We start from the raw sequence: 72,089 nt of genomic DNA, 5'->3' as shown, positions 1-72,089 counted from the left end.
TAAAATGTCCATAAACACTGTACTCTAGTTTGTAATTCTGAAACTACCTACATACTAGGGTTGAACAAAAAAATAAATTGTAAAAATTTTTTTTTTTTAAAAGGAAGAAGAGGATTTCTTATTGTAAGAGGTAGAAGTTACAAATAAGAGGTAAGCTAGAATGAGCCCTGAGATGCTACAATAGATTCAAAGGTAGATGATGAACAATTAAATGTTTGTATATAGTTAAGTTGGTATACATACACATATTTCCTAATTCTGTACATTAAGTTAGCCTATAAACACTAACATCCTAGCAGAAATCATCAGAACCAGTATCCATATATACCTTGGTTTTTAGATATCATTTTCTAATAAACAGACCTAGGAGATTCTTAGATAATGGCTAAAACTAGGGCCTAAAATACAAGATGAGCCTGAAGTCTCTTAGGGTAACAGAAAGCAAGTGGTAATATGCAGTCAAGATCCACTGAAGAATGCTGAAATTAGTGGGTAGTCTTTAAAGAGAACGGGATATCTGCATGGTGTCAACACAGCTTGTTCAAAATTCAAAATTACTATGGTAGTTTTAAAACACTGACAAATTACCTGATATTCCTCCCGTTAGTAGATAAAGCTAAATTCCCCTCCACTCAAGTGGTGGCTGGATTTAGCAGCTTGCTTATAATAAATAGGATATAAAAAGGGAAAAGAAAAAAAGTAAGTATAGTAAAGAGACCTGGAAATGCCATCTTAACCAATTAAGGCTAAAATCAGCAATAATGATTCATGTAGATACTATGTACTCACAATAGAAAGTCAGAAGAAGGCCACTTCATCTCTGTGGTGTCCTTCCCCAAAACCCATCTAATTATGAGACGCACATTATACAAAACCACACTGAGAGACATACTACAACATACAATTATGCTTTCAAGGTCAAGGTCATAAAAAGGAAAAATTGAAAAAAAAAATCAGATTGAAGACTAAGAAGACATGATGACTAAGTGAATCATGGTATCCTGTACTGAATCCTGGATCAGAAAATGGGTATTAGTGAAAACACTTTTGAAATACAAATCTGAAGTTAGTTAACAGTTTGTGCCAATGTTAATTTCTTGATTTTGATAAATACACCAGATGCTATGAGTTGTGAACATTAGAGACAGACGGATGCAGCACATATCGGAACTCTCTGTACTATCTTGGCAACTATTCAGTAAATCCAAAATCTTTTTAAAGTTAAGTAAAATACACAAACACACAAACAATTATCATCTAAGCTTAGCTCACTTGTCTTTTGTTTTCTGCCTTATTTGGTACTGTTTCCATTCTTCTAGAATATAGCTGCATTTGACAAACCTTTCCTTTAGGTTTCTTTATAAGTCTTCTGACTTCTAGAAATTGACTGGCAAAGTTCAAAAAAAACTTATCCCCTGATCATTTCTTTATGCTGCCAATGTCACTCACATCCAAGATCTTTGACCTACAATTCTTCTAACTAAATTTCTACAGTGTTGACTGTCATCCAAAGAAACATAAATACCATCCTCTGGGAATTCTATGTGTTGTATGGAGAGAAATGCTATCTTTCACTTGATTCCATTTGTTTTAAATTCATCATAAGTAAATGGAAAAACAGTCTGAAATTCAGGCTAAGATATTTATTGCATTTATATGAGTCACACGTGTGAGCCCATCATTTAGTATTCATTGTATATAAAACAGTAGACCTAATGCCATAGAACTAAAAAAAAGTAAAAATGGCCATCCTGTCCTAAATTATAGGATCAGATCACATGTAAGTATCCCTGCAATTTTAATATGCCAGGAATCTATGTATCCTGGCACACAATGATTTCTAGTAACGGTATTAAATGTCACAAGTGCCCTTGATAATTAATACTAGTTGCCTTCAGTGACTGGCTGGAGCACTAAAAAGTATTGGAATAGTTGCTACTTTCATATAACTAAGTTTCTGCTGATACTTGTATCCCTGATATATACTAAGCATCAAAATGAATTCCTGACTCTTAGACAATTCTACCTCAAAGTGTTCACTCATGGCCTCTATTTACATTAAAAAAAAAAAAAAAAAGTTACCAAGGAAGTGAATTGGCTTTATAGACTCATCCAGAATAGCTGCTTCTATCTTAATTCTACTTTGGTGCTTCTTTATTATGTATCATATTATCTAAGAGTGAGGTATAAGCCTTATTTCTGGGTCAGAGGCAATGGTAGGTTAAGGATAAAAGGATAAAATCCAGAACCAGAAGAAACAAGACAGATAGAGGGAATAGGTAGTAATAAATAGAAACCCAGTGGGATGGTGTAGATTATGAAGTTTGAAAAAAGTAGAGGTCAAGAAGGAAATATTGCTAAAAAACTGTCTAGCAATCAGATACCAGAAAGTATGCCCAAGCTGAAATCAATTGGTCAGTCAGATAAGGTTTTGGACATGAGAATCAGATACAGCACACAAGAGATAAGAGAACCTTTGGATCAGGTAAAATCTAACCTCAGACATGTACAGAATTTTCTATATCCTGCTGAAGTAAGATTTACTGAGTATGGCTAATCAGGGTAAGCAAAGTTCAGACTGCTGAACTGAAGTAATTCTCTTTTCCAAACCAATACTCTGAAATATACAAAGCTAAATTCATTCATTCACAAAATGCAGTTTCTGCTTTTAGGCTTTGTTTTTTGTTTTGTTTTTGTTTTGTCTTTGATACCAAAAAATACCCAATCATTTGTACTTAACTGCACAAAATTCTTCTAATACCTCACGCCCTTCCATGGTAAATATATAAGGGCATCTATACACAGATTTGTTTGGCATTCATCCTCTTTCCTTCATGTTGTTTAGTTTTCACCTCTCATCTCCTCTCACAAGAAATTTCAATAACCTCTTAAATTTTTTTCTTGCTAAACATCTTTTCCATATTTAAATAATTCCCTCAAAGCCTGGTACAATCATATCAACCACAGCCCAAGAATCTCTGACTGCTTATAGAATAAGCTTAACCTTCAGAATGAAATTATAGATCCTCCCTAAACAGGCTGTAACATATATTATCCAGAAAATGTGCTGTTCATGCAGACTTTGTTGACCTATATTGGGTCACTTAATCTTTCCAATACCCTAAACATTTCCCCATATCTACACAATAACTTACCTTGCTACTGCTCTAAATAATTCTCTGTGCTCCCATCTCCCCTTGTGAGAATCTTCACCATCCTTTCACAGTTCAGTTTAAATGCCATTATGCCTAACATTTAATATCTCCTATCAAATTTTTTTTTCTCAACCTGTGTTATTGTACATGATATTTATATTCTTATATGACACTTATCATATTGGTTTTTCTTCATCAATTGATTATCAGCCATCAGGGTGAGGAGGCCTCTGTGGTTATGTTTTGTATAAATTCAATAGCTATATGGATTAAATCACTGCTAGGGAATTAGGTTGAGCAATTTGGAAGGGCATTAAAATTTGAAGGCCAAGAAAAAAAAAAACAGAATAAGGAATGAATGTTAAGATTTTATAAAAAAGAGAACAACCTTCAGAATAGATCATTCCCTAAAATACACCTCACCTTAGCAGATAAAACTAATTTCTAACAGAGGTAAAACAACTGATTTTGAGCATCTGACACTGAAAAAATTATGTGCTTTTTCTTGGACTAGCTAAAGATCCTCTGTATTTGATTCTCAATAAAAGTTATAAACTATTATTAGCCTATGTATACCAGAAGCTACCTAGAGGTGGCTACTCTTAACAAATTCCCTAAGTGAATGCTTCCATATATTTTGATACATATGTGCCAAAGTAAACAAGATAGGAATAATATAAATATTCTATGCCTTTTGCAGCTCTTTATTGTAAGACTATTTTCATCTAAGGGGTACTAAGAAGGAAATCCAAACTAACTCATCTTTACTATCATAGGCAATCACACTGGAATAATGTCAACCAGCCCACCTGACTTTTATTCCCATTGGCTTGACTTAAATTATTTTTGCCATCTGACTCACCCTGTGTTTACTAGGCTATATGGTCAATACTAAGAGGAAAAACAGCTTGTTTTAATCTCACTTCAATATAACTACAATCCTAAAAGTTCAATAGATAATTTTTCCAGCAAAGAAAACAGGAACAGAAAAAAGAAGCCCATTCAGAGCAGGGGAAAAAACAAAGAAAAAACATTTTCTGAAAACCTGTACCTTCAGGAAAGTGAAGCTATATGGGACATTTCAAAATCTACTGTTTGTACTATCTATAGCTGTCCAGCACCTCAACATCTCTTTTTCCTAATTAAAAGCAGATAAAGCTAGCCCTTTACTTCATTTACTGGGGTAGAAATAGTACAGTCAACCACATATTCCATGGGTTTCACTATTACTCAACCTCCCTGAAATTATGTGAGGATTTGTGAATAGTTCTAACAAATGGGCTATGATTAATCCATTCCAACAAACAGTGGAGCTGACCTTTCTTTGTGGTTTCTTCCCTCATCACAGTAACCAAGGTGGCAACAAGACAGAAACAATGAGGATCATTCATTGTATTGAAATTGTGGAAAGTATTGGGTATCTGTGAATTTAGCATCTGTGAGAAATAACTGCTGAGTTCAACTACTTAGATATTAGGGTTGTTACTGCAAGTCGACTATACTAGCCTACTATGGTAACAGTTGTATTATGAGTTTTCTGACAGTAGGGAGGCTCAATGTGTACTGTTTGTATTTATGGTACTTATAGATAACTTATCAATATTTTAGATAATCTATTGTGGAAATAGACCACAGCAAAAATACTATTTTTTTCTAAAAGGTTCTTTTTCTATTACATTGTGTGCACACTTGTATTACATATATGGTGGTCTTCAATCCTGGGAATTAAGTATTTTAGATAGGTAGGACAGACATGCAAGTCTCTCAATTCACACTAATTAAATCAGAAAGCCTGGTCTTGAGTCTGAGAATCTAGATTTTTCAAAGCTTACATGATTCTAGTTCATAGTGCTAGTTAAGTACTATTGTTATATTGAATAAAGTCATAGTCTTTGGTTTGTTTGCTTTTGAATAAACATGTTGGCTGTAAATCAAAATTTCAGAAACTTATAGTATGTATATGTTTTTATAATAAATAAAAACAATAATAATAGCAGTAGTAATATAAGTATAAATAAACTCCAACTCCTTTTTTATTTCCGGAATATCACCTAGCTCATAGTTTTAGTAAGAAATTGTCTAATCCAGTAAACATGCAAATCAGTAGAAAAGAACATAGATTTGGAGTTAAAGAAACCTATGTTCTGAGTCTTTCACTTACTTACTGTGTGGCCTCAGGCAAATTCCTTAATCTCTTTGATGTCAGTTTCTTCTTCTGGAAACCTGAGATAAAACTTTTCTTATAGTGTTACTCTAGGATTACATGAAATAATTTGCATAAAGCAATAATCACTCTTCGTAAAGTTGCTTAACAAAATTAGGTAATTTTATATAAAATCAAGGGTGCCAAATTTGTATCATGACTCAAAAATATATTTCACACTACTTTGTCGATGATGAAACTTCTATAATTAAGGCCTATTCTTTTGTTTAAAGATATACTGCGTGCTTGAAATTCAGAATGGTAACACATTATTCCATATCAAGAGTGTATTCTCTTCCAGCAGTACCTCCAGGCTATCTTTAGGATTCTATTTTGAGAAGAGTCCTTGACAGAAAAAATATTGGGAAAAGCGGGTGGTCACTGGTCTCTTTGAAAACAGATTAAAATGGCACTAAAGCAGAGAAATGGTTTAGAAAAAGGAAATGTTATCTTTGTCTTAAAAATCAAATTTATAGATATGGCCTACAAAAAAAGTGTTCTCAAGGTGATTTGAGATAGGATTCATTCTCTTTATGCTCTTGGCTCTTCTTTGACATACCCCCCTTCCAACTGAGACCCTTGTAAAGTGCCACATACTCAAAACCTAATTGATTCTGAAAAATACCCTGCCTTAGAGAGCTTTTACTATAATTGGTGGGAGTCAATATAAAACTAATTAGTGACAGGAGTATACTTTCTATGGGTAAGAAAGAAAAATTGATAATGACATTCATCAATTAAAGGAAAGAATTCCAACAAATAAAGAAATTTCCATTTATTTTTTATAAGATCAAACAAAATAAGAAAAGAAAGTGTTAAAAAGTATTACGGGTAAGAAAGAAGGTAGGAAAATAAATACTGTTTTGGCTGCTTCAGATTCCTTATGTTAACATTAAAGATAATGGACTCAGCGAGATTTATACAGAGATCTAAACCAGTTGTTCCATTCATAGCAGATGCTCACACTTTTGAAAGAATCAATGAGTAAACAGTGTTCTGAGTCACCTAGCACTCAGTCTCCTGAAGCCTGATCAATAAGTATTTGCCCCCAAATCTCCAACAGTTTTGTAAATTTACAAATTGTTGAATTAAATTGGACAGAGTCTGGAACACTCGCTCTAGAAACAATCTGATAAAATAATGTTCTCAAAACGAAAACATTAACGAAGATAGAAAAAAATTTTGAGAAATACTGCAAAAATAGCAAGGGTGAGTTTAAGGTTCCAAACAGGAGATACCAGAAATTAACACATGCACACACACATACATTCATGATTCAAATTAAGTAAAGGACTACATATATTTAAGAAAACATGGGGATCCCTGGGTGGCGCAGCGGTTTGGCACCTGCCTTTGGCCCAGGGCGCGATCCTGGAGACCCGGGATCGAATCCCACATCGGGCTCCCGGTGCATGGAGCCTGCTTCTCCCTCTGCCTGTGTCTCTGCCTCTCTCTCTGTGACTATCATAAATAAATAAAAATTAAAAAAAAAAAGAAAATATGCATTTGACAGTGCATAAATTTTTTTTCTAGGCTGCTGCAATGCTTTTTTTTGTTTTTTTTTGTTTTGTTTTTTTGCTGCTGCAATGTTTTAAAAAATTATCACACCCACTGCAAAGCATGGTACAAAAAGAACACTGCACTTAATATTCTTAATATGCCAGGTGGCTTCAAGAGTGCTAGTGAAAGTTGAAGAGATATGTGCAGAAGGAACTGGAGAGGTTGCTCATTTTGTTTGGTGTACACTTCTTTACACTACAAATGCAGAGGAAAAAAAGCATTAGTAGTGGAGACATATTTAGGTTGTTACATTTATATGCATTTAATTTTTTATAGGAAACTTTTCTCTAAAAAACTTGAACTGTTGCTTTTTGAGGAAGTCAAGTGATTAAAAGAATCTAATGAGGAAAAGAATCAATGGCCCAGAAGAACTGAAATTAGAATTAAGAATTAATTGATTTTGAAAAATCAGATTCAAAGGGAATATTAAATGCAATTCCTCTAGAACCATTAAGCTTAGAGTAATAAAATGAGTGGGTACTGCTCCTAAAGTGGAATATTTTGATTAGATAAGTTTCAAATTTCAAGAGGTTGGTTTTGAAGAAAGTTTCTCTGAGAGACATCAATAATGTCTTCCTTCATTAGTGAAAATAACATGAAGCCAATGAGGGGAAGTTCCTTTACTAAAAGAATAGCAAACTCATGATTTGATATAATCATTATTTTCATATAAAAGTATGCATACTGTCATATTTCGTAGGTACAGATACGTTCTAATTATAAATATAAAATGATTAATTTAGCCTCTCAACCTCTCTTCCCATCTTGTCTTTGCTTTGACATGTAAATTAGATTTTCATATTTTGCTCTTGCATAAAGAATCAGTCAGTTATAATCTAATATATTGCTATTAAAAGACTGAAACAAAGAGCAAAGCTCTTCTGCAAACACTTTCAAATTATTTCCTACTGGAAAGTATAATCTTGCCATTGTGCTCTAAAATCAGAGAATATCCATGGTTAATGTTGTTGGGAAATCAGCCATCCTATTATAACCATCTTTATTGTTTATGAAGTATCTAAATGAGCAGATGTGTTTATGTAATTTGGTTTGATAATTTACAGAAATTATAAAACTTGATACAAGTACCAAAAAATAACAGGTGCTGCATAGGAGGACTCTAAGGAAGCTTTATGGAATTTTATGTATTTATAATTTAAAAACCAAAAGTATATATGATAAAACTGTAGGCATTAATACATGCTAAGAATCCCTAAGAAGCATATATTCAAAAGAGAAAAAAGAATCTATAGAATCTATTTTGATAAGACTGAATCCTAACAGAGTCTGTTTCCATTCTCACACCACACACATATACACACACACATGCAGTTGGCTGCACAACAATCTGAGCGCATGGCTGACTACGTCTAACCAAAATCATTGATGGTATACAATGATGTCAATACAAGAATAGTTCATGAAAATGGAAATACTAAAACAGTTTAAATATACAGCTAATATTATATTTTCAAGTTATATACAATTATATTAAACCTAGAGGGCATCCAGAATATGACTCAAGGTTTTGTCTTTGTTTTTGAAAACTCCTGTTTGAATTTTCTAGATCTATACTACTTACATGAACATAACCCACTATGCTATATAATATTATTAATAGTAATACAAAGGACTTTCCTTCCCCACTCAAACAAGTCTCTTATCTCATAGTTCACTTAATATGTATGAAAATGGTATGTTTAGAATATTACTTTTAAATTATGTTTATTTCAAATCTTATGCAATATGCTACAAAATGGAAACCAACATTTTTTAAAATAGCACATTGCTAAACTATAAAATCTTTTCTACAGGTTTAAGTAGACCCTTATGATATTGCTTTGCCTAAGAGTAACCATCATCAGTTATCAATAAAATAGATCAGTTTTCAGTGAATTGAAGTCCTGTATAAAGCCCTAGCACGACTGTTGCCATATTGAGTCACTAACTGCTTGATAAATGTTTCCAGCTAATTTTTAAAAAGAGAAAAATGAGGACAAAGTTTTGGATAAGCAAAATAATTCCATGCACTTTTACTCAGAATATCTGAAAAGGTATCTATTTGTGTGCATTTTTTTTTTTTTTTTGAGGCTAGAACTAATTCTTCTGTCTCTAAACTCAAAGGTGTCTTTGGACTATCTTATTTCTAACATTCATATTTTAAGTAACCCAATTTATAATCTCCCCTGTAATTTTTCAATCCCAAAAGTACCACATGCTCAATCTTTTTGCTTTGCTCCAGCATAGGTTAACCCGAAGCCTCCTCTGTTACCCAAATATCTTGAACCAAAAAAATTATATTTTACTATTACTATATTATTAAGAACATAAGGTCTTGTGTTAGATTCCTTGTATTCCCAATCCTGCTATATCCCCCAGTAACTGAGTGACTTTGGCAATAAGCCTCAATTCCTGCCTTTGTAAATTGAGAATACTTCAGCTTTATTTCTTTGGATCTTTATTTTAAGTGAGATAATATAGAGAAAGCTTTCAATGACAGTTATTACTATTATCCTACTCTTCTGGTTCTCAGTGATCCATTCTCTTCTCTTAACCTCCATGTTGGTTGTTTCCTGCGTTACTTAATATACAAATATTTACCTCTGTCATGACTAGATTATGGATTTATTGAGAGCACTGAATGTACTTTATATTCATGGGCATTACTTTTACTGTCTGCTCCTCCACTGTAAAAATAAAAAATACACAGCATATTAGCGCTCTCCTGCTGGTATCAATGTGGCTACAGTGGAAAAGAATGGTTTAAATAAATGGCAACAGCAACTAAAATATGAAAAAGAAGCATGCCAAGCAATTTAAAATATTTTATCTTATTTAATTCCCACAAAATTTGCTAGAAGCCACACAACTGATATATTCCAACTAGGGTACAAATATGTATATCTGTCAATTCAAAATCAAAGTAGTGTCTACCTAAATATTACAAAATTAGCATAGGTAAGAAAATTCCTATTCATTTATGGAATCATAGATCTTTAACTACGGAAATTTTAAAGCACATTAGCCATGTCTTACAATTAAGACCTATCTGTTAAAGTTACTATTCAGTGTTCTTATTTAGGTAAAGACAATTAAAGCCTGAGTTTTGTTTGTTTTTAATTTGGTAAAGTGGCTGTCAGAGAGTCTCATTTTCTGTGAAAGCAGGTTAGGACAGATAAATGAAATTTGAAGTTTGAAATATATGGTTAAATTCCACATATATTGGCTGAGACTAAACACTGTTTAAAATAGAATATGAAGGTGTTTTTTTATACCCGTTATACCACTTAATGTCTAAGTATATGAATAAAGGAATAAAAAAAACAGTTCTTTAAAAGAAAAATACTAACCCAACCATATAAGTGTGTTTTACATCTCCAAAATATACCTATATTAATACTGAATTTTAAAAAGCAAACATTTATTGGAAGCAATAGACAGACACATGGGTCTGATATATTTGTAGAGCAATTTTAGATTTGCCCTCAGAGAAGAACTGGCTTTGTAACCAGCATGATTTATCATAGAATGACAAGATGGGAATGAGCTTCTGATTTCATAAACTTCATTTTTTCCCCTCCAAATAGAATCCAAACTAATTTATCTAAAGCAGATAAGAATATCTCAAAGTAACCAAAAGGTTACAATATGGACTGCTACCCTGTGGACTACACTATCATGCTGTTAAAAGAATGAATTGGTCACTGATGTCATGACATGAAAAACTGGTTAGTATAAGAATCCCTTCCTGGGGAGGTAAGTCTTCTTTCTACCAAGACACTCATCACTGGTGTGATTTAACGCATCAGTTGCTATAATACAAAGCAGCAGAAACTGTTTTTACACTGAAATCAAAAGCAAAAACAAAAATTGTCATTGGATTCAATGAACAGAATAAAGTCTCATAGTACTCATATTTTTACTGTATAGTCAATCCATTTTCTGGTCAGACTCAATTCAGGAATTTTCTCTTTCTTAACCAAAGCAAACAAACAAAAATAAAACTATTGCTGTATCACCATGCATAAACACAGGACCCAGCATGCTCAGACAAAAAATAATTAGTAAAAAGAGACAATAAAAATATGTGCTAAGCTCTGGTCAAAAGCATTACACAGTTTATCTCCTTTAATCAATTCCTTACAAAGAGACAGAAAACATTTTTCTTATATAACAAGTATGTAATGACATATTTTGCAGAGATTAATTAACAAGAACTAAAATTCCTTGGAAGTATCAGATGTAAAAACTATGTTGTTTAATAATTTTTTGTAATTATAGACCTAATGACTGTGAATCTGTTTTTCTTTTCTTTCTTGCTTTCCTTCCTCTCTTTTGCTTTACTTCCTTCCTTTCCTTCCTTTCTTTCCTTTCCCTTCCTTTCTCTCTCTCTCTCTCATTCTTTCTCTTCCTTCCTTCCTCTCTCTCTTTATTTCTTTCAATGGGCTCTCCAGCATAGAGCCCAATGCAGGGCTTGAAATCATGACCCTAAGATGAAGATCTGAGCTACTAACCAGAGTTGGATGCTTAACTGACTGAGCCACCCTGGTGCCCCTGAATCTGTTGCTTTCTATGTAAAAAAGTGGCACCCATTTTCAAATTTTAATTTCTATACTCAACAATATTAAGTGAGTTCTATATTCCAAGTTTCCTATCAAATTCTGCAAACTCAACAATGAACTAGACTAGTACGGTCCTCCCTTCATGAAAAGGGTACCCAACAGCTCAAGACCCACAGAAGTTGATGAGCAGAATACAGAAGACCTAAACTGAAGAAACTCCATTTCCATGCTACTCCTATATTACTGTTTTAAATAATTCATGTAAAATGACTGAAAACTAGAAATCCGTATCAGAATCTGCCTATATTTCATTTACAGTTTTTAAACATGTTATGGTTATATTACATATATAGAAAATATATGTATTTATTATTCTGTATTACAGTTTGAACCATCAAACTTTTAAAAAATTTGACTTACAGCTACATTTCTTTCATTTCCTTATAATTATATGTCAGGATTAAAACATAAAAGCCCACACCACAATAAATATTATCAGATCCAAAATGTTATATTCTTTTTTTCCACTAACTTCTTAGTGATTTTATTTCTATCTTTAAAAATATTAGACCTGTGCTTTGAGTCAATCACATTTAGCTCTCAAAATTTCTGAAAGTGAGTACTAATCATAATGAAATGTTTCTGTAACGAGATGTTTAATAATATTGATTATATTGAATTTTATGGCATAGTTTTATTTTATCTACCCATATCTACACACCCTGATAAACTGGGCCAGGAAATTAAGAAGGCATCACAAGGTAGTACGTCTACCTGAGCCACGAGCACTCACATGTAGGTTAGACTGGCCATCTAAGAAAATCCCATGAGACATATTTTTCAAAGTGGCATCTCTAAGATCTTGACAGAAGAGTTAAAGATGTGCAAAATGTAATGAGGTAGAGATTTAATTAATCAATTTGCATCTCTTAAGTTGCTCTTGCTGAATCTTTAGATTTCAGAACTGCTACCCCTGACTACCACAGCCAGACTGAAGAAACATTTGTATAGAAGAAATATAATCTTACATTTCACCCTACAAATTAGAGGCATATTATGCATTTCAAATATTTGAGGAAACACAGTGCTTTCAGGAAGAAGAAAAAGCCTACATCCCCAAAATAAACTAGGTCAGTAAGATTTATTTAGAGAAACCCTTCTAAGGATATTTAAGTAATATGAAATAAAGTAGGATAAGACATATATAGGAAATTGAATAAGAAGTTTGACTCAGTGACAGAAGAGCTAATACTCTCCTTGTAAAATTAAAGATAATATTGTACTGGGACTGGAAGCCAACGAAGTTGTATTATTATTCCAAATCAAAAACAACCTAAAATCTGATTTGTGTTTTTCCTTATTTTATATCTATTTGGTCCCATATTTTATTGATAAAATTATAGTTATATCCAAGTCAGTTGTTCATTAACTAGGTTAATAATTGTTAGTCTGTGTATGTGTGTGTTTTTTTTAATATACAGAGGAAATATAATTAAGTTTTTTCTCAGAGAATCTCAGGTTTGACTATCAATTTGTAAGAACATCTATTTCCAATGAAGGTCACAACTTTAAATTCCATGGTTACCAAGGGAAATCTACTGATGAACTGACAGTTTAAACTCTTGATTTTCATTCAGTTACCTCATTTCTATTGATTGTTCTCTGCAAAGACCTTCATTTCTGCAATTCTACTTTCACTCTCATGCTAATATGTAATCACTTTTGCCTGCTTCCAAGAAAAGTAAGGGCTTACCAAGGAGTTTAGGAAATTTAATTTTGAAAATAATGTTCCCAACGTAACAATGTTCTTAATACTGACTGTTTTACTAGACAGATTGACATCTACCTATTCAATTTACTGACCTAGACAGAGCTATAAATTATAGTGAGAAATACTAGCAGGATGATGGCTAAATTTTTGGCCTTATCTCTATGTTGTCAAATAGAAGAATTACAATGCCTATTCCAAAAATATTCTCATGTGGATTATTTTTGCTTCAATCTCTTAATCTACAAAATGCAATTATTTTTCTAGTTAGTTAATGCATGCATTGATTGCAACAAGAACACAAACTAGATTCTTGGAAAACTGTAATCATACTTATATTTTTGACACGACTTAATTAATGACCTCTCATACACGATACTGTCAGATGCTTCTCCTATGCTTCAGCTAACATCCTGAACTAGCCATCCCAATAAATAGAAAAAATAAAATATAAAAACCTCTCTAATTAAAAATAAAATTGATCAGCATGAATTTATGTAAATACTGAATTAGCTACACCTTTTGGAAACATGAAATTTTACAAATAAGGCTAAGTTTTAAAGCTAAATATTATCTACTAAATATTCATAAATCACTTTTTAAATAACTAGATAACAAGAACTTATGATTTTAAAATAAGTTTTAGTGTAGAAATGTATTTTTCAGGTTTGACATCATTATTTACTTTAAATATATTTCCTTTAAACATATGTTCTCATTCAACTTAATTAAAAAATTAAGAATGTGTTTCTACCAGTCTTCCAAAAAAGAAGTACTAAAAGCCTTAAGGAGATTTTATTTTACTCCCTAGATATCTGTGGAAAATGGATTGATTTGGTCTGAATGAGTGAAAGGAAGAAAAATCAAAGATTAATGTCTGCTGTGACATGTAAGTATTTAAATAAGAAAATCTTCACAGTGACTTCATGTGCTATCAAATTAGACTGAACGTCAAAAACTACATAACTTAGCATCCTGTGAGAGGTTTCAAGTTAGAATCGTTTCTCTTCTGAATATTTTGCAATGAATGGCCTCGTAGACCAAAAGTTCAAAAAAAACTTAAATTTAATTAGCCAATGCAAAGTCTAAGTGCTGCCATCATGTTTAATGACTACAGTCAGTTCCTAATTTATACTATAGTTATGGGAAGGAGCCCTTTATTCATATATAAATTAATCTACAAATATTTTAAGGGCAAATATTTTAATATTTTAAAGACCATTTGCTGCCAAAACACAAACTTGTGATGATTCTTAATTCATCAGCCTTAAATTCATCTATTCCATTTCCAGCTGGTAAACTCCATTTCAGTTTTACATTGCACATAGGGCAAAGTCCAAGAGCTTTAAAATGGCAATACATCTCTCTAGGACCTAAGCCCAGCACTATCACTTACCACTCGAAAGTGGTCCTATAAAATCAAAATATATGTAGTTTTCACACACTAGACTATTCTTACTTCAATGTCACATTTCCAATGGTGTTCCTTCACTGAGGCTATCTTCAGTTTCTTGTTTACTTGATTAACTCTTAGTCACACAGTCAGATTCAGCTAAAACTCACCTAGAATAAGCCTTCCCTGACTTCAAAACTGAAGCATTCTAAATGGTTCTATCTTTTTGCCAGCCATAGAACCTAGGCATATTTCTAATTTGGCACTATAATTTACTTATCTATTCACAACACACCATAAATTAAATGAAAACATAAATAATTCATCTCCCTTAATGGCTTTGCTCTGGTTATGTATACACATAGTTCAAAATATATGTGTGTATGTATATGCATGTATATACATACATGTATTTATATCATATATTATATAATATGCATATTAAAAGGAAATATACACCATCTGTGTTAATCAAAATACTCAGGGGAAAAAAGAAACAACTGTATGCCTTCCACATACACACACAAAAATTTGAGAGAGAGAGAGAGAAGATGCTTCCAAAAATGTTGCAAGGACCAGAAAACGAAGATCAGGAAGATCAATACAGCTAGTTTAGATAAAACTGGATAGTTACAGGAATCACAGGAAAATCACCAGTTAGGTCACAGCTACTTGCAGAACTAAAGCGGGTAATTTTCAGGAAACTCATACAGGATGCCTATCAATGCTCATGAGTAAGCTTGCCACTGCTGGAAACTACACTAATATAAATTTTGCCTTTTTTCTGCCTTCCAAATCTCAAATGAGTATCTGGCAAAATCTAACCTAGATTCTTTTCGCAAGGACACTGAGAACATAGTTCCTAATCATTCACTCCTTAGATAATGTAGAGACCAAAGAAGAGTGATAATGGTGCAGAGCCGCTAAGAGACAATCAGGCATATTCTGCCACCTTGGCTGTGAGCATCCCTATAGCTTCTTTCCATGTTTATATCCCAAATCACAATAATTACAACATCAGCATTCTTTACTATTATGATGCTTAAAGCAAAATATCCTTAAAAAAAGGAAGACATGCTTACCCCTGACAAACCCCAAACTGATTAGTGCATTAACCTGTGGTTCTTTAGCACTTGAGCTACTACCATGCTCATGTCTAACGGAACAAAGCAATAGAGTGAATATAAAAATAAAAAAGATCTGAAGTTCACCTTTCTCCAAAGAAGCAGTGGTCTTCACCACAGGGGAACAGTTAGCGTGAGGCAATCTTAAAGGAAGAATTATGGAATACAAATATGCTGACTTCACTCTCCCTCCTTCTGATCCTTTTCCAGGTCTCCTCTATTAACTGAAACAAACTAGAAATCAGAGATTGTTGACATGGTCATCATTTATCATCCTAGAAAAGAGTGAAGAGTGGAGATGATAAATAATAGATCAGGAGAAGCAAATGAAGATATGTTTAAAATAACTAAGACTACTCACTGATGCCAATATAGGAGTACTGAAGTACATTGTGCCTCCATACTAGTTCAATGTCATAAGGAATCAGGTGGCAGTCTCAGCATGCAGTTTGGTGAAAACATTGTTTATCTTAGTGGAAATATTATTCTTTGAAACTAAAATCTTAAGACCAACAGTAGGCAATCCTGTGGAGATAGGAAGCAACACTGGTGACTGAGTTATCAGAATCAATACAAACAACTCTCATGTTTCCCTTGGTTCTTAGACCCATATTTTCTAGTTAGAGGAGAAAGAAAACCATTCACTGACCGCTGGCTCAGAGCATTTACTGCCTTTTGTAGGACATCCCTCCATCCTTGACATGATATATGGTAGTAAAACCTCTGAAACTTAGAAAGTAAACCAACTGCCTAATTTTCCTCTACAACTACTTCCTTGGTTGTGAGTAGGACCATATGGTATACAATTATCTCGAGGCTATACCTCAGGCTTAGTTTTACAGAAAACAAGGAATACATTTCTTAGAAATGTATATAATAATTCATGGGATTTACTGGGCTCTGGCATCTTCATAAGAATAAGAATCTGGTGTAATTCTAGTTTATAATGCAGGTCAGTGAATCATCTGTCAATGTACAGGTATTCAATATTAGTCTTAGGATATCTATTCAGATTCTTTTATGAGGAAAAACTGGTCTCCCAATTAGGCTTACCATTTCTCAGGTCTACTTATTATGTACTGGCTTCTATAGAGAATGGTAGAGAATATCTCACTGAAAGAAAATATGTCACTGCATGGTGGTTTATGGGTGACTAGCTAAAGGACTTATCAGTCCTCAGAGCTTGCTAAGATGGAAAAGTTCCTTTTAGATTATAAATCTACCTTAACGCAAGTATGCTCTTTCTTTTCCCATGCAACTGAATAAAATGAGCAGAATAAAACCAGAAACACTATGCCACCTGGTTTATACCATTAAAGATGGAACATAGGTTATATTAAACTTAACTTATACTAACTTATCTTATTGCTCAAGAATGGAAAGAAATCATAAATAGATAGATGTACTTAAACTCCTTCACACAGTTATACTTCATACTGGGTTATATTCCATAATATTATCCTACCCTTTTTATTAGAAGGAAGTAAAAAAATAAATAAAAGAGGATCTAGTCTTAGCTTCTCTTTAATATTCCTTGGAAGTAAGATGCCTATTGGCAAAAAGATAAGATGCAAAGATATTAAAAAATTAAACATCTCATTAATTACTGTAGCAGAATTATTAATATACAACCTTCACTTTACAGACTTAGATTATACACAACATGATAATCAAGATGAGCAATATCAAATATTTGGTTTTTTAAATTATGTAAAAATATATGGTGAAAATGATACCAAAAAATAAACAAACACTAAGTAAATTGGAATATTCCAGTTGTTCATTATAGCAAAAGTCATCAAATCGAGTCAAAATGGTTTGATTGACATACACCTTTGCTAAATCTAGCATGGCCAAAATAATTTGTTTTTTAACTAGTTAGGAAAAAAAGCCAAAAAGGCTTCATTCTCTAGTTATTATTCATGTTTACAACATTTATCCCATTCTCAAAAAAAAAAAAAAAAAAAAGCTTCGTAAGATTATATTGTTATCATTAGGTAGTTATTAGAGTGCTAAAATTAAAGTTGCAAAAGTTGGGAAAGTTAACCAATAGAAATTTGGTAATTCAAAAGAGGAAGAGGTTAGCTTGTGGCAGAAGCTGAGGAGCTAAACTCATGCTTTACCTCTACTTCTTTCTGGTACTCTAATAAAATCCAGCGCAGGTGTAAAGTGCAAACTCAAAAGAGTAAAGGCAAGGGATAATATTAAAAGAGTCAATAAAAGTTGTCTGTTTTTACCCTTTGCCTTTTGGAAAGACAGAAAAGAGGTATATGAGAAATCACTGACTTTTCAAAACAAATACCTTCTCTAAACTCTGAGAATACTTAAGTTCCTACTTGAGCATACACTGATAGGAAGTAAACAAATTTTCTTGCAGAATCCCAGAGATGTTCAGGAAGCACAGGAACCAGAAGGCACAGAAAGTGATCATGAGTCATGAGGTTAAAATTCAGATTTTGACTAGTATGTAGAAAAGAAGTTAACCTGCCACCCACATTCCATATATTATTTCTCTTACCAAGTAAAAAAAATTGAGTTTTGCACTATAATCACAAGTCAGGAAACTACAGCCTGCTGGCCATATCCATCTCATCACTGATTTTGTAAATAACTAATGAAGCACTTATTCCTTTACATATTGTCTATGGCTGCTTTTGTATGGAGTTGAGTAGTTAGAGATTGTATTTTCACAAGACCAAAAATATGCATTATTTGCCTCTGGACAAAAAGAAAATTCCCAACTTTCACTAAATAAGTCAACTAAAGGAACCCAAACCTAGGTTCACCTAAAACAGGGCTGAAAACAAAGGAACGGGCTGAAAATAGGGAGATAGGGACACCTGGGTGGCTCAGCGGTTGGGCGCCTGCCTTTGGCCCAGAGCGTGATCCTGGTTTCCTGGGATCAAGCCCCACATCGGGCTCCCTGCATGGAGCCTGCTTCTTTCCCTGTGTGTCTCTGCTTCTCTCTCTCTGTGTCTCTCATGAATAAATAAGTAAGATAAATCTTTAAAAAAAAATAGGGAGATAAAGTATAATTCCACACACTATACAGTAAAGAGTTCCAAACCCCCTTCCCCTGTCCTCTGTTGAAAAAACCAATCCAGGCTACCTACATAGGAGATTTTATATATACATAATATATATACAATTAATCAGGTTTGAACTGATTAATGATTAAGCACACAAATCAATCCTTCCTCGGGGGAACTATCTCCCTAATGCCCTCTCTGGTCATAATGCAGATCCTAAGTGCTCCTGGTATACCCAAATCCCTCTCCATTGGAGAAAGGACAATGTCTTTCACCAGCCATAGGCTCTAAGGACAGTGGGGCACTCTCCATGTTCTGTATTTTCTTAAAACCAATCTGGATGTATAAAGCTTCCAGTCTTGTTGAAATCTGTCTCCTAGGACCCTTTTGGAGAAGACCTGAGATCAAGAAAGATACACAAGTAGATTATACCCTATTGGCAATGCTCTGACTCTTGATCTGGGTGGTATTTTCCATAGGTAGCAACACTATTCCCTATGCTCTTCCATTGTGACTAATACTTCCCAACAGAAAATGGATGTTTGTGAATGCTCATCAAGTAGTAGATGAAGTAGTGACTTCATGAATAGGATAAAGCCTCTGCTTTGCTCTCTATGTCAGGGCACTTGCCTTTGGATTCTAATTACCATGATGTAAGGCTTTCCAAATTAGCCAATGCCTTTTTCTATTTTATGGTATTAGATATGCTGTTTTTTCTTCTTTAACTTCCAGAGCTGCAAAACTTCTTTCAAAGCACATTAATAAAGTCGACAGATTCCACAGATTTAACTCTAAAAATCTCTGCCTTCCTATTTCCTATTTCCATTGTTCACATACTTAATAGATTTCTTTTTACATGTTGACAATACACAACCTCAAAAATTGTATTACCTATATCCACTCCAATCCATACTACGCATTATTGTTATTTTTCTAAATCACAGCATAGATCATATCACTTCCCTTATTTTAAAAAATGGTATCAATTTATAAGATAAGAAGGTGAATTGAGCACATAAGTCTATACTCTATCCCACTTAAGAATATAGTAAGAGTAAAATAGAAAAGTGCATTTTATAATTAATAAAGAATTGGTAATACAGGACACGTGTGGGTAAGAAATGCTAAACCTTCTCTGAAAGACAAAAAAGAGCTGAAGAGGAATGTACTGATAAAAACAAAAGTGGAAAAAATGTTAACAGTAGCAGAAGATACAGCTGAATGGCTTTGAAGAATACCAAGAGATGCTGAACTTCAGGAATACAGTGACAGGCAGAAGTAGGTATGAGAAGTGGGGGTGGGAAATGGAGTGTTGAGTGGTCCACCTGGACTTTCCCCTGCTTCCTCTAGTTCTATTATAGAACAAACATACAGATCAAAACAAACAAAAAAAAAGTCATCTCTAAATCTAAAGAGTTTGAACCAATAGTCTTAAAAGACACAGGATAATAGGGTATCTGTACCACACAGTAACAGTTGACACACTTTTGTTATTATGGGTTTAAGAATATCCTACATTAAAAAAAAAAAGAATATCCTACATAATAGCTACATGCCTGTGGCTTATTCTTAGCTTAAGTCTATTAATTTAAAAGTCCCACCCACCGTTAGAAATTAATGGATATCCAAGGACCACTAAATATGTCAAGGAAGCCTACAATACAAATGAAAAGGCTAACCCCTAATTCCAGATGGAAGCATGATATTTCAAACACTGAAAAAAGCTACATCTAACTAGTACCATTAGAAAAATTCTAGATTTTGTACTAAATAACAGAATGGGGTTTTATGAGAAACGGGAAAATGACAAAAATAAACTTTGGAAATTAAGAGTACTGAAAAAGTGCTGAAAAAGTGACAGAATCAAAGAAAAGTTTTAGAATTTAGAGTAAAACAACTAAGAAACTGAAAATTTGGGAGACACGAAGGTATGCTCCATATTGTCAAATAGACAGAAGTTCTTGAAAATAATATAGGATATACTGTAAGAGAGTAACAGCAGAAAAATTCAAAGTAATAAAAAGTGACAGAAGCCCTAAAATTGATAGGGCCCACTAAGTGTACAAAAGTATTAAGTACACTGCACACATGTGCACATACACACACCTACAGACAAAATGACCTCACCCAAACATTTCACAATGATTTTCTTCCACATACCCAAAATGAGTAAAAAAACAAATAGCTTCCAGAAAGGAAAGCCAAAAACAAAACAATACAAATACCAAAATAGAAAACAGAAAGTGAACAAAAGTTGGGTTTTAGAGTTTGCATCAGAAAAATGCACGCTAAAAGACAATGGAAAATGAAAAATGACTCAAGTTTTAAATGGAAGCAATTTTCCCTTTGAGTTGTATGTCCATACTAAGTTAAAATATAAATGTATGAGTACAGAATTAAATATCAGAAATCTGATCTGCTACTCATCTTTATCTGGCACGTTACTTGATGAAAACTGAAAGAGTAGATAAAAAAGGAGGAAGACCAGATATCTAGGGAAGAGGAAATACTAGCTAGAAGGGCAGTAAAGGGAAGTAAAAGATGATAATTATGCACCAAGCCTCTAGAGTAAACAGTTCAGCTGAAAGCTGGAGAAATAATTTCTTGATGGTAAATGTGCAGTGTTAGAAGATCATTAGGATAACATAAAGACTGAAAATATAACATAAAGCATTTAGAGATATGAAGCCCTCACTACAAAAAATAAAATGATTTAATATAATATTAATTATAAGTTACTTTTCCTTGTGGTGAACCATATGCACATTATCAGAATATAGGAAAAGTAAGCCTAGTATTAAAAGCCTTTCAAAATCATTTTTTTCCTGATGGTCCCAGATCCTCTTTACATATTTATTCTCAAGGAAAATTACACAGTCATTAATTGTTGTATGGCAAAATGTTTATCCTTGCCTGTTAAAAAATATATTCCCTTTGGGGAAAGTCCTCTCACAACCATGTCATATGAGCCTGCTGAAATCTGTTTATTCATATCACTGTGGGTAAAACACAAAGGCAAACAGTTTCATCCACAGGTGTATCTGCAGTACTGTGAGAGTTATAATCTCTCTGAAATCTCTCCTGATTTGCAGCCAGTAGATTGTATTTTCTTTCACCTTTATACCTCAATAGCGCTTTGTTTTCTCTCTGATATTTATATTGTTACATACTACAGATATTTAGATACTTATTTCATCTCTCCCATGAGATTGAATATTTTTAAGGAGCAAGCAAAGACATTCTCCTTCTATATTCAGCACCTTGGCTACAGTAAGTGTTTGCTAAATATATTTTGAATTGATATGACTCAGACAAAATCATCCTAAACCTTGCCTCTCTATAAATCATTGGTAGAGGGCTATTAAGCCATAAGTACCAGGGAGAGTTTTTGCACAAAGCTTATCAGCTATTCTTTCCCTATTTACTTAATAAAAATGAACATTTATAATGCTAGGTTACAGCTTTTTTTTAGGTCACCCTCAATTCAAACCCTTCTAGGGCTCCCACTGTCTATTGCATCCATTAAAAACATAGTCTAATATTTAAAGCTTTTTTTCAGATTGTAGGCTTCTTTCATTTTAGTAATTATATAACATATATTTGTACTCAATAACTATTGGTTAAACATATGACTTAATAAATTAATGAAGTATTTTGGAATAGGAGATCTAAGCCTACCACCTTTTAATTCAAGCAGTCATTGATATTCTATGGAGAAAGTACCTGGAAGTTAAAGTTCTTTTTTCACTTAAAAAAAAAAAAAATCCATAAAAGAGAAATAAAATTCCTGCCACCCTCACTCAGTAGGATACCACAAAGATTAATGAGGTAATGTAATAAAAAGTGCTTTGAGCTATTCATATGAATGGTGCTTTACAGAGGTACTTTATTGTAATCATTTTCTGCATTTACCTTTAATGCCGTAACTAAAGGATTTTGGACTAAAAAGAGAGTAACTTTCCAGTATACAAAAGTTGTTTCAAAGTCATCTGTTCCAAAAAAAAAAAAAAAAAAAACAAAGTCATCTGTTCCAATCTTGACTGCTAGCTATTTTTTAAGTTAATTAAAATCCTCACCTTATACAATTTGTATTGTAGATTAATGTCATGAATTAAGTGAGATAATATATTTAAAGTCTCTGGTTCTTGATAAGACCCTAGTAAATGTTTGTTTTGTTATTGTTGTTATTGTTTACAGTCAAAATAGTTATAGTAGAAATTGTTTTAGAAGTTCTATAAATATAATTTGTAGAAATATCTGGAAGAAGAAGGTAGCCCAGGGAAGCCAAAAGAAATTTGAAATGCTGGTATTTATAATAGCCTGATTTCAAAATATTATTAAAGAGCTACAATAATCAAGACAGTTTGGTACTGGCATAAAAACATACATATGGATCCATGAAAAAAAAAATTCCAGAGAGCCCAGAAATAAACCTTACACACACGCATGGTCAATTAATCTTTGACAAAGATGTCAAGAGTACACAATGGTGTAAGAATGTCTTCAATAAATGGTGTTGGGAAAACTAAACAATCTTATACAAAAGAATGAAAGAGTATCCCTATTATATGCCACTCACAAAATTAAGATGGAATGAATTAAAGACTTTAGTGTGAGGCCTGAAACCACTAGAAGAAAACATGAGGGAAAAAGCCCTTGTCATTGGTCTTGGCAATGATTTCATGGATACAATACTAAAAGGGCAAGCAACAAAAAGCAAAAATAAGTAAGTGGAGCAACACTTATTAAAAAATAATTATTTTATTTGCTTCAATTCAGCAAATGAAACAACCAAATGAAAAGGCAACCATTGGAATGACAGAAAATATCTGCAAATCACATACCTGATCAGGGATTAATATTCAAACTATGTAAGGAATTCACACAACTCAATACCAAAAAATAAATAATCTATGCAATAGACAAAAGATCTGAATATACATTTTTTAAAGAAGTCACACAAATGGTCAACAGGTACATAAAAGGTGCTCTGTATCACCAATCATTGGGAAATGCAAATCAAAACCATAATGAGATATCACAACTGTCATACTGGCTATTATCAAAAAATCAAGAGGTAAGTGCTGGTGACAATGTACATAAAAGATAACCCTACTTCACTGTTGGTATAAAAGCAACCATAGCGTAGCCACCATGGAAATAGTATGGATTCCTTAAAAAATGAGAAATAGAACTACCAGATGATCTGGTAATTCTATTTCTGGGAATTATATCCAAAAGAAATGAAACCATTATCTTGAAGATACATTTGCATTCCCATGTTTATTGAAGTGTTATTCATAATAGCCAAGACATGGAAACAACCTGAATGTCTACTGATGAATAGATACACAAAATGTAGTAGATTTTAGATACTAGCCCTTTAACGCATATGTCATTTGCATGTATCTTCTCACATTCCATAGGCTGCCTTTTAGTTTTGTTGATTGTTTTCTTTTGATCTTGATGAAGTCCCAACAGTTTATTTTTGCTCGTTTCCTTATCTCCAGAGATGTGTCTATAAGCTGTTACTATAGCCTATGTCAAAGAGGTTGCGGTCTGTGTTCTCCCCTAAGACTTTGATGGTTTCCTGCCACACATTTAAGTCTTTCACCCATTTTGAATTTGTGTGTGATGTAAGAAAGTGGCCCAGTTTCATTCTTCTGCATCTTGCTGTCCAGTTCTCCCAACAGCATTTTTTGGAGATGGTCTTTTTTTCCATTGTATATTCTTTCCTGCATTGTTAAAAGATTAGTTGGCATAGCTATGGGTCTATGTATGGGTTTTCTATTCTGTTTCCATCGATCTATGTGTCTGTTTTTGTGCCAGTACCACATCTATGTGTCTTGATGATTACAGCTTTGTAATATAGTTTGAAGTCCAGAATTGTGATGCCTCCAGCTTTTACTTTCCTTCTTCAAGACTGCTTTGGCTATATTCAGGGTATTTTGTGTTTCCATACAAATTTCAAGATTTTTGTTCTAGCTCTCTGAAAAATGCTGGTGGTATTTTGATAGGATTGGTATCCAAATCTATAAAGAACTTACCAAATTCAATACCCAGAAACCGAACAATCCAGTTAAGAAATGGGCAGAAGATATGAATACACATTTTTCTAGGGATGCCTGGGTGGCTCGATGGTTGAGCATCAGCTCAGGTCATGATCCCGGGGTCCTGGGTCAAGTCCCACCTCAGGCTCCCCACGGGGAGCCTGTTCTGCCTTTCTCTCATGAATAAATAAATAAGATCTTTTTTTAAAAAAAGACATTTTTCTAAAGACATCCAAAAGGCTAACAGACTCATTTTGATATAAAATTACCTAAATTTTTTTAAAATAAATAAAATTACCTCCACAAGTTAGTAAAAATAGTCAGAAAACACTAAAACTTGCCTTGATTTCCTGAGTATATGCAATGCTTCTATGAATAACTTCAAGTAATACTATCTTTCCAAAGCAAATTTTCCTCCAGTGGATACTCAGTCTGGACTGGCTCTATAATGATCATTTGTGTTAATCCCCCTTGTGTTACCATAACATACATCCTTTTTGAAATAGCATACACCTTCTCTCAGACCCATCCTTATAACTAAGTCCTTCCAGCATGTCCATTTATATACACTTTAGGTCAACTAGAAAGTTAGTAAAACGGAAATAAATCTATATTTGACTAAACTTTAATATGAATAATAGACTAGATTTTTAAAAAGATTTTACTTATTTGATAGACAATGTGAGAGAGAGAGAGAGAGAGAGAGAGAGCACAAGCAGGCAGAGCAGCAGGCAGGATAGGGAGGAGCCAGCTCCATGCTGAGCAGAAAGCCCAACGTGGGGCTCGATTCCAGGGCCCTGGGATCATGACCTGAGTCAAAGGCAGATGCTTAATCAACTCAGCCACCCAGGTGCCCCGATAGACTGGATTAAATAGGTTTTGTTACTGCATATTTTAATTGATTTGCTTTCCATCCATCTGCCATAAATATGTATGTATATTTACTTATTTATATATTAGCTTGTACATATATTTGGGAAATTATTAAATGTTACATAATTACTGCAAAATTATTACATAATTACCTAAACTGTTTTTCTGACTCTCACAAATCTTACAATACTAACTCTAGCATTTTGTTGTTGTTGTTGTTGTTGATTTCCCCTCTCTCTGCTTATATTACCCATCTGTTCTTACATGATATATCCATCAGAATCCTTATCATGTTAATCATTGTTTTGTTTTGTTATAACTCCCAGTTAGACAATTCCAACATCCCTGCTATGTCTGGTTCTGATGTTTGCTCTGTCTCTTAACCTTTTTCTCCCTTTTGGTATGCTTTGTAATTTTTTTTTTCTTGATAGTCAGATATGGCTGAGTAAAAGGAATTGCTATAAATAGGCTTTTAGCAATATGGCAGTGAGGTGTCTGGAGAGGTGAAGCATTCTACAGTCCCATGAGTAGATCTCAGTTTTTCAGTGAGCCTGTGCCACTTCACAGGTACTTACTTTTTTTTTTTTCCCTCCTTAAGCTGTGACAGGATGGCTAGAGTGTGCTGGAGTTCTTTCCCTTCCCAAGCCAGTTAGTCTCTGATACTTTCCCATCTTGTTAGACTCTGGTTAACTTCCCCTGAGTGTAGGCCTTACTGAAGAAAGCAGAGTGCTCTGACAGATTTCAAAATTGTTTCTCCCTCTCCCACCCCTCAAAGTAGGAAACATGAAGGGGTTTTTCTCTGATATTTATTATAGGAATCTCCTTGAGCTCCTAGAGGTAAACCTGACAATATTTTCGGGGCCTCTCCACCACTGGATTCCCATGGACTTTTTTAATTCTCAGATTTGTCCACACTTAACTTCCAGCAATTCATCCATTACATTCAAGTTTTTTTTACCCAAGCACTGGTTCCTGGCACTAGTTCCTGTAGCAATTTCTGCTCATGAGTATCTGCTAGAGTAAGTAAACTTCCTATATCTGCTCATCTGTCTCTCCAACCTTGAGATGCTTGCCATGTCTTCTCTTATGCATCAAAAAAAAAAGTTATTGACTCTTCAGTCTCTTTAGCTTTCAGCTTGTTGTTAGGGTAGAGTGGAGACTTTCAGAGTGCAAACAAGTCTTCTTCCCACCCCATATTTAATGTTCATTTATTGCTAGACTACTCCTCCAAGAGGCGTAATCAGGAATTTCACTGACTTCTTTTCCCCCATTGCTCTGGTTATTAAGTTTGGCATTTTCAACATTAATGTGGTTGACAACCCTAAATTCTAGTTGCACAATTACTTGCCCTCCACAACTCTAATAATGCCACCACTTAAAAATACCACCATCCTATTACTCCACAGCTGTATTCTCTCAGGAGGACATTCTAGACCTTCCCACTGCTGGTTAGTGGTCTACCTCAGAAGCTTTAATTAGCTCCATCTAAAATAAACATCTAAGCTGCCTCCATGCCTTCTTTTCATTAAACTCATTACTCTTTCATTTTAGCCTTCAGTCTCTTTCCACCTTTTTATTTTAACCTATAAATTACCACTAAGCTTTACATCTCTGCTCTTAGATGTAATACGTTCTATTTTTCTTCCCATGAAGAGTGTGGTAACTTTTCATCCACAATTTGGATTACCATTTTTTCTACAAGTGTGTCCATGTTTTTGCACTGTGTTGCTCTACAAGGTGAGATCCTCTTCCTTTTTCTGGCCTCCCTTGACCTTCTTTGACCATGCCCCACCTCCCCTCCATGTCTTCCCATCTGATTCCTTTTTACTCCTTCCTCTTATGGCATATCTCTATTTCTTTTACTACTTTACTATCCTCGTGCAGTTTTTATTTTATATTGTGATTATTTATATGTATCTCCAAGTCCTAGCTTATAAATTCTTTTGGTGCAGGATAAATTTTTGATTTGCCTTGAATTTTACGGAATAAAAACTTGGTAAATACAAAAAAAACAAAAACAAACAAACAAACAAAAAAAACAGTATTATGTATCTTAGATTTACCAAGCCTCTCTATATAATGTGTATAGTATCTTAATTCTGCTTGACCGTATAATATGGCTTGCTTTGGTCAATGAGATGTCAGTAGACGTGACAAATGCTGCGTTCGGAGATTAACAGAGCCAAACAAACCACGGCTGACCTGTACATTTGTCAGCAAGTCATAAGACTGTTGCTATTATCCACTAACATTTTAGGGTTGTTTGTTGCAACTGATAAGCTGGCTCACATTCCCAAATTGAGCCCCAAGGCTGAATATCTCTCACCAGCATCCTAATTCCTTTCCTCTATGATGTTCTGCCTCACATACAAACAAAACAAAAAAATCCTCAAAAAGTCCCCATTCTAAAACATGCTTTTTAAAATATTTATTTTAGAGAGAGAGAATATGTACATGTGCATACAAGTTGGGGGGGGGAGGCAGAGGAAGAGAATCTCAAGCCCACTTCTTGTTGAGGGTGGAGCCTGAGCCAGGGCTCAATCCCATGACCCGGATATCATGGCCTGAGCCGAAACCAAGAGTAGTGAGCCCAACTAACTGAGTCACCCAGGCGCCCCTAAAACATGGTTTCAATTAATGTTCAAGAGCTTATGATAAAAACTACATAAAGGTACACATTGTCGCCATTACACATTCCCAATTTCCAAAGAGCAGAATTCTGAAAACAATTTATTAATATTTTTAGTTATCCTTGATCAACAACTCCTATTATCCTCCATTGCTATTCCAGACTTCCTTAAAGTCTCCTACCCAGCCAGCACACCCTTCTTCTCAGTAAATTGCCTTGCATATATCTTCACATATTTATTGATCTTTACTCAAGTACTTATTTACATCTGCAGCCATTTTCCTCCCTTTTTCTTTTCTTCTCTGGATCCAATGTTGTTTTTCCAGTTCAAGAGTAATACCACTACTCCTGTTTTACCTAGTTATTACCTCATCTTACTTCTTCTTGGAATTCCACACAACTATTATTTTTTCTCTCCTGAGTTACAAACCTATCATCTTTGTTGTTTTTCCATCCTGCAAAACAAAACAGCTCTAAACCTGACTATGGGTCCTTCTTCCTGTCTCTATCACACCCAACCTTTTGAGTGTGATTTGCTACTGTTCTTCTCAAACACACCACAGTGCCCTCAAATCTGATTTTTATCTCCACCTTTACAATTAAGCCACTTTGATAAACTTGTCATTACCTCAAACTTCTCTTTATGCTTAATTTGCTGTCATTGTACTTCTCTATCCTGCATTTTTTTGACAATTTGTGGACAGGTTTGTTTGTCTTTTATTTTTACCTATCCCAATGCAGCCTTCATCCTTTGGTTTCTGTAAGACCATCTCTTTTAATTTCCTTTCCTTGTCTTATCTGTGATGAATAAATAATCTTTTAAAAACATTTTTTTGCTATTATTTGTATTACTAACATAAATGTACCTCATTGTCATTAATAAGTCTAATGAGAGTACTTTTCTTAGGAAACTATGTTTATAATGCACAATTTGATTAGGAATAATTATTTTTGCCTTAAGCCATTAGAGAAATTTTCCCTAAGAATGAAATCCTTGTAATGAGTCTTGAAGGATAACAAAACATTAGGGAACACACAGAGAAAAGACGGGCACTTCATGAGAGGGGGAAAAAAAAAAAAAAAAAACAGGTAAAAATATATTTATTAATGGAGAATTCAATGTGGTTAAAGTACCCAGTGGAATAGTAAGGAATGTAGCAAATTATGAGGTAAGGTTTTGGGTCGGGCTGGATTTGACCACCAAATAGCTTGCCAAAGTTTTAGGTGGCACCTATAGTAAATTGTAAGGACATTTTGAAAGGATTTTCAGGAATGAGGGCTTTTTGTTTTGGTTTTTAAAAGAAATGACCTTCCACAGATGAAGCAGATAAGATTAACCATAAAGAAAACTTGATAATAATGAGGCAATGTGGTGCACTACTGTGGAAAGACCTTCCCCCTTCAAAGTAAAAAACAAGAAAAATTCAATATATATAACATATAATACATAAATTTATTTTATACTATGTAACATTACATATGCATGTATATATATAATTAAATACATGTACATATATCTTTTCCAACTGAAAGGAAATGATGTTGACTTTAGGCCCTACGTCACTACAGTATGTAACAGAAAGGAGTCAACAAAAGTAAACTCCTAACAAAATTCAAAGTTTCACAAATCTGTCTCATTGTTTCTAAAAAAAGATGTCCTAAGAACACTCTAATATATTATTTTTTTAATTTTTAGAGCTAAACATTTTAAGTGAGCTAAACATTGAAACAACTTCTGATTCCTGTATTACAAAATGTTGATATTTGGTATATGCTCCTTTCCTTCATACATTCTCAGAATAAGCAAAAATAACTTAGCTACTTGCTTCATGAAATACATACTCTCAGGAAACTATGAAGCAACTAAACTATCTTACTCATAAAGACTAACTTTTCAAAACTTGCTCAACATTACTTGCTCTCTAATCCAAAGCCATTATATCACAAAACTCTAATACCAGTTTCCAGACTTAGAAGAGTCACCATGTAATGATTTAGCCCATGCTTTAAAATCCTGTATCTTCTCGAATTCCCTAAGACACTACTTAAACTATGCCAAGATGGTGCTCTCTCTTACTGTAAGTTTAATAAAACCTAGATTTAATTCATGAATATTTTTTTCGGATGGTCTTCTGGGGAGTTCATCATACAGTTAATGCATTGATGCCAGTGGTATATTTCACAGTATTATTATTATTTATATTCAATTGGTGCTAGGAAATATTCAGAGGATATATTAAGATTTCAAACTGAAGCACCTGCCGTGGAATTATTGATTTTTAGGACACTGGAAGCTGAACTGCCAAAAAAAATATGGCTTTGAGATAGATCTACCTTGTCTATTAATGAGCTTCATGAGGGAGGGCTCTGTGTCTTTTGTATAAAGTATTATAATCTCAGGATCTTATGTTATGATTGGCACATAGCAGGAAATGCACACATTGCTGAATTAAACAAAAAGGTACCCACTGAAGACACTGCCATCGTAATGTGTGAATTTAACTAAGATTCCATTGGTAGTATTGTCATATATTTACAGTTGAAAGAAAACTGATTCCAAGATGACAATTAACTATATGTTACTTGGCTAGGGACCAATCAATGACAAATTGTTCAGTGGTTACTAGGCTCTCATATTCTTAGGGGAAGATATGATCTTGAAAAACTGGATTGTATATGGCAGCAAATTCCACCTATTAATGTTAAATGAACTGTACTGTTTCTAATATATTTGTTATTATAAGTAGGCTTTTATAAAATAGGCATATTATCACAGAAAGAAGCAAATAATAACTCACATTTTAACCATGTAAATACTTACAACATTGAAAAACAGAACAAGAATTTGTCTTGAGGATTAGCTGTCCTTGTTTAGAAACATCTGATGGAAAAAGAGCTGCTGGCAGAGTCTAGATAAAGAGGGGAAAAATTAAGGGAGGATTAAATTCCTTTGTATTAGAAATGTATAGAACCTTTTTGTTTGCTTCTATAATGATTTCTCCAAAATGAAAAGGGATGAAAGGAAGGAAAAACAATCAAAAAGCATTATAAAAACATACAGTACTTGAGCAGACAAAACAAGTGAATAATGCACTAGTGAAGACTTAAGAGCAGAAAAAAAAAACTCTTTAAGAAAAATGAATGCTATCAGTCTTTTTTATTTTTATTTTTTATAGGCATTTTTTTAAAGATTTTATTTATTTATTCATGATAGTCACAGAGAGAGAGAGAGAGAGAGAGAGAGAGAGAGGCGCAGACACACAGGCAGAGGGAGAAGCAGGCTCCATGCAGGGAGCCCAACATGGGATTCGATCCTGGATCTCCAGGATCGCGCCCTGGGCCAAAGGCAGGCGCCAAACCGCTGCACCACCCAGGGATCCCCAGTCTTTCTTTTTTAATTCAATTAGCCAACATATAGTAGGCTATTAGTTTCAGATGTAGTGTTCAGTAACTCAGTCTAAAATAGACTGAGCAATGTTGATTGTTACAATTTCTTAATTGTTCAGTAAATTATTCAGCACACACAAATACCTCATGAAATTGGGTGTGGTTTCATGAATGGACAACTTTACATCCAAGTGTGTGTGGAATGGAAAGTATGGGTAGGATATGGATTTAATCCATGAAATTTATTAATTTGTTGAAGGAGAAGCTTTGAGTTAGAGACAGGTATGATGATGTAAGCCATAAATGTGTATACCCTAATCCTGAAGCAGAGGTGGGTGGGTATATATTATCATTAAATTTCTGAACACTGTAGAATGTAGATTTGAATTAATATCATAGATAGGGACACCTGGGTGGCTCAGAGGTTTAGCACCTGCCCTTCAGCCCAGGGCGTGATCCTGGAGACCCAGGATCGAGTCCCACATCGGGCTCCCTGCATGGAGCCTGCTTCTCCCTCTGCCTATGTCTCTCACGAATAAATAAATAAAATATTAAAAAAAAAATCATAGATAACTTAAGGACAAAGTGACCACAGTTAAGAGCTAAACTAATATAAAATGAAAACAAAATTCTAAACAAAAACAACTACAAAAGTGACTCCATATATGGAACATGCTAAAAATAAGTATTTCCATGTATTTATTTGTAGCTAACATACAAAAATATTTCTTTCCATATTCTGTACAATCTCAGGCAAAACTGGAGAAATTGAAGCATAATGCATAAATATGATCTATTATTAGTTATCATTTTTGATAACTGTATTGTGAAATGTAATCCCTGATAATCCATTAAAAATTTGTTTTTTCATAGTTGTGGGGATGCAGATTTGATGCAAGAATATAAAATTATGAACTGCACATTGAAATCACCATTTTCAATTAGGGTATGAGCTTTAAAATTTCAGCTCTGAACTTATAACTCCACCACTAAACATGATTTTCAACACCATCAACTAAAATTTGTTCAGTACTGATTTGTTATGTGCTTAAGCACTTCAGGAATATAATTTATTGACATCAATCTGTTTGTAAGTATGCTTAAATTCAATTTTAACAGCCATTAGGATATATGCCATCTAGTCTTCTCCAAAAAATGAAGCAATAATGGAAAAGTCAAAAGTATAATAGAGCATGAAAGAACGAGAGAAAGAAGAGAGAAGGATGGAAGAAAGAAAGAAAAAGAGAAAGAACAGTTCTGAATATTGAACCCCAAAGAAGTGAGAAAGTTGGACACATTTTCACTCTATCATCTCACCTGTTTCGATTAAAATACCACTTCTCAGGTTCACTTTGAAATCATTGGATTTTATACCATCCATTTATAAGCCTTTGAGTGGATTATTTATAAATCTGAAATGGCCAATAACAATTCATTTTCCATTTCAAAGATTTTATTTGAGAGAGAGAGCATGGCGTGGGAAGAGGCAGGTGGAGAGGGAGAGAGAGAATCTCAAGCAGACTCCCCACTGAGTAGGGAGCTTAGGGCAGGATTCAATCACAGGATCCTGAGATCGTGACCTGAGTTGAAACCAAGAGTCCGATGCCTAACCCACTGAGCCACCTAGGTGCCCCTGCACTTTCCAATTTAAAGCTAGCTACTTTATCTATATTTTGGAGGGAGAACCATGTAGAGGAAAAAAACCACTTTTTGAACCAGAGCATCATGAATTCAAAATCATTTAATAACCCTGCATTTACTCACAAGGAGAACATTGCGATGTTTTCATTGTTGTTGTTTTTTAGGCACTTTTTTTTTTTTTTTTAAACATTCAACTCTCTGGGCCACAATGGTGCTTGACCTGATTCTTTAAATAGAATGCATCTACTGAATCCCTGAATAGTCCCATCAGATGCTTTTTAAAGGCAAAATCCCTTGATGGGAAATTCTTGGGACATAACCATCCCCTGAACTCAGCAACAGTTTGAAAGCAAGGTTGGGGTAAAACTGACCATTGGCTACACAAGAACCTCTCAGTATCTCGTTGAAATAGCTTGGGATTTCCATGTCACTCATTAATTAGTATGGATGTGTTATGTGTTTTTAAATTAAATTCTAATGGGAAGCATTTATTAAAAACAAAAGCAAACTCATTTGCCTTAGTGGTGGAGAAACAGAACTTCTAAAATCATGAACAGGGAAAAATATTATTTGTATATTATTATTTACCTTTTATCTTCTGAAAGGATGAGGAAAAAAAGTTAATGGTAATAAGAAACAGATTAAGCTTTTGTATTAATTTAATTTATTTCCACAGGGTAACACTAAAGCAAATAGTGCAGTGGCGTTTAAAAAACTAGATTTGATTTAGTGAATGAAAAAAGTATCTGTAGTTATTTTAGCTGGGGCTAAGGCAATTAAAGACTTTATGTCTGCCTACTTCATAATAAAAATTAGATACTTATCTAACTTAGCTAGGGAAAACTTATCCTTTTATCCTCGTGGTTTATTATAAGTAAATGTATCCTCACAAACAACTAGCTGGCTTTTTTTTTTTTTTTTTTTGAGGTTCAGAAATCCTTTTAATTGGGAATGTAGGGATCCAAGTGTTCCCACTTTGATGAAAACCTTATGACTATTCCTTAAACTACTATAGTGCAACACAATAAAAAGAATTATGATCACTTTAAAGCTGGGTGGCATTCATCAAATGGTAACCCGGGGTGAAAGGTCCTATATCCCATTTCCACTCCTTTGAACCATGTACTGAACTAATGTGTTTTTCTCTTTAAAATGTCCTAAAAGATATAAGATGTCCTCGTGCTTATAGGATTTTGAAATTTTATTTTAAAGAATCAAAAGAAATTTGCTCTGTGAGCAGGTTTTTCAGTTTGGCTTGAGACCTTTGATTCAGGGAACAAGCAATCTCCTTCCAACTCTCTCTACTGGAGAGATGTCCCCTTGTCCCCTTTCAACCTGTCTCTTGGTCCAATACAAATCAATGAACTCAAGACCCAATACACCATGTCTTAAAAATCCATTTAGAAAACAATTGCTCCATTCAAAGTTCATCTCCTTCCTTTATCAGAAATTGCTGGAAATGTAATTTTGCAGCAAGCATTTCATTTCTTGTCGTGAAATAGATTGAGGTAAATGTAAAGTCAATGATTAGATAAATGTAATGTCTTGGGTTGATGCCACGATGCAATATTTGATGGTGTGGTCAGTACCGATGGATGTTTTGTATAGTTACCCAGTTGTATAATGCGACAAATTCCCATGACCCTATTTAAAACACCACATGGCTCCTCTCAATTAATATTACCAAAAGTACTTTGGCACAAATACAAAAAGCATGAGGGATTAGTGCTGAACAGGCAAGTGCAAGTCATCTTTGCTCTGTACAGATTCTCCATACAATAAACTGTATCTGCGTGCAATTTATTTATTGAGCTGTATTGCATGCAGTAAATAACACAACAAAGATTATTCCTCTTTCAAAAATCACTTCTATGAGATTATAAATAGAAAGCCTGTGCTCAGTAATCTCTGATAGTACAGTTAAGGATTAAAACCTGATGAAGTTAACACATACATAGGCACGCACAAAAGCACGACAGCCATAGAAACACATTGTTTATGAAAATCTCATTTTGATGTCAAGAAAACATATTTATCTTCTTTATTTCCTGCTATCAAGATACATATTCAATGTAAAAGAGGGGAAGAAGAAAGAGATGACTTTCTTGGAGAAGTAATAAAAAACAGAATATTAGTAATGCCTTTAGAAAATATCTTTTGGAAATGTGCAAGCTAAATTTTCTGGTTTGCTGATACCTAGACCATAACATAGGAATGAATCAAATGATACAATAATATCTTTTTTTAAGTTCCCCTTCTCTTGAAGACTGTTCTTCAGTGATTTTCACTGTTATACAGAAACCCATGATTATCAAGAACAATATTCAGTCACTATCATGTGTTTCAAATTGGTACATTTCCACTATCATTAAAAATGAAAACATTTAATACTTTCTAGAACATCTAACACTTAAATAATTGTCAATATATCAACATTTTACTTTCTAGTGTCTTCAGGTCCAGCACAGGATAGTTAGTGATTTAGAAACTTTGTTGTCTCTACTACTGAAGAATATGTGGCCATTATTTGTAACATTAAAATATATATATATATATGGCCATTTTTTAGCTATTACTATTCATATTAAAAGTAGTACTCACTTCAGTGGCACACATCCTAAAATCGGAATGATACAGAGAGGTTTAGCATGCCCCCTGCACAAGGATGACATGAAAATTTCTGAAGTATTCCACAAACGTATGCATTCCTGTACACCGACACACACAAACACACACACACACGCGTGCAACTAAATGACACCTGCTCCTTATAATGAAAAAAAAAAATTGATACATGTTTGAGGGCATATACTTATGACCATAATGTACAAATATAAATATATTCTGAAATTTTTGTGATTTTCTAAATTTGTAAGTTTTAAATCGCTCTTTGTAAAGGATTTTTTTAAAAAGTCCTCCAGAAATAATCTGATTTTTCTCTGTATTGCTGGAATTCTATAATCACAGAATCCTGTACTTTAGTAGGTTTTTTTCTCTCTGAAATCTTTTCTTATTTCTATTTCTGGTGTTACAATATTGCATGATAAAGTATACCTTAGCTGAGACTTTTGACTCCTTGGGCTGGTGCTTGGTGACTGCTTTTTCCTTCCTTGGGACTCTTATGAATTATTTAATTTTCTGCCACTTCATTTTTCTCTAATATCCTAGAACTTCTGTTAGAAAATATTTAAACATCTGGACATCTTTTCTCCATTCTTTTTCATGTTTTTGCCTTTTTTTCCTGCTTTTCAGATTTTCCCTGCTTTATCTTCTAAACTTCCTAGCCTCCAAGTCTATTCTTTTGGACACAGTAAACCCACCTTCTCTTATCTTCTTGAAGATATGAGTTATGGGTTTCTTGCCTTCTCGTTTTCTTCTCCCCCTTACATTCCCTGTTTCTTCTGTTTTTTGTTTTGTTTGGCTTGTTTTCTTCGCTTTTCTTGGCTTCACTCATTGTGGCAGTCAGACAAGTTTCAAACCACTCTCACAGGACATGCAATTACAAAGCTTAAGAATCTACTGGTTATTGCGAGAAAAGAATACAAAATGGCAGCAGCCCTGAAGTAGGAACTGCATCTCCAGGTTGGCTCACAGCACAGACAGCAGCCACGAGCTAGCTCTTACCCTCCTCCACCTGCAGGGCAGGTGGACATATCACCCCCCGAGACAGGTGCAGAGTGCCTCGGACTAGGGGCCTACGTACGCAGGGAACTGTGAGGTAACCGGCCCTTCCGGCAGAGTCGGGGTGGGGGAGGGTCACCCAAGCCAGGCGTAAACCACCACCCCGCTGTCCATCAAATAATTTTCACAAGCCTGCGCAAACCAGAAGAAACTCACCTTGGCCCCGCGGTTGAAAAGCGACACTATTAATCAGCGCAAGTCAGGCCTTGTCTGGAGTCCATACCGTCTTGGTACATACCTCGCCTCAGCAACACAGCTCCGACTAATTCCAGGCCTGCTGCGATTAACCCTCGCGGCACAGACGCTTCCTTTAAACAACAGCGTGAACGAAAATATTAACTGAAACTCCGGATGGGCATGCACGGCTTACCTTCGAGTTTCAGCGAACAGGCAATTTGCACCGGAGACCATTAGGTGGGAACCCGGGGAACGCCGCCACCTGCCGCTCCTCAGAGTCTTCAGAGAGAGGCGCGGCGGGGAGAAGCCGGAAGTGGCCTCACTTCCCGCTGGGCGACCTCTCGCGAGACGTCCCGCGTGGCTCTGGAGCCCACCCGCGCCGCGCAACGGTTCTTCCTGACTCGCTTGCTGGGCGGGCAGCTGCTGGGGGTCGTGCGGTGGTTGTTTCTGGGGCTGGAATGAGGGAAGGGTTTTCGGTTCACACCTGGGATGGCCCCAAATGTTGCAGGTTGACAAAGCAGCCATTGAATGCTGCGGTCTTCGTGGAGACCGCCTTAGGCTGGCAAAGATTCTGGAAGCAAGACTAGAGGGTGTCTAAGCATTAGAGCAGGAGGGCAGAACCACGCAGTAAAGGGTGCGGTGCACAGCTTTGGCCCCCTGGAGTCTGTTGGCTTGCAGCTCCGGTATTTCCCCCGGAGTGAGTTCAAAACTGGCCCCTCTGTACGAGAGGGCAAGGAGACACTGAAGGGGTAGACGGTTCCAGATTGGTAGGTGGCACTTTGAATAAGCAAGAGGAAATTTCCGACTTTTAATGTTTGTGGGCCCTGCTTCTGGGATCCTAAGGAAGCTACACTTTAATGTTTATCAAGGTGGGCTCTACATCTGCCCTGGGCACACACTGGACAGCTGCCTTGTTAAGAATAATTAACCAAAAAGGAGCATTCTTAAAAAAAATTTTTTTTTTTAAATTTGTTTGGGGAGGGTGGGAGGAAGGGGGTGAAAGTGGGGGGGGGTGGGGGGAAGGAGGAAAGGGGGCGGTTGGTGGGAGGACACAACAGGAGGAGAGGGGCGGACTCCTGGCCCAGACTGCCATGTGGGGCTCCATCTCAGGCCCCATGAAATCGTGACCTGAGCAGAAACCAAGAATCAGCTGCTTAGCAGACTGTGCTACCCAGGTGACCCCCCCCAAAAAAGGAACATCCGGAACACATGATAAGACAAGGAAACTGCCCTGGTTCTCATAAAAGTCATAAGCCTTGCTTACACTAAAAACATAATATAAAAACATAAGATCAACTTTCTGGAATGTCCTCGGGCATGATGGTTTGTAAAAAACATATATTACCCTGCACCAAATGTTCCTTTTCTGGAGCACTTTCTTCTTGAAGATCTATCCCAGTCAGCTGTTCTAACTTGGGCTCAAACAAAATCCTTTCCTTTCTCTTTAAAATTTTTTAAAAGATTTGTTCATTTTGCATCAACAAAGAATTTACAAACCAGGCTTGTCCTGGGTGGTGGCAAAGAGGAGTAAGTAGCACTCCGTACCTGCCTGCCAGAACCTTAAGAGCTTAGAGGCCTTAATCAGGGTTCAGGCACAGAGTCCATACAACCCTCAATACCACAGTACTCTCTCAAGTCTGCTACTTGAAGTATTTTCTAATGTAGGAAGAGGGCAAAACATACATTCCTAAAACACGGGAGGGAATAAAGAGCCTTTGATTACTGGGTCCCCCTAGAGGATCAACCAGCTGTCACATCCTCTTGACCACCTTCCTGACCAGCTCTACAAGCTTACATGTGCCCTCACCTTTGGCATCCTACGGAGTGGTCAGCAGGTTTGCTTGTTAGCATGTAGGTAGGTAGTTCATTTGGCAACCATCTAGCTACACTGTAGGCAAATACCACAGCAATGACATAAGCACATGCAAGAGAAAATACAGATTAAGATATCGATCCCCAAATTAAGTACCAATATTTTTTTCCCACCAAAAGCCTCATGACCCAAACCACTGATTTATTATTAACTCCCATAGGCTGCGGTCAAATCATTCAGAATATTCTTCATTTGTGTCCTTTGTGATCTAATAAAGAGGATATGACATTAAGATATCATAAATTAATATTTGGCCAACCCAAGTAATATTTGATTTACTTATCTGATGCTTTGATATTTCATTCTTCCTTTCTACAAATCTTCCTGCTTGTGTATCATAGAGGAGATGGCACCTCCATCCAATGTCATGTTCTTTTGCCCACTCTTGCATATCATAACCTTTGAAATGTGATCCCCACCACTGTCTATTCAACAAGGCTATCTGCATTTGGTACTCAGCTCCTCTAATCCCCTAATAGTGGTAGCCTGGTTTGTGTGGCAACAGGGGAAGTTTGGGTTAGGTCAGATACGTATCCATACAAACCAAGGCATACTCAGAAGGAAGGTGAGTGCTAATACAATCAATTTGCCAATCCCTCCTCGTGGATGGCCTCAGACTCCTTTGGCAGTCCTACCTTGGGCATTGTTTAGAATACACAAGTCATGCTTTTACAGCATTAACCAAGTCACTACGTTTTAAGGACAATCTGGCATCCTTGACAATATGCCATCCCTATCAGGCACTATACTGGTCACTCCTTCTATGCACCCAATCTGCTGTATCTACTGAAAGGGCAGTTGCTAGGACCGGTGTCTGACCTAGGGTATCAGCTTCCTGATTTCCAGGGAGTGTTGGTACTTTATGAGCCAGGATATGGAAGACAGTGAGGACAACTTCAGGGTCTTTCAAGTGAACTCAACTATTTTTCTACATATCCTGACCCCTAAAGGGCTTACTCATGATCATTCACAACTCAGCTTCCCATTTTCCAAACCATAGGGATGGAAACAGCCTGTTTAGTGCAAAGTATTTAGAACAGCCTGTCCATGCAAAGGGTTAACAGCCAGGGCTTATTATGAGTGCTCACCAGCCAAACTGCTCTTGAGTACAGCCCACCGGCTGTTTTCATCCAAAGGTTTCAGTGTTGGGCTGAATAGGGACTATAGTCAAGTGGGCTGGCTGCCCTGACTAGGCCCATTGGTATACCAGGCATTAGCAGGAATTTTCCCCATTCCTTCTCTACAGGCCACAAAGGCCACCACAGGAATAGGAGTGGGGACATTTGGAGAATCTACATATTCTCCAGGGCCTGCTAGTGTCTACATTTCTACCAATGATTGGTGGACAAGGAACTTCTCAGCTGCAAATAGGTTTGCCATTTAGTCAAAGTGGGAGTTTTGAGCCCTGGCAGAGGTAGATCAATGGAATATATTCTCAATAGACCCCTTTACTAGCAAGATAAGTTCTTACCATGATATGCTGTTCCTTTTTGAGAGGCTCCATATTGTAAGGAGCTGTTGTTCCAAGGGGGTATATTGAGTTCTTGCCCCCTTCTGGAGTTGGGACCAAAATCCTAAGGGTACGCTCTCCTTCTATTGTCTCTGCCACAGTGCGCAACCCATACCTTCTAGGATCACAGATACATCTAATGCAAGTGGTAGCCCTGCTTGGGTGATGCCCGGAGCTTTAATAATCTGCTTCACTAGTATTTTTGCCTTCTCAAAGGCAGCTCGTTGTTCTGATCCTCTATAGTCTCTTCTTTACCACGTGGTACAAGGGACAGAGGCACTATGCCAGGTGGGGAATAAAAGTCTTCCAAAACCTCCAAATTCCTACAAAAGCTTCCACCTCTTTCACATTCTTCGGGGGTGGATAAGCCTGCACCTTGTTGATAATAGTCTCTGGTGCAATGCATGCTTTACCTTACCATATGACTTCAAAAAATTTGGCGATGTCTGGACCTTGAATTTTCTGAGTTCACTCATCCTCTCACTCCCAGATGTTCCAGCAAAGTCTTCATAGCGTCCTGCAGCAGAGACAAGTTTTTACATGTCAACATTATATGGTCAGTGTAAAGGGCCCACATTTTATTGATGTGGGGAAAGAGAACAGATCTCAGGCTACCATCCCATGATACATTATGGGACTGTGGAACTTGGGGAAGCACTTGAAAGATCCATTGTTGCCCGTTCCACTTGCAGGCAAACTGATCTTACGACTCAGTGACCAGAAGTATACTGAAAATGTTTGTTGTTGTTGTTGTTGCTAAGTCTACTATGGCATAGTACACTCCTAGGACCGTGGCCAAGGAATCTAAGATGGTGGCAATACCAACAGGAGGCACTACCTTGTTCAGTTATCAGTAGCCCACAGTCATCTCCGTGAGCGATTTGGCTTTTTTACTGACTATACCAGGTTGTTACAAGCACTATGGACAGGGTGCACAGTATCTGCTCGGTGCAGTTCTTGGATGGTTTCTCCTGTTTCCTTATGCTCCTCAGGCAATTTATTCTGTTTGAACAGGTATCACTCTTCCAAGGGTAGTAGATTTACTGGTTTCCAGTTGGCATTTCTCGCTAGCACTGACTAGTTTTATTACTCTAACCTGAAGAAGGAATTCAGTGATAGAGATTTGAAAAGTTTGACCTTTTAGGACATTATTGCTCAATATGTTCTGAGGTATTGGAGAAAGAAAATTTTTGTTTTGGTGGCAAGAATGCCCAATTTTCTGTGTCAAAGGACCTTCCTGACCATAATGCTTGACCTGGGAATATTAGGGATACTCATACTATGTAGGTGACTTCTGAAAGCAGTGTAGAAATCTCTAGTGATGTGGATATCATGTATACCAAATTAAGTATATGTACACATGCATGATGTATGGAGAAAATATTCTTAGCAGCATTATTCATATTCTTGGAAAAATCCAAATCTTTATTTTCATTAGAATGAATAGTGAATCATTGTGCATTCATAAATTGAATGCAAAACTCTGATATTAACACATTATTTATATATTTGACTGGTTTCTAAAATGAGCTTAGGCAACAAAATGCATGCAATAAAGTAAAACAAAAGCAAAATAAGGAAAAATAGGGGCAATACATCTGTACAGAAGCCATTAATAAAGTGGCTAATGTTTACACAGACTATTCTGATGTTGAAATTCTGGCATTCATGTGAATTTAGTTTTGTTTTCATAATATTACAAGGTTTGTGTTCTTATAGCTATGTCTAACCATTTTCCAAGGCAGTCACTTGAAAACATGTAATATTTGGGAGAGTTTTTCCCAAATTTTCTTGAAGCAAAAGATTTTCATTAAATACCTAAGTGCCAGATTCAGCTTCCTAGCTCTGTTATTGCTACATTGGATGATATAAAATGATATCAACATACTGTAAATTTTCCCCACACTCCCATTTGTATTAATGTTGTCATATACTTAGAAGTCACATGGGATGTGTGGACATAAATTCTCATTAGCAGCTAATGAAATCTCTGTTTATATGGATTCCTCTTGCAGTCACAAATTATCACTATATTTGGAAGAACATATATAAGGTCTCAGCATAGCCATAGCCTATGTCCATTGTTATAAACGTAGTTTAATTATGTAGCTAGAAAAGAATTTCAGCAGCCTATGAGCATTTTAAAAGAAAGTAATTTGTTTCTCTCTCAGTAATGTTTCTATGAATTTTAGATTATAATGACAGTAATCTATACCTAATGCTTGCTTTTGTCAAGGAAAAGGTAATTTTTCCTTCTTTCCATTCCTGATAAGTTTTTCATTGGACTTTATTGTTTCTAGCCTTCCCTCCAAGATCTTGCCCAGTTAATTATACCCACTTTTTTTTTTTTTCAATAGCTGCCATCTCCACTGCTGTGGTTCAGCAGTTGAGCATCTGCCTTCAGCTCAGGTTGGGATCCCAGGGTCCTGGGATCAAATCCTGCCCACATTGGGCTTCCCTTCTGCCTATGTCTCTGCCTCTGTGTCTCTCATGAATAAATAAATAAATAAATAAATAAATAAATAAATAAATAAATAAATAATCTTTTTTAAAAATTGTTTTTGGTGCTATAGATGTGTTAAAAAAAAGTCTTTTTTGTAGCTCAGTATACGAATTGTAGTGTGCATATGAATACTTGGGCTGAGATTAAGTTTCCATTGCTAATGACTATAATTACCACAAAATTCATTACATGTTGGTTAATTATTTTAAAAGTAAAAATAAAGACACGTTCTTTCAAATCCTAAAAGCTGGAGTTGGAACAATTATTTCTAGACTTAGTCCCAGTTATGCTAAATATTATTAGGTTGTCTGTCCTTGAAATTTAGATTCGATTTCATCCACTGTTTAAATCTGATTTTACAAATCAAACTCAAGTAAGGAAACAAATGGAAATGCATCTTTCAGCAGCATCATCTGACAGTATATGATAAACAGCATCATTTACAGGACACTGCATCATACCATTTACATTTAGAAGGAAGAAAAATGCTGATTAAGCTTCCATTTGGCCCAGGCTTTCCAATACATAGCGTGTTAAGCAATTCAATCTTTTCAGTTTTAAAGCCACACACATCTCTAATCATAACATGCCAGAAGCAATAAAACTATCAGAATGAGTGGGAGTGTCTACTTCTGACATATTATAACATCTCTGAGCCAGCAGTATTCCAAAAGCATGTGTTATTATCTCTGGATTGACAGCTCAGCACCCAAGGGTTTCTTCCTTTCCCCAAGGTTTGTTTTTAAAACTCACAAAAGGCTCCCTTAAAATAAGTGTAAAATTGCATTTCCCATTCAATGACTCACCACTTGTTTCAAAGGAAAAAAGAAATCATCTGACTGTTTTTGTAATTAAATAATCTCCATGTTTGAAGCAGAGTTAAACAAAACAAAAAACTTGCTAACCATTGTTTTTTTTATTATTAGATTTAATGGAAGTTGTGCATGCATTAAAATTGCTCATTTTTATTTTTGAACATACTAGAGATGGTGATACTTCTAGAGGAATAGCAAAGATTTATAACATAAAGATAAAAATACAAAGAGAAAAACCTCATTACTTGATAATTTCAGATGATTAAATAAATGTCTTACTGACTCTGGCCTTTTTACTAATTATGAAGAAAAATTTCTCCATGTAAAGCATCAATAGTAAAAGAATTGTAGATAGATTACTAGATTTAAATAGTCTGTTATTTGGATAGCTTCTTAAGCACTCTTTAGTATTTCAAAGTAATTATTTTACCAATCTGTCTACTTATAAGTCATTATCTGTTTCCTAAAGCAATTTCCAACATATAGTCCTGACATCCAATTTTTGTTATTGAATATAGATAAAATGACTAAAATATATACATCTAAAATAGTTTGCAATTTAGACTGGCCTTCTTTTCTACAAGTCCAAAGTACAGTTAATTTTTTTTTTCATTTTAGTAACTCTTGCTTGAAAGTTAATATTCTTTATTATGCCCCATTTACTTTAATTATCCTTGCTAATAAACTAAAGGGGAGAAAGAATACTTATGTCTTAAATTATCCTTTATTAAAATCCAGAAAGAAAACAATGTAGATGATCAGTCCTAATACAATAAGGGCTGTAAAATAGGGAGGGAAAAACAATACCTGAACATGAATTCAGTAAAATTCAAAACTATCTGAAAAAAATATTCACAGCACATTAGACTTCATGGCTGAATTAAGGTAAATGTGGCAAATGTGTGCATGTGTGTATATATATATGGAGAGACAGACAGATCAACTTAACCTGGATTCCCTTTAAATTCATTACTATGATAACATTCAGACTTTAACTCTGTCCTGGTCTGAAACAAATCATGGCACAAGTCTAAGTTTAGGCCACTTCTGGATATTCTGGTTTTTTTTTGTAACTATAGTTGTTATTAAATGTGTATTAATAACTATACACTGCCTTGTGGACAGCATGTGTGTGTACATGTGTGAGCAATCTATTTAATATCTTTTCACCTATGCATTCATCCTTCAAGTATAAGCTTAAATGCCACTTCCTAAACCTTTAAAGCCTACTGAGATCACTTCCAAAGTCAAATATGTTAATTTTAGATGCTCACAACACTCTATGCTTGTCTTTCAACACTTTTTTTTTTTTTTTTTTTTTTTTTTGCTTAGATTTTATTTGAGAGAGAGAGAGAAAGCAGGAGAGAGAGGGAGAGAAGACCTTGAAACAAACTCTGGACTGAACACGGGGCCCAACTTGGGGCTCAATCCCATCACTGTGAGATTCTGACCTGAGCTGAAACCAAGAGGTAGATGCTTAAACAACTGAGCCACCCAGGCATCCCTTAACACTTTTTTAAAAACTAGAATAAGTGTGTATGGAGGTGTGCTGTTTCCTGTTCTTGACTCTGCACTATGAGGTCATGACCCTTCCCGCCAATCCATGCCTGTCTCACCAGGACCTAGCACAACACATGGTCATAAAATGGAAGTGGCTTCAAAATGAATAAATATAAAAATGAAAGAACATATCAATGAATAATATTGAAGATCCTTGAGAATCATAGAATAATAGTTTCTTTTAAAAAAAAATCTGAATGCGTATTCCTTGGGATTACTACTAGAAGAGAGTTCTGAAACCTCTGCTAGGGAATGAGCAAGGAAGGTATTATAGGTCTCTCATAATAGACCTATGATTTAGTGAGGACATAGAAGTTAATCAAGTAAATACATAAATGAATATAAAACACTGTAATAACTGTGTGATAATAAAAGAAAGGTATATGATACTGTAGTAGATGGAGCAGTGAAAATGTATATTAGGCTGATTTCCCTAAATCAAGAGGAAATTATGCCAGGCTTTTCTGCAGAATTTAAGATAGGGCTGAGATCAGGAGCAGGCTTTAGGTAAAGTTGGTTTAATATTATCCCATCTCTCAGATACCTAAACTAGGGCCCTACAAATGTTTATAAATGTGCCATATATGCAACTAATTTGTATAAAAGCCAAGGCTAGATTTCAGGGGGAAAATAAAAGTAACATTTATTGAGACACTATATCAATTGTTAGGAACTGCTTTCAAAGATTACTTTTTTTTTTTTTTTTACCTCATTCACTCTCTCTTTCAGGAATTTCAGTTCTTTTTGTTTTTTTAAAGATTTTATTTATTCATGAGAGACAGAGGCAGAGACATAGGCAGAGGAAGAAGCAGGCTCCATGCAGGGAGCCCAATGTGGGACTCAATCCCGAGACTCCAGGAGAGAGTCACACCCTGAGCCGAAAGCAGATGCTCAACCGCTGAGCCGCCCAAGCATCTCAAGAGTTTCAGTTCTTTTTATTCTACTTCTTGGCTCCCACTATAGGGAAAGAGAACTAATCCTGTGAATAATCAGCAAAAAATGGTCATTCTATGTCCACTACTAATTGTGTTCACCATTGCCTGAAAAACAAATTGAAACTAATTTCTGGATGATCTCTTTTATACTTCCCTCTGGGGATCTAGCTGTCTCAGTAAAGTACACTGGCTAGTGTACTGGTAGCCAGTATACTACCAGTACTACAGTGCTACCAGTACCACTACAGTGGTAGTCACTGGTAGTTAGAGCTGCCTTAGTTCATCCATACCCATTCCATTCAGTATGGTGGCTTAGTGGGTGACCACCTGTCTTCAGGAGTCATGCCAACATTCTTTATCTTGGCACAATTGCCACTGTTTCTATTTATTGTGGCATGTGACTCAGAGGAAATTGATAATATCCAAAGAGTCAGATTCTCTTTCAGTGTAGACAGAAAAGGAACTCGTTTTGGCCTATAGGCTTATTCATGTGATTCAACCGGACAGATCCATGGCTTTGCATTGGATGTTGCCCAAGGTTTACCCTCCTAAAAATCAAATACTTATGGGGTATTTGATTCTTTTTATACTACTACTATTATGTATTCTTCTATGGGACTTCTTGAGTAGTGGATATGATATTTATGGCAATATTTAGTCCCTTGATTTCTTGGTTATAATAGCACCTAATCTGGGGGTTCGCATTTGATTGCTCATGAGCCAAATTCTATTTGCCACGTTTTATAGATAAAGGTTTGTTGAAACACAGCCATGCCCATTTATTTGTGTATCAATTCTGGCTGCTTTCATGCTATAATGGAAGAGTGAAGTAGTTGTCAAAATTGTATGGTCTGCAAAGCTGAAAATATTTATCATCTGATCCTTTACAGAAAGGAGACTTTGATCTAAGCTAGTATTTATTACTTGCAATAAGTATTGTTTACTTAATATTTATTACCAAAAAATCTTAAGTGAATCATCTGATAAAGATGCGAAAGATTTACAGTAAGCTGACACTTGGTCAAGAAGAAATTATGTAGTTGAGTTAACCATTCTTGCCAATAACCGATACATATAGGAGAGAGTAAAGGGCTTAGAGATACTAGAATTTCCCTCTCTTCCTGCAATGAATTAAAAAATAAAAAGATCCAAGGTACACAAAGGAACCCTTGGATCCTTTATATTCCCTAATTTTATGCATAAGCCATTTTGTAATTTATTTATTCCCTTGAATCTCTCCTTAGTATTTATTTCAACTACAATTTCGCCTGTACTCTTAAAGTTGACTCTGGGCCTCACTCTACCCTAGGGAGGCTTTGCCTGAGGGGCCTTGATAAATAACATTTTCTGGAGCTGATGATAAAATGTTCTGTAGCATGTATGTAAGAAAATCAAGGATGATCCTTGGCTAGTTGGCTCTGCTGACTGTAGTCATCTAGACTAAGTGCTGACAGAATAATATAAAAGGACATGTCAAAACAAAACAAAACATTAGAGATATATTTTTAAAAATATTCTGTGAATCAGAAGATTTTTTCATGTTGATACTTTCAAATTAGATTAATGGAACTATCGTGTTGATACTTTCAAATTAGATTAATGGAACTATCATGCAGTAGGATATATTTATGAAATATTCCAAGATATTCTACAGAGATATTGCTTCAACTTTCCATGAAAGCAATCTGAATTAAAATTTAAGTAAGCCCCTATTTTTATTTGGTGTGAATAAAAGAATTTAAAAAAAACATGAATTGGATGCCTCTTTTAGGCATATGACAGTACTAAAAGACTTTCTCTATCATTATGATTATTTGCCAATAGAAATTCCTCAGGCAAGTCATTAACTTCCAAGGGTCTCATTTAGTTCTCCTCTCAACATTGATCAAATGATATATAAAATTTAAATTACTTACAGTTGATCTAAATAGATTATATTGTGTGGTATGTCAAATATTCTTAGAACGTTCATGCAAAGAATGACTACATACAATTATATTTTATAGGTGAAGAAACAGGAAGTTTCAAATATGGGCAAAAATGTACCTTTACTTCAGTTGATTATTAAGGATACAAGTTTATAATTAAAAAATAATATGGAATATCAGCATTTCAAGTACTCTTCTGGGAGAATGTCAAATTTATGGAACTTGATGCTGTTTCTTTTGATTTAGCTTGTATTTCAAACTAATAATTGCATGTAGTCTTTTAAAGGCTCAAATAATAATATTGGATTTATGGGAAAAATTAGCAGTATCTTAATCCCTTCAATTTACCAATTCAAGAGGCAATCACTTTCATATCTTGCAATTTATTCTTTTGATATATCTCTCTATATCTAAATAAAAATTTTTATTAGTTTCTAAATTGTTGATTTCTAGGCTTTTTTCTGTTGACATCCCTCCATGGAAGGTGAGGATGTAGATGTCCTTTGTACACTGCCTCCTCCCTGTCTCCACCCCTCCTCCACACTCAAACACACTAAACTCTCATTCTCCCAATATAATTATATTGTGATGGTCATTTAGGTTACATCAATGTTCTCTGTACACAACTCATGAATATGTAAATACTATTGACAGCTGAGTACTGCCTCACAACAGATAAAGGAGGTCCAGGTATAAATATTGAACTTTCAACAATCTCTTTTATTTTGATTTCACATTTTCCCCTACTTCAAAAGGCACTTGATATCACTTTTGAGTGTTCCACAGTATAATAGATTTTTGCTCATTGCCAGGTAGAAACTATCTTAGGTTTCTAAAGGCCTTTTTCATGTGCATAGTCAGAATTCTCCTGAGAAACAGAAACAGAAAGACTGATTGACTAATTATGAGGAATTGGCTCATACAATTACAGAGGCCCAGAAGTCCCATGATCCGCCATCTGCAAGCTGGAAATCCAGGGAAGCTGGTGGTATAATTCTAGTATGAGTTCAAAGGCCTGAGAACCGTAATGCAGATGGTGTAAGTCCTAGCCCAACAGCAGAAGACCAGTGTTCCAGCTCAAGCAACCAGACAGAATTCTCCTTTCCTTCACCTTTTTGTTGAGGTCCTCAACACACTGGATGACACAGTCTGTTTTACTTAGTTCACTAATTCTAGTGCTAATTTATTCTAGACAAATCTTCACGGACACATTCAGAAATAATGATTCATCAGATATCTGAGCATCACATGGCCTGGTCAAGCTGATACATATAATTAACCGTCACACCATGTATATATCCAGTTCCCACTTTTCCTAACATTGCATTATTCTATAATCTTTGTCTTTTTTGGCTTAAGTCTATTTTATAAATTCCTTTGTTAAAAGTTTATTGGTATTTCAAGGGGGAATGGAAGATCATGTGTGTAACCCACCTACCACCTTCAACTATACACCCCTAATATTTAAATCTTCATTAATTGAACTCCATTTTATTGAATGGAGAACATGCAGACTACTCACTCCTTAGAGATACTCTTACATTTACACTTATGTTAAATGAAATAGCCAGCCTATCTCCAGAGGAAAGGCTCAGTGAATTGTTGAGTATTTTTAACTTTCAAATGAGGAGTGTTAGAAAACTTGTGAGGCCATGGATGGGAAGAAAGGGGAATGTCTTAGGTCACTGCTGGTACCAAAGGAAGTTGAAGATCCTTAGTATCCATGTACCAAGTGCTGTGTCATGCATAAAGTCTTTCTGTAGGTCCTTATGAATATCATACCATATAGATAAATATGTATTTTCCTGCCTTTTCATACATTGTAGTTTCTAAGAACTTCATCACTGCTCACGTAACTATTAAGTCTTTTACAATTCAAATATAATGTCATCCTTCTTTCCAAATATATCTTCATCAGCTTTAACTATAGTGACTCTCTTCTGTACTCCCATAACACCCAGAAAATATCTCTAATAGTCCTTTAGTAAGTATTTAGATTTGCCCCAAACATTTGTTATCCAGGACAAGAGTACAAAGGGAGGTACCCTGCTTAAATTCCATGTTCTCTAGTTCTTTACCCTATCTCTATCCTGTCCCTTTCCTTCCCAGGGGACTTATGGAGATGTTTCTTCCAATTTGAGTCATATATCCTTTCACCTATCCATCAGGAAGAGGGAGAATGTACAATATAGGACAGTCTTCTAGAAAACAATCATGTAGATGAAGCTCACACAGGTCCTCTGCCATTTGGAAAGCTAATTCTATGCCAGGATATCCAGAGAGAACTCTGTAACATCTGGGCCCTGTAGATTCCTCACCCTCTTGGGAGGAGATACACGAGAAGACCAGAGTTGATGTATCTAATGTATCAGAGCCATTAGTATTCTATATATCCCTTGAAATTAGTGATTTGTTTTCTTCTATCTCCTCCACTCTAGTTTGAGCTCCTTAGATACAAGAACTGTGTATGGTTAAATCTCTATGTGTGTCAAATTAACATAGGTTTTGTTTTTTGTTTTTTTTCCCATGGAAGTGCTCAAATAATACATGAATGGGAATATATCAGAGTATGTTAGAAATGCCAATGTTGTCTCAAGGGACTTCTTCTTACCTACCCATGAGCAAATTTCATAGATAGGTTTTCCTACATACACACACACACACACACACACACACAAAGTTTCCAAGTCTAATCATGGGTAATCACCAGAACCAAACCAAGTTGATCAAATTGTCTTAGGAGTTTGGAATTGAGACACAAAGAAATTCTATCAATTAGCTGTTGTTGAATATGAAGATACACACACAGAACTATATTTAAGCCTTCTGTAGGTTGAAGAAAAAAAGAGAAAGAAACAATGCCAAAGACGGACAAAGGTAAACTGTCACTCAAGATCCTGTGACTCCAGAGAAGTTGGAAGCCCTAATTTCCTGGGATCTCTTCAGCACTCTTCTGGATTCGGTCCTTGAAATATTCAATTACACTTCCTTTTCTTGAATTCTTTTTGACATGCCTACAACCTATTCACTGTCTCCACATTCTCTACCCTGTGTATAATTTCAGTATAATTTGACTCTGCACATGATTACTTTCTTTTTACTGTTACATCTGAGAGATAAATATATTTTCTTATACATTTATTTATATCAAGCTTCCCCCATACCACATGGAATTCTGAGTGTGTTCAACACTCAAGACTCAGTTGCTGTCTGAATGGCTACAGGATCCTTTACTTTCTGAGAAACTATGAACCTAGTATCAGGTGGTGAAATAGGTTTTTGAAGCTGTATTTTTAACCTTTTCAGGGTTATTTGAAATGGATTACTCTTCAACCTTAAATATAATCTAATCCTAGTGACAGTCTAAATGATAAATATATTTCCAAAAAGATTTCACTTTTTGTTTTTTTTATTTTATTTTTTTTTAATTTTTATTTATTTATGATAGTCCCACAGAGAGAGAGAGAGAGAGAGAGGCAGAGACACAGCCAGAGGGAGAAGCAGGCTCCATGCAGGGAGCCCGATGTGGGATTCGATCCTGGATCTCCAGGATCGCGCCCCGGGCCAAAGGCAGGCGCCAAACCGCTGCGCCACCCAGGGATCCCAGATTTCACTTTTTGAATAATTACTAAAAAGGAGTGATTTGAGGCCCAGGGTAATTCATTTTTAATATTTTTCCTGTAATGTTTAATGTACATTTTTCTTTACGGATAAATAACTAGCACTATTGGAGATGTCTGATTATCTAGTAAAATGTTGGACATTTCCTCTAATTTGAGTTATATTTTGTAGACTACAACAATTTTATGAGCCTATAGATTAAATAAACCTAGAGATTGGGGGATCTCTGGGTGGCTCAGCGGTTTAGCGCCTGCCTTTGGCCCAGGGTGTGATCCTGGAGTCCTGGGATCGAGTCCCACGTCGGGCTCCTGGCATGGAGCCTGCTTCTCCCTCCTCCTGCGCCTCTCTCTCTCTCTCTCTCTCTCTCTCTCTCTCTCTCATAAATAAATAAATCTTTAAAAAAAAAAAAAAAAACCTAGAGATTAAACCATTTAATGAGAAAATATGCTACAGAGAGTTATAATACACAAGTGCACACAAGAGTGGAAGAGCATGCTATACAATGTCTGTGATTATAAGGGAATGGATTTTCCTAAATGTTTGGTATGAATGTATGCTTCCACAAGATGGTGATTTTTTTTCTTAACAGCATGTGGTAGCTTCTCTGTCACTTCATGAGTTGATTATCACTAATTGCTCCAAAGAATTTGCCAAAGTCCAGTTTTGAATTGTTTTGTTAATTTGCTGTCATCCAGAATTGATTCTGGTTACTGGTATATTTTGAGTATATTAAGTTTTCACTACTTGGGGATGAATGCTTTTCAAAACTAATAAATTATAATTGAGACACCTGGGATGCGTTAAATGTATTTCAAATCAAAGCTAACATAGGCAAAGTGCTTGAACAGAAGTCTAGTAAGCTGAACCATATTGATCTGCTACTAACCTTGGACAATTTAAGAGAACCAAGTTTCTTATTGTGAGGTCACTAATGGCTCCTTCATTTGAAAGACCAAATGGTTCTATCAGAAACATATATTGGCATAGTTTTATGACATAATTTGAACAAAAGGGAACTTTGCATAATTGGAGTATATAGGTTTTCTCTTACACATAATTGAGTATAATGTTGTGTTCACAAGTGTAGCAATCTCAAAGATGTTTTACAGGAGTTGGAATTCACAAAACTTCCATATGGATTGGCTTTCTGAAGAATTCAGGGTCCAGGCTAGCAAATTTGCAATGAGTGTTAAATATACTTAAACCGGTACAAATAGGGTAAAGATCAGATAAAATGCATGAAACATCTTCCCGAAATCTCAACACATTTCTTAACCTCCCATACCAAGGAACTGAATGAACAAAACAAGGTTGGAAGAGGGATGGGTAATTATGACTCTTCTCAATAACATCTTCATGAACCTAAGTACTGCCTTTGTTAACCCTGGGTTAAGAGCCAGATTCATGAAGCCATTATCAAGTATTCACCCCTTTGACAATTACAATATGTCAATGATATATTTGTGATGGAATTACAGATTCTAGATTTTAACTCATTTGGAAAGACTAGGAAAAAGGTATTCAGAAAGATCTCTTTCTGAGCTGAGTATATCACTTGACTTAGAATGGGAGAGGTAAAGAATAAAGTGGAGAATATTCTTCTATCTTTGAAAAATTTAAGAGACAGAAAAAAATGGAATACCTTCTTGAAATGCCTTGCTCTGAGGCAAGCTGAGCAATTGTTGTTTTTAACTTCCCCTCAGTTAAATATGCTTCCATCATGCTATCTGTACAGAACAATGATTTGTTTTGCTCTCACTGTTGGCAAAGCAGGAGGTGTAAATATGCTTTCCAAATCCTCCAGGGGACTGTGGTGAAGTCTTCCCCACCCCCAGCTGAAGATTAATTTAAACCACAGCCTCTCCCCCTTTGGCGGGCTTCCATGTGTGAGCCAGAAAGTAGTTCTCCATCTGGAATTCTCAGTGACGCAACCCTAGCAAGCCCTTGGGTAAGGGAGAAACTTAAAAATCAATATTTTGCTACTAATAGTATTGAGAATGTTAAAATTGTATTTGATAATGTATGTATAATGAACCTAGCTTTCACAACAGAGCACCAGTGCTAGTACATGCACATACATATGTACCTACCATTCTTAAATGGAAATCACAAATGTGAAGGAGGGACAATCACATGTATGACTGGGAAGGAATCTTATCTACTCTGTCCTGTATCCTCCGGTAGTTCATACATGGTTCTTAACAGCCACTTGGAGACCTGCTTTAGTTTTCGCATAGCTCCAAGAATTATGAAACACACCAAATGCTCCAGAAGCCAATACACAGAGACAGTTAAATAGACATGGACCCCTTCGTGTTTGTCATTTAAGAAGAGAATTAAAAGCTTCTGCCCACCAGAAGTCACCTGCAAATAAAGAAGTATATAATATTTTCTCCTTTAGATAAATGGATAAACACTGTATTTCCTTGATTGTCAAATAGACACACTCATTTAAACATTTCTGATATTGAGAAGTATCAATCAATAAATGCACTTAATGTTTCTTTATATTTCATCAATGTGCTATCATTAAAGAGATGGAATGTCCTAATCATTGGCATCTTAAAATGGAGGCAAAATGGTATGTGGGAACAATCCTCCTGACAATGAATTGAGTGGGTAGATAGTGGTATCATTCCTGTACTCAAGAGCTGAGGACAAACTAATGCTGGTGAATAGTGATAATTCTGGCACAGGTGTCACAAATATTTAAAATGTCAAAATATAAATATTCTGTGGCTTCTTTCTTAAATTATTATGTATAGTATTCAATTACCAAATATTATATAAGGAGAATCTTCCCAATTAGTGAGATATAAAACTGATGTGTGTGTCTTGAATGAACTACTCATGTGCCCCAATATGCATCTAATTTGCCTGAACAGCAGGAGCCCTCAGCTTGTTATCTCTGCAGCATCTACCTTCATTTATGATATTAGTTCATATAACACAATTTTATGCATGTTTCATGTTATAAAAAGTTAGGAGATCATGTACATAAGAGGGAAAAGTGGGAGAAAATATTAAAAGTTTATTATATTTGTTCTGGGAAGTACCTGGTATTGCTGGCCACATGTAAGAAAATCCAAAATCAGTTTTTGAGTAAAGTGGATAAAGAAGCTGGAAGAAGCCCTCAATGATTGAAGAGATGTTACACATATGTGGTTGGGAATAAGCCAAAAATATGTTAATAAGCAGGACCTGAAGAAATAAATTAAGCTATGTTTTATAATAAATAATAAATCAAGGACATCTTTTTAACCAGGACATAAATGGCACTCACAAATGGAAAAGTCATAGGGAGACAAAGCAGGAACTGGTATGAAAGTGAATGTGTAGGATTACAATGAATTGGTGAGACAGTCAAGAAACTGGTAGGTTGTCTGGTTTTCCCAACACAGTCTATTGAAGCGCTATATTATACACCTGAAACTAACATAACCCTATATCTTAACTACTGGAATTAAAATCCGAAACAAAAACAAAAACAAAAACAACACAACTGTGGTAGGGCCTTAAAAGAAATTTTGCCTGGGGCACTGGAAATGTATTCGATCTGAAAGAGAAATTTTACATCAGGGCCTTGGTAAGACTGTACAAAGATTACTATTTAAGCTACTAGAGGAGGGGGACTAGAAAGAAAAGATCCAGTTAAAATATAATTTCAATAGCCTTACAAGAAATAATATCAACAGGAAGAAGATGGCAATGAATATAAAGAGTTGGACAGCAAGAAAGAGGAAAGAGAATTAGAAGCAATACAAAGTTTTCATGCTTGAGTGACTCAGAAGATGGCAGTGGAAATATGAGAGATGGTAAAGAAAATGGAAAAACAGCTATGAGGATAAAATGATGAAATCAGCTTTTAGAAGTATGTTTTTAGAGGTGTTAATGGAATATGGAGCTGGAACAGGGATTGAGAATCAATAGCAAAAGTATACATTCAGAAGGATAAGGGTTTAAACACATTTCCATGCGTGCTTAACTCTAAGATCCTCTCTGTCCTCTCATTAATTGATATAATTCTTCCTTTCTTAAAAAAAGAAAAGAAAACTCTGCATTGTTCATAATGTGTCAGGCATTGCTACTGTAACAGCAGTGACTAATATCACAGTATTCATGGAATAGATGTACATAGTAGGGGACAATATATGTCAGAGCATCATAAAATGACCTTCTAGTAGTAGGCAACTAAGTTAGTTTCTGTCCTTGGGAAGTAAGAAAAAAGCCTCTCAGATATGGTTGAGGGAGTTATTTGGATGCTGTTCCATGGAGGAAAGTGAGAGATATAAGAGAGACAAGACATAGGCTTGGGAGAAGTTATCTCAGGTTGGGGAACAAATATGGAGGGAAAGGACAAATAATATAGGTTTTTAGAGGAGAACCATGGCAATTCAAAACAAGACAAAAAAATTAAAAGCAACAATATAAAAGAAGAGGTAATAGTAATTTCTTCAGAAATACACTGAAGTATAGAAACGAATTTAAAGGATCATTAAATTTTACGATTAGGGAGTTACACCAATGATCATGGTGAAAGGAAATACACTGAAAAGGCAGAGATGGGGATCCCTGGGTGGCTCATTGGTTTAGCGCCTGCCTTTGGGCCAGGGCTGATCCTGGAGACCTGGGATGGAGTCCCACGTTGGGCTCCCAGCATGGAGCCTGCTTCTCCCTCTGCATCTCTCTCTGTCTCTCTCTCTCTCTCTCTCTCTCTCTCTGTGTCTGTCATGAATAAATAAATAAAATATATATATATAAAAAAAAAAGGCTGAGAAATACCAGAATTTCAGGGGTAATGACTATGGGTAATAAGAAATAAACTACATTTGTATTAGTTTGCTAGGGCTGCTATGACAAAATACAAGAGACCAAGTAGCTAAAACAACAATTTTTTTAGAGATTTTATTTATTTATTCATGAGAGACACAGAGAGAGAGAGGCAGAGACATAGGTAGAGAGAGAAGCAGGCTCCATGCAGGGAGATGGACGTGGGACCTGATCCCAGGACTCCAGGATCACGCCCTGGGCCGAAGGCAGGCGCTTAATCGCTGAACCACCCAGGCATCCCAGATTTTTTTTTTAAACACAATTCTAGAGGCTGGAAATCCAAGATCAAAATGTTGGCATGTGTGGTTTCTTTCTCCTGATGCTTCTCTCCATGGCTTTCAGATGGCCACTTTCTGTGTCCTCACATGGCCTTTTCTGCATGCACTCTCACTGCTGTTACCTTTTTTGTTCTTAGAAGGATTCTAGTCTTCTTAGATTAGAGCTCTGCTCTTAAGTTCTCATTTATTAAAGGCCCTAATTCCACGTACAGTCATAGTGAGCATTAGGGCTTCAACATATGAATTTTGGGGGGATATAATTCCATATATAACTCTGGTATCCTTTCATTACATATATTTTTTTTTACTTTGATTCTATTTAACATATTTTTGAAATTTTTTATATTTCAGATATACCTAAGAACTTCTCAAAATACAGTGAGCACTAGTATACCCACTTCATAGTTTAAGAAAAAAGAAACATTTTTCAAACAGCCAAATATTTTGCATACCCATATGTCATGCCTCAGAGTTAACCTCTATCCTGAATATGGTATTATCCTTATTACCTTTAAACAATATATAATTTGCATGCTGCTAAATTTCATATAAATAACATCAGCAATTTTTCTTTTTTGGTGTGATATTTGTGTTTGATAGCTGTAGCTCTAGTTCATTCACTTTCGCCGCAGTCCACCCTTTTGTCGTATGAATAAGGCACACATTTCCACTGTCTCATTAATGAATATTCAAGTGATTTGCCATTATTTACACTATTACAGAAAAACTGTAGTGAATATTCTCATGCATGTTTCTAGGTGCAAATGAGTGACTCTCCCTCGGGTAATTTATTTTGAGGTGGAATTACTGGTTTGTAGGAATGCACATCTCCAACTTTAACTAGATATTGCTGAACTGCTTTCCAAGGGTTCTATCAACTTACATATCCACTAGTCACATATAAGAATTGCTTTTGAGACAAGTCTTGCTAACAAGACTTTTGTCAAGCTTTTATTCTTGCTCAATCTATATGCCACATGGTATCTAATTCTGATCTCAATTTGCATGTAATAAGAATACAAGCTTCCTCTTCTATCTCCTGCTCTATGCTTCTCAGGTGTCTTCCCCCTTATAGGACTCCTTGCTATCTGGCTTCTGGTTGAGTTTGTCCAATAAAAGGATAAAGTATCAGAAGGCTGCAAGAAAGAGATGAATATTTCTTCCCCTTTTCTTCTGCTTCAGCACATGGATTCTATCATTTGCTTTGTCTCGCTACAATTACAGATGTGATCAGATGGTCCTCTGAGAGAGCCTCTAGCCTAGCCTAGCCTAGCCTAGCCTAGCCTAGCCTATTTCCTACTGTTTTCCATGAATAGCAGATAATGGCTTCCCACTGTCGCTAATTTCTATGTGCCTCAACCTCTCTTGTTAATTTCTTCAGCCTTGCCTAATATTTAGGTAAACCTCTTGTTTAAAAATATCTTCAGTTTACGCATACGTTTGAATTTGCTTTCCTGACATAACCTTGAATAATACAAAGATAGATTATGAAAACTATCTCTCCAGAACCCTATGCTTGCCTGCTGTTAATATTACCTTTTTGGTCGTGCTACCTACCAGAGATTTTTTTTTGTACCTATTAAAGCAATTAAAATGTGTGTTCTCATCCTTTTTTTAATCACAAATAGCAGACATAGTCACGGTTCCTTAACTTTCTGGTTGGGTATTGGGTTTTTTTTGTTTTTAGTTAGTAATGTACTAAGGAGGTAATCCTATCAGTACACAGGGAGCTTCCTCACTAAAATTTTTTAACACATGTGTGTAATACATCTTATAGGTATACCTTAATTTATTTATCCCTCTAACGATGGACATTTAGATTACTTGTATAATCTTTCCAAAAATAGCTTAATGTATAAATCAATGCTCACATAGATTTGCTGGGCCAAAGCTATATAAATCTGGTGTTTTAGTACTTGTCAAATTGCATTCTTTAAGGATTGCAGCCATTTGCAGTCCCATTTGGAATGTGTGAAAAGGTCTATCACCCTACAGCCTAAATAGTAACGGTGTAGTATCCAGATGTTTGCAATTTTGTTATTTTGACATAAGATATGGTATTTCCTAGTTTAAATTTGCATTGCTTTTATATTGATTCAGTAGAATGCCTTTTCTTATTTAAAAGGAATTTGCATTTTCATTCCTGAGAGCTATGTTTATTTCCTACACCCACATGATATTGAATTTTAGTCGTTTTCAATTTGTAGGCATTCTTTATTAATTATGGGGAGAGAAGCAGGTTAATCCTTTTTCTCTGGTGATATGAGTTTTAATTTCCTCTCATTTTGTTATTTTTCTTCTCACTTTGTTGTATGTTACCATTTAGAAATTTTCTACTTTTCTATAGAGGAATTTTTCAGTCTTTATAAAATACTCTTCCATGATTACTCCTAGTATTTTCATCGTGTCTTACTTTACATTGAAATCTTTGTTCCAGTTGGAATATTTTTCTGCTACAAAAGAAGCATGGATGCAACATTTTTTCTTTTTGAATAATTGTAAGTATATTTTCAAAGTGTCTTTTTTTCTTTACTCAACTGTTTTACTTAGTTATATCTTTTAAGATCACTTAGCTTCTATTCTGTTCCAAATTTTCAGTATGTGGAGAGTTTGGAGCTTTTTATTTTGTTGCTTGTTATTTCTACTAATTCTTAATTCTGGTAGCTTGTTTATTTCTACTTTTGGAAATTTTGTATTGTGAGCTCAGTTTTGGCAGGGTTTTACGTGTGGGAATCTATGTGTCCTCAATCGAGGCTGAATCCCTTCAGAGAATATTTATATTATTTTCTGCTAGGCACCACTAGGCAATAACAATTTTTAAATTAATGTTTCAACTTAGGATTTCTTGGAACATATAGGTAACATAAATAACAAATTTCAATCTCCAGTGAAAGAAGAAAGACTTGCATATGTGAAATCTCGGGAAAGATGTTATTTTCCCTAGATTCTCAGTTAATAAGATCTGCAAACAGCCTCAAGGCACCTGTGGTTTCAGCATCCTCATCACAAACATGTTCTCTACTTCATCACTTTTACCACCTGTAGCCTTCACTTACTTTCTTAAGAGCACAAAGTTTGTGGCTATTTTTTACTTAGCATTTTTAGGATGTCTGCAGGGGGAGGGGAATTTTTTCTAGGATATTTAGTCAACTGTCTTGTTGGCATGATACTACACTATAAGCTGATTTTTGGTATAAAGAAAGAGTGAAATAGTTTAAAGCAAGAACAGTATTTAGGATGCATTTATTTCAGAACAAAAACAGTTTGACCATATTTTAGGCAGGATGTAAGACTTAAAAAAATGAAGTAGTCCAGCAAGTAACATCAGTTAAAGGGCATTCTGGACAAAAAGAACAGAAAGAACATATATAAATGTGTCAAACAGATAGAGTGTGCTAGAGTAAAATGAAAAAAGTCATACTTAAATTAGAAATATATAATTTGTCCAGATCATAGGAAGTTTGGAATATGATGCTCAAGTTTTTAGCATTTGATCTGAATCTAAATAAGAATTTTAGTTAATGCTGGGATTACAGAGAGTTGAAGCATTAGTAATCTTGTCTGGCATCTCATTATTACCTATAGTCTGTATTGCTTTTACTCTAAGCTGTGAACATATGAAATGTTCAGTTTTTTCTCCAGGACCAGCTTGATAGGAGAAATAATCTTAGGGTTTTCTTAGGGTTTGTTTTTTTTTTCCCCCATCCAGATGTGCCTGCATGCTTGTTGTATTATGTACTCCCTTGGTATTAAGAAATGATTTGAAAATGAGTTTATGTTAAAGATTCCTCAGCAAACATTTAGTAACTTATATAATTTCTTACAATGCCTTAAATCACATAAATATGTATTTAAGAGTGTCAAACTCTAGGGTTGCTCATTTGAATAAAGGTAAAGAGAGATAAGTGGATTTGATAGAAAAATGAGGGAAAATATTAGTTAAAAATATTCAGAGCCAAACATGGTGTGGGCTGATTCAGTTTAGAATGGGGTTAGAAGTGGCCAACTGCTGATACTTTTCATTGTGAGAGTAGTTTGGATTGTTGCTATGGATGTCTGCTGAACATAATCAAACACATGGGCTTGGGCCCCGATCTGTCTTTTACTGCATCCCTTTTCTCTCCACTCTGACACACAATATGGGTATACTCAGTGATAATCAGGGAGCTAAAGCCTCTCAGGGAAGTCCTCATTCTGTAAGACCTATGAGTTGCTCTAAGGAACAAAAAGGTCATTTTATTTATCTATGTATATATTTGTATACTACTCTGTACTTAAATGCAAATATCTTTGGCTTAGTTTTTTAGATGTCAGTGATAGTTCTTTGTCACAGATTAGGAAGAAATCTAGAACCCAAACTTAACTAAAAGTAGCTATAGCGCAGACACTGGAGGCTTAGACTTCATCATATATATATATATATATATATATATATATATATAATCTCTCCAAGTTCTCATAAGTAAGAAGCTATCTTATTAATGAACCTAAATCCTGTTCCTGTTTGTTAAGGCTGCTGTTATTCACTAAAATCGAGCCCTGAATTTGTGCAGTATCACTTCTTAGATATTTAAATGTTGTGCCTGGAAGCCAATCCCCAGCTATGAGTTTACAAACCTGGCAACATAGATGTCAAAATATGCCTACTGTTGTATCCTCTATACTGTACTTGAATACATTGTACACTTGTTACCAATATGCTTTTGCTCATGTTAAATGTCTGAGTCAAATCTCTACTGCTTATGAGCCAGGAATTTCTTTTTGCCCTGCTCCTACACAGGTTTCAACTCTCATTCCAATTTCTGGACACTCTATGTTTGTCCTAACTCGTAATTAAATGCAGTCCGCTTGTCCACTTTTCAAACTATGGCAACCAGAATAGTTTTTCATGTCAAGGTTAGAGAAGAGTTTGGTGTCGGTGATACAGCGTTAGTTATCTATTGCTGCTTAGCAAGTCAATACAAACTTAGAGGCTTAGAACAAACATACACTTATCTCACACTTTTCATGGGTCAAGGAGTTCAGATATGATTGAACTGGGTCCTCTGCTCAGCATCTCACAGGTTGCAATCTAGCTGTTTGCCAGGCTGCTCACATAGCTGTTGGAAGATTTTAATGTCTTGTGGTTGTAGGATTGAGGTTGCTGTTTTCTTGCTGACTGTCATCGAGGTACCACTCTCAGCAGCTAGTGGCCCTTGCAGTCTCTTGCCACTTACCTCTGTCATAACAATGCAGCTTACTCCTTCAAAGCCAGCAGGAGAAGCTCTCTCTCCAATCTGCTAAGATAGGATATTATATTTATAGCATTATCAAGGGAATGACTTTCCAATTATCTTTGCCATATCCTATTGGCTAGAAGCAAGTCACAAGTTCAATTCACACTCAAGGGGAGGTGATTTTATGAAGGCATGACTCACTGAGGCTCATCTTAGAATTCTGCCTCCACAGACACCAATCTGAAAAACTGAGTGCAAGGAATTCCTACTACTACCAACAGCTCTCCTTCAAAAATAGAAATAAAAAATAGTAACAGACAAAAAGGAAAATACCTACTAGACACATGTAGCAAATGCCTGTTGTGATGGTTAATTTGATAAGTTAGCTTGACTGAGCCATAGGTTGCCCAGGTATTTGGTCAATCGTTACTACAGATGTTTCTGTGAGAGTGTTTCTGGATGAATTTAACATTTAAATCAATACCTTGAGTAAAGCAGATTGCCTTTCCTAATGTGAGTAAGCTCATCCAATCAGTTGAAGACCTGAATAAAACAAAAGGCTGGCCCTCTCCCAAATAAGGGGGAATTCTTCCTGCCTGATGACTTCCTAGCTGGGCCATGGGTTATTTTTCCTGCCTTTGGTCTCAAACTGTAACGTTAGCTCTTCTCAGTCTCAAGTCGACTGGCCATTAGACTGGAACTACACCATTAGCTCTCCTAGGTCTCCAGCTTACTGACCATAGATCTGAGCACTTATATTCCACAACTGCATACACCAATTATTTATAATAAATCATAACTCTTTGTCTCAGTTCTACATCTTATTGGTGCTGTTTCTCTGGAGAACCTTGTCTAGTACACCTGTTAAATTGAACATATTATATTAACTAATCACCAACTAAGCATCATCTAACAAATCACTAATTACTAATCAAGCATTATTAAATAAACTACATTATTTAGATGGAAAACCGGTTTTTAAATAACCATCTTACCATCTTTGTGGCTGTCTGTTTTAATAACATAGCTCATCTGAAAATTTAAGTCAACACAAATGCTTTTATTAAACTGGGCAGAGCTGACTTGTAAAACTTTCAAGAGGCCTGTGGAATCTTGTTCTTTGCATAGCTGGCTTTGAGCAGACCCAGGCTAATGCAATCTGACTTGTTTGACTAAAATAAGTTTTATATGTTCAAAGGGGAGAATATAGTCATTTTTAAAAGAAAATTCAAATTCTTGTTCATTCTTCAAGCAATATGATGCTGTGCAAATTTATATTATTAATACCAATTTTCTTAAGCATAAACTAATTATTCAGATGCTTAAGCATTTTGTTTAATGAAGGATAATAATGACTGTAAAGACATAGATGATCAGGGTAGTTAGATATCTAGCCATAAGGATGGCCCTACTATGATGTGCTCCATCAAGGCATCAGTTTGGTAACATCATAAATATGGTAAACAAATGCAAATAATTTTTTAATAAAAATTTTACATTTTATAGAAAAAAATATCCAGTTCATTAGAACTATTACTAAAACCATCATACAAAATGTATTCAGAAAATAACCTGGAGTGAGTTAATTTATTGATACATTCATCCAACAAATATGTGTTTTATTACTTATAACATGGGGAATGAAGAGAATAGAAGGGACAATCTCTCTACCCTTGTAGGTTTCCAGTCTAGTAAGAGAGGCAAAAAGGTAAACAAGTAATTACAATCAAGTTTAGTACTTATTAACATCTTGTGGAATAACTGATCAAGCATACTTAACCTATTAATAGTGGATGGTGGGCAAAGGAAGTTTTCATAATAGAGCGAAAGATGAAGAGACTGAAGAACTGAGTGTAGAGAACTAAAAATTCGAGACATATAGACTTGAAGGAGGTTTAGTATAACGTATCCTAAAGAGAAGTACAATGTTTGGTGTATCTATAGTTGGAGTGGGGAGTGCCATGAGATGCAACTAGAGTTACATTAAGATCACCATTAGAGTATAAAAAGTTCATGTTAAGTTTGAAGTTTATCCTAAAGACAAGAGGAGGTCACTGGAAAGCATTAAAAAAAAATCAGATTTGATAAGGTTAGATTTTCATTTTAGACAGTTTGCTTGGGTTGGTTTTATTTTTATGATAGCATTATTGAGAATTGCATTATACACCATAAAATTCACTCTTTAAAATGTACAGTTCATCATTTTTTTAAAGAAATTCACAGAGTTGTTCAATCATCATCACTGTCTAATTCCAGAATATTTTCATCATTCTAAAAAAAGAAACCTCATGGCTATTAGCACTCACTCTGTGTTCCTCCTCCTATTCAGCCCCTAACAACCACTGATATATTTCTGTCTCTATGCATTTGACTATACATATATTTCATACACATTGAATCATAAAATACGTGGTTTGCTATGACTGGATAATTTTACCTACCATCATGTTTTCAAGGGTCATCTCTGTTGTAACATGTATCAGAACTTTTCTATTCCATTGTATGGTTGGAAATACACCACATTTGTTTATCTGTTCATCCACTGATGAACATTTGAGTTTTTTTCACTTCTTGGATATTCTAACAATGCTGTTTTGAACATTCATGCACAAGATTTTATATGGACATGCTTTCATTCTCCTTGGGTATATACCTAAGAGTGGGTTTGCTGGCTTCTATGGAAACTCTAGATTTAACAATCTGAGAAATTGTTTCAAAGTGGTTGCACCATTTTTACATTCCCACCAATAATTTATGAGGGTTACAATTTTCCCCACAGCCTTGCCAGCCCTGTTAAGTCTTTAAATTTTTTTTAAACCATCTTAAGGATATGAAGTGGTATCTCACTGCAGTTTTGACTGGCATTTCCCCGATGACTAATGATATTAGCACCTTTCTTTTTTATTGTTGTGATTGTTTTATTTTTATTTTTTTAAGATTTATTTATTCATAAGGGACACAGAGAGAGAGGCAGAGACACAGGCAGAGGGAGAAGAAGACTCCCTGCAGGGAGCCTGATGCGGGATTCCATCCCAGGATCCTGGGATCACGACCTGAGCCAAAAGCAGAAGATCAACCACTGAGCTACCCAGGTGCCCTGACATTAGCATCTTTCATGTGCTTGTTGATCATTTCTATATTTTCCTTAAGAAATTTTAAGTCCTTGCTCATTTTTAAATTGGATTATTATTCTTTTTATTGTTGAGATAAGAAGTCTACATAGATTCTGGATACAAGTCTGTGTTTTTACTTTCCTAATGGTGCCCTTTGAAGAATAAAACTTTAATTTTGATGAAGTCCAATTTATATTTTCTTTTGTCACTTATTTTCATATATAGAAATCACAATCCAAAGTTACAAAGATATTCCTTTATGTTTTATCCAAAGAATTTTATAGTTTTAGCTCTTCTATATAGGTTGCTTATCCATACCGAATTTATTTTTGTACATGGAGTGAGATCAGGATCTAACAACATTCTTTGACATGTTGATATTCATTTGTTCCAGCACCATTTATTGAAGAGACCATTTTTCCCCATTAAAAGGTTTTGGCATATGGTATGGGTTTACTTTGGGAATCTCAATTTTATTCCACTGCTTTCTATATCTATCCTTATGCTAATACCACAATATGGTTTGATTACGGCTTTTTGGTAAGTTTTTGGTAAGTTTTAAAATCAGGATGGTTTTATCAAGATGGTTTTGTCTATTATCATCAACATGTCAATTCTGAATAAGAAAAAAAAAGATACTGGGATTTTTATAAGGATTGTGATAAATCTGTAGATCTGGAGTATAATGCTCTCTTAATAATATTGAATCTTCTAGTCTATGGACATGAAATATTTTTCCCATTTAATCCATATTTTCTTTCAATGATGTTTTCTAGTTTTGGGTGTACAAGTTTTGCACTCCTTTTGTTAACTATATCCTTAAGGATTTTTATTATTTTGGGTGCTATTATACATGGAATTGTTTTTATTGGTATCATTTCCAAATTGTTCATTGGTAGTATGCAGAAATACGATTTTTCTATACTGATCTTATATCCTAGAAACTTGCTGAATTCATTTATTAGTTCTAAAAGGTTGCCTATTTTTTTGTGGATTACCCTGGATTTTACATATGTAAATGTCATTTATGAAGTAAAACTACACATAGTTTTACTTCTTACCAATCTTGATGCTGTTTGTTTCTTCTCGACTAATTCCTCTGGCCAGAACGTCCAATCCAATACTAAATAGAAGTAGCAGTAATAATGGATATTCTTCTTCCTGACCTTAAAGGAAAAATATTTACTCTTTGACACTAAGCATAATGTTGTCTGTAGGTTTTCCATGGGTGCCTTTATAAAATTGAGGTAGTTCCCTATTTATAGCTTGTCAAATGTTTTTATCATGAAAGGATGTTGAATTTTGTCAAGTACTTTTTCTGCATCAACTGATATGACTATGTTCTTTTGTCCTTTATTCTATTAATATGGATTACACTGAGTTTCATATGCTAAACCAGTCCACCATTCCAATATATATACCACTTCGTCATGATGTATAATCATTTTTCTATTAGTTGTTGGATTCAGTGTGCTAATATTTTGTTGAGAATTTTCTTATCTATGTTCATAAGGGATATTAATATGCAATTTTATTTTCTTGTGATGTGTCTTCCTGGTTTGGGCATCAAGGTAATACTGGCCTCACAGAATGAATTGAGGTTTGAAGAATGAACTGAAGAGAAAAAGAGAGTGCTAGGTGGGCCAATGAAAGAGCTGTTTCAATAAGTCAGGTGGATATGGTTAAGATATGGTTTACAGTAATGATAATGACAGTGAAATGAGAAAAGATGTCAACATTCAATATCAGGGGAAAAAAGTTGAATTTTTTTCGTGGTAATCAAGGGAGAGTTGCACATGTAAGACATGGTACCTCTGAACAAAACAAACTGCTGATCTTATAAAGGCTTTGAGAAGCAAAATGAAATAAAATAAAATATACAGTACTTGGCAGACTTTCAGGAGGTTGGTGTGGGGACTGTGGCATTGGTAACTGGCTGCTACTAATTGGCTGGTTTTCAGAAGCTGGTTTTCAAAAGCATGTAATTGATCAATTAACATGGGCTTAAACTTATTGGCATGAGTTTAAAACTGATTTAGTGATTATGTAATATTATAGTCAAAAGAGAATAGCACAGAGCGAAATTAACACACTGAAAGTAAATCCAAGCCATATCAGATTTGATGGGGCAGTGGAAAACAAGAATACATTAAAGATGCCATTCAGATTTCTGGCCTGGACAATTAAATGTAAGCTCTACCAGGTCAAGAATCTATCTCTCTTGTTGCCTAATGTATTTCAAGCTCCTAGGGAACAAACTGGTATGTGTCAGGCACTTTATAAATATTTTTGAATAAAAAAATTTCCATTAGCATGCAGTAGATTAGTGTAATTATAAAATATGGAATGTTCAATTTCAGATACCTACAAGGTATTCAAAAGAAGATCATTTATAGTAAACTGGATATAAAAGTTTTGAACTAGAGGGCATCTGGGTGACTCATTTGGTCAAACATTTGACTCTTGATGTCAACTCAGGTCTCAATCTCACAGTGGTGAGGTCAAGTCCTGTATTAGGCGCCATGCTGCAGATGGAGACCACTTTGAAAAAGTTTTGAATTAGGAAAGACATTTGCTCTGCTTAGATTTTGTAGACCAGTATATAGATGGTTATTGAAAAGATCAGATGAATTAGGACAGACATCTGTCAATCACAAACTTTTAAGGAACCAGGGCAGCTATAGAATCTGCAAAGGAGATTGACAATAGAAGACCCAAAATAATGAGGGAAACGTGGAAGTCAGAGGCAAGTTTTTCATCATGTTTTCCCCTCCTGAAGGAGGAAGTTAACCTTGTCAAATGATCTCTAGAGGGTAAACAAGAAAGTACCCATTTGATCAAGCAACATTCAAGTCATTGGTGTCCTTGACAAAAGCCATTTCAGTAGTGTTGAGTGCTGTGTGAAAAGAGTGAATAGGTCTATCTGTGAAGAAAGAGAGCAGGATAAGTGGTATTCAGAGGTAGGCTTTGGGTTGAGAAAAGGGGTTTATTTTATCTTAAGTCAAATAGAGCATGTTCAATGTTGATTAGAAAAAGAAAAACAAATGGAGAGAAATTTAAGATACAAGAAAACAAAAAGATCAATAAGCTAACGTATGTGGAAATTTATGATTCTATAATTTTCTCTGACTCTCAAAAATCCTTGCAACTCTAAATTTCTATAAGTATTCGAATTGTATACATAAATAACTAGTTCATCAGGAAATTATTAGACATTTTACTCTAAGTAATACAAAATATAATGTAATATATGTCAAAATTGATGGTCTTTTTTATTCTTTTATAGGAAATATATGAGAGAATAAAAGTCACTGATTTTTAATGCTTTCACAAATTTTATACCAAAAGACTTTTCATTTATCAAAAAATTGCAGGAAATTTTTCATGTTTGAAAAACATATGCCCTCACCCTATATGTGTCAATTGTTAGTATTTTACTCATTTCCTCCCTTTATCTCTCTCACTCCCATCTGTCCTCTTTCTCTCAATCTCTCTCAGTCTCTCTTTCTACTCATATTCTTTAATAAAGCATTTTAGGATTAGTTGCAAATATTGTGACACTTCATCTCTAATTAATTCAACATGAATCATTAATCATCTAAGAACAGGGACATTCGCTTACATAACCATAATAAAATTGTCATAGAAAGGACGTTTAACATTGATACAATACTATTATCTAATATAGTCTATATTAAATTCTACCTACTATCAATTATCCCAATAATGTGTTCTATAAACTTTTAAGATCCAGAATGCAAATGAGGATTGTGAATTTCATGTAGTTGTCTTATTCTCCAGCTCCCTTTAAGCTATAGACTTCTTACAGGATTTTTCTTTTTTATTTTTTTTTTTATTTTTATTTTTTTTAAAACTAACTTCCTTCCTTCTTTCTTTCTTTCCTTTATTTATTTGTAAATTTATTTATTTATTTATTTTAAATTTTTTAATTTATTTATGATAGTCACACACAGAGAGAGAGAGGCAGAGACACAGGCAGAGGGAGAAGCAGGCTCCATACACCGGGAGTCTGACGTGGGATTCGATCCCGGGTTTCCAGGATCACCCCCTGGGCCAAAAGCAGGCGCTAAACCACTGCGCCACCCAGGGATCCCGGCTTTTTCTTTTTTAAAAAAGTTTAGAATATGGATATTTTTAGACAGTCTATTCTAGATAGAATGTCTCTTAATTTGGGTTTTCTAATTGTTTCTTCATTTATTTCTTCATGATTCACGTTAAGAAATAGGTGAGAGCACTACCTAACTGATTAATGCATCCTATTGTATAGTACATGATGTCAATTTGTATGGTTAGTGGTATTAAGTTTAGCCACTTGATTAAAATGATCTTCACCAGATTTATCCACTGAAAAGGTACTTTTTCCTTTTGTAATTAATAAATACTTTTTAAAATGATTATTGACCCTGCATGAGTATCCTGTTTTTTAAAGATGTCTTACCCAGGGTTTTTACCTGTATTAATGATATTTTTCTGAGTCTATTAATTGCTGTGGTGGTTGTGAAATGTTTATGTTCTTTCTCTATAATTTCTTCTATATTTAATAGTGTAGTTGGCTTTATTTTTTTTGCAAATAAGCTATTTATTTCTATATCCCCCCTTTTATTTTTAAAAAATGATCAGTCTAAATTAATGGATTTATTTTTAATTAAATGTTACAATATTTTTGCTCTTTTCATGCCTAGCATAGCCATGGCTCGTGGTCCCAAGAAGCATCTGAAGCGTGTAGCAGCTCCAAAGCATTGGATGCTGGATAAACTGACTGGTGTGTTTGCCCCACGCCCAACCACTGGCCCCCATAAGCTGAGAGAATGTCTCCCTCTCATCATTTTCCTAAGGAACAGACTTAAGTATGCTCTAACAGGAGATGAAGTAAAGAAGATCTGTATGCAGCGTTTTATTAAGATTGATGGCAAGGTCCGAACTGATATAACCTACCCTGCTGGTTTTATGGATGTCATCAGCATTGACAAGACAGGGGAGAATTTCCGTCTGATCTATGACACCAAGGGTCGATTTGCTGTTCATCGGATTACACCTGAGGAGGCCAAGTATAAGTTGTGCAAAGTGAGAAAGATCTTCGTGGGAACAAAAGGAATCCCTCATCTGGTGACTCATGATGCTCGCACCATCCGCTATCCAGATCCCCTCATCAAGGTGAATGACACCATTCAGATTGATTTAGAGACAGGAAAGATTACTGATTTCATCAAGTTTGATACGGGTAATCTGTGTATGGTGACGGGAGGTGCTAACCTGGGAAGAATTGGTGTGATCACCAACAGAGAGAAACACCCTGGTTCTTTTGATGTAGTTCACGTGAAAGATGCCAATGGCAATAGCTTCGCCACCAGACTCTCCAACATTTTTGTTATTGGCAAAGGCAACAAACCATGGATTTCCCTCCCCCGTGGAAAGGGTATCCGCCTCACCATTGCTGAGGAGAGAGACAAGAGACTGGCGGCCAAACAAAGCAGTGGGCAAAATGGTCCCTAGGTAATGTGATTGGAAGTCTTTATACTTAACTAAAGATCATAGACCATGAAAAAAATATTATAATTTTTTCTATTATTGTTTATTTTGACGTTAAATATCTTCTAAAATTGGTCAATGAGAGTCCTTTTTAACATTTTTCCTTTGTTAATTCATTCCCAGTATTTGAGTACTTTATCAAATAATTATAAAATTACATTCTTATATGTTTAGAATTATTTATATGCACATGCACATATAGGTATTATGCATATATATAAAATTTTGAGTTTATTCTGTCTGTAATTAAAATAAAAACCTAAAAGCTTTCTTTTCCTTCTTCCATTTCCTATCATATTTTCCTTTTTTCACAGTGAAGAATCTAATTCCCAATAATACCAATATTTTAAATCACTTGCTCTATTTTATCATATAAATGAAATAGTTTCAACTTACTGCACTGATGTCACTAACGACAAAACACTTAAGTAATATTCAAGATTTCTTTTTGTTCCTAAGATATATTCTATCTATTGGTAGAAACAGCAACTAAATAATTCACTCAGTCTTCAAAAATTAACCTATGCTGTTATATTTTCATTAAAATATTTTTATTAAAATAAACCCTGTAATAGCACAGTTGATCACAAATGTAATTATAATGATATAGTAATGAAGGGAAAGTCAACCAAAACTTAAATCGACATTACCGTGCTCCTTCCCTTATTTTTATTTTGTGAATGTCACATTGGAAGACGTCTTACTTGAAAAAAATTGCTTTTTGAGTTAAACTCTGATGGCAGCTTGGGGTATAAAAGGCAAAAAATATATATATAATTCTCTAAGTTTATTAAAATGTCACCCCGGTATTAGGTCTTGCTTGGAGAGAGAAAAGAAATACTGGTGCTCATTAAAAATAATAATGTTCACTTCCAAATGGTTTTCAGAGATGTATATTTTGGGGGACAAAAGCCACCTGTGTTCTCAAAGGTGTGGATAAAAAGGGATGAGCCCATTTAACAGCCTTCATTTCACATTCTGTGTCTTTATTATTTCAAAATGACACCTTTGCAGTTTAGAAGGACCAGTAGGCACTGTTACAACTAAAACTGAATAAAATTCCAAGCTGTGTCAAAGACATTGTTTGAATTCACTTAAAAGTGTTTTATGTCACTGCTCACCAAC

General features: G+C 35.1%; 1 protein-coding gene and 1 non-coding gene across 12 annotated transcripts; both read left to right on the top strand.

The window, feature by feature from the left end:
* The first annotated feature begins 35,967 nt into the window (after positions 1 to 35,967).
* On the top strand, positions 35,968 to 36,074 carry LOC140640694 (U6 spliceosomal RNA). The gene has a single exon (XR_012037338.1). It is a non-coding gene; the product is annotated as a U6 spliceosomal RNA (small nuclear RNA).
* Positions 36,075 to 37,598: 1,524 nt separating this feature from the next.
* Positions 37,599 to 71,841, top strand: LOC140639747 (small ribosomal subunit protein eS4, X isoform-like). Of its 11 annotated transcripts, none has more exons than XM_072838097.1 (4): positions 37,599 to 37,999; positions 65,239 to 65,393; positions 66,986 to 67,052; positions 70,118 to 71,841. In XM_072838097.1, the coding sequence occupies exon 4, from the start codon at positions 70,125 to 70,127 to the stop codon at positions 70,926 to 70,928; it is 804 nt and encodes a 267-aa protein (XP_072694198.1). In that variant the 5' UTR covers positions 37,599 to 37,999; positions 65,239 to 65,393; positions 66,986 to 67,052; positions 70,118 to 70,124; the 3' UTR covers positions 70,929 to 71,841. The 11 variants fall into 11 exon arrangements, with proteins under 11 accessions (XP_072694198.1, XP_072694202.1, XP_072694200.1 ...); XM_072838092.1 differs by lacking the exon at positions 66,986 to 67,052 and adding an exon at positions 59,523 to 59,583 and having other exon boundaries at positions 37,602 to 37,999; XM_072838093.1 differs by lacking the exon at positions 66,986 to 67,052 and adding an exon at positions 45,266 to 45,402 and having other exon boundaries at positions 37,602 to 37,999.
* The last annotated feature ends 248 nt before the right edge of the window (positions 71,842 to 72,089 follow it).

The sequence above is a fragment of the Canis lupus genome, chromosome 9 (assembly GCF_048164855.1).
Source record: "Canis lupus baileyi chromosome 9, mCanLup2.hap1, whole genome shotgun sequence".
Classification (NCBI taxonomy): Eukaryota; Metazoa; Chordata; class Mammalia; order Carnivora; family Canidae; genus Canis; species Canis lupus.
The sequence above is the reverse complement of the archived record's forward strand: the minus strand, read 5'-3'. Positions and strand labels throughout refer to the sequence as shown.

Excerpts from the sequence above, each read along its gene's own strand:
- LOC140639747 (XM_072838097.1), top strand. The coding sequence starts at position 70,125 with ATGGCTCGTGGTCCCAAGAAGCATCTGAAGCGTGTAGCAGCTCCAAAG.